At 32.0% G+C, this 71,811-nt stretch overlaps 7 protein-coding genes across 11 annotated transcripts; all 7 read left to right on the top strand.

Annotated features, from left to right (window-relative positions):
• Positions 1–11,411: 11,411 nt before the first annotated feature.
• On the top strand, positions 11,412–22,611 carry LOC109813931 (Guanylate-binding family protein). Its single transcript, XM_020378226.3, has 17 exons — positions 11,412–11,668; positions 12,550–12,652; positions 13,696–13,765; positions 13,870–13,908; positions 14,002–14,119; positions 14,208–14,265; positions 14,659–14,723; positions 14,848–14,854; positions 14,977–15,037; positions 18,060–18,119; positions 18,229–18,248; positions 18,342–18,407; positions 19,318–19,485; positions 20,147–20,404; positions 20,921–21,133; positions 21,503–21,774; positions 22,080–22,611. The coding sequence occupies exons 1-17, from the start codon at positions 11,577–11,579 to the stop codon at positions 22,219–22,221; spliced, it is 1,812 nt and encodes a 603-aa protein (XP_020233815.1). The 5' UTR covers positions 11,412–11,576; the 3' UTR covers positions 22,222–22,611.
• A 2,993-nt stretch (positions 22,612–25,604) lies between these two features.
• Positions 25,605–33,231, top strand: LOC109813927 (uncharacterized). 2 transcript variants are annotated; one of them, XM_083061195.1, is made up of 8 exons: positions 25,605–25,675; positions 25,829–25,889; positions 27,762–27,817; positions 29,046–29,113; positions 29,290–29,390; positions 31,663–31,739; positions 31,885–32,046; positions 32,322–33,231. In XM_083061195.1, exons 2-8 carry the CDS (start codon positions 25,850–25,852, stop codon positions 32,442–32,444), a joined length of 627 nt encoding a protein of 208 aa, XP_082917321.1. In that variant the 5' UTR covers positions 25,605–25,675; positions 25,829–25,849; the 3' UTR covers positions 32,445–33,231. The 2 variants fall into 2 exon arrangements, with proteins under 2 accessions (XP_082917321.1, XP_082917323.1); XM_083061197.1 differs by lacking the exon at positions 25,605–25,675 and having other exon boundaries at positions 25,699–25,889.
• A 2,117-nt stretch (positions 33,232–35,348) lies between these two features.
• Positions 35,349–42,707, top strand: LOC109813946 (uncharacterized). Its single transcript, XM_020378247.3, has 6 exons — positions 35,349–35,625; positions 35,706–35,827; positions 41,387–41,522; positions 41,626–41,681; positions 41,766–41,961; positions 42,497–42,707. Exons 1-6 carry the CDS (start codon positions 35,565–35,567, stop codon positions 42,595–42,597), a joined length of 672 nt encoding a protein of 223 aa, XP_020233836.1. The 5' UTR covers positions 35,349–35,564; the 3' UTR covers positions 42,598–42,707.
• Positions 42,708–47,688: 4,981 nt separating this feature from the next.
• Positions 47,689–52,431, top strand: LOC109813948 (transcription factor UNE12). Its single transcript, XM_020378249.3, has 6 exons — positions 47,689–48,157; positions 49,365–49,484; positions 49,630–49,695; positions 50,967–51,032; positions 51,585–51,662; positions 51,731–52,431. Exons 1-6 carry the CDS (start codon positions 47,870–47,872, stop codon positions 51,953–51,955), a joined length of 843 nt encoding a protein of 280 aa, XP_020233838.1. The 5' UTR covers positions 47,689–47,869; the 3' UTR covers positions 51,956–52,431.
• Positions 52,432–54,789: 2,358 nt separating this feature from the next.
• LOC109813945 (protein OSB1, mitochondrial) lies at positions 54,790–56,728 on the top strand. Its single transcript, XM_020378246.3, has 4 exons — positions 54,790–55,341; positions 55,425–55,509; positions 55,606–55,700; positions 56,427–56,728. Exons 1-4 carry the CDS (start codon positions 54,874–54,876, stop codon positions 56,613–56,615), a joined length of 837 nt encoding a protein of 278 aa, XP_020233835.1. The 5' UTR covers positions 54,790–54,873; the 3' UTR covers positions 56,616–56,728.
• A 7,402-nt stretch (positions 56,729–64,130) lies between these two features.
• On the top strand, positions 64,131–67,066 carry LOC109813537 (inorganic phosphate transporter 1-4). Of its 4 annotated transcripts, none has more exons than XR_014427823.1 (2): positions 64,131–64,273; positions 66,951–67,066. XR_014427823.1 is itself a non-coding variant. In XM_083059642.1 (2 exons), the coding sequence occupies exons 1-2, from the start codon at positions 64,169–64,171 to the stop codon at positions 66,013–66,015; spliced, it is 606 nt and encodes a 201-aa protein (XP_082915768.1). In that variant the 5' UTR covers positions 64,140–64,168; the 3' UTR covers positions 66,016–66,237. The 4 variants fall into 4 exon arrangements, 1 of the variants encoding a protein (XP_082915768.1); XR_014427824.1 differs by having other exon boundaries at positions 66,948–67,061; XM_083059642.1 differs by lacking the exon at positions 66,951–67,066 and adding an exon at positions 65,515–66,237 and having other exon boundaries at positions 64,140–64,273.
• Positions 67,067–67,813: 747 nt separating this feature from the next.
• Positions 67,814–68,690, top strand: LOC109813545 (protein OSB2, chloroplastic). Its single transcript, XM_020377744.3, has one exon. It carries the CDS (start codon positions 67,937–67,939, stop codon positions 68,498–68,500), a length of 564 nt encoding a protein of 187 aa, XP_020233333.1. The 5' UTR covers positions 67,814–67,936; the 3' UTR covers positions 68,501–68,690.
• Positions 68,691–71,811: the final 3,121 nt, after the last annotated feature.

Below are 71,811 nucleotides of genomic sequence, written 5' to 3'. Positions count from 1 at the left end.
GCAAAACACCCACTTATGAACTCACTTAAGCATGAATAATTGATGCTTAATCAATGCTTAACAATTAAATCTCTCTTCTCTTATTTCACTTAATTGTGAAAGCTTATTATTTAAGTATGATTGTTTCTTTAAAAATATCCTCTTTAGTCTCACTTTACCGATCCAAAATAATTCGTTTAAGTATGAGCCATTCTTTGAACATTACTTTTTCTAAGAACTCCTTGTCTTGTGAATCGAAATTAACTAAACAAAAATTAAATAAAACCAATTAACAAAAGTATGAAAGGACATAAAAATCCCTTTGAGGTAATTTTTTATGAAATTTTATTTTAAACCAGGTTCAAAAGGACAAGAAATTAATAAAAATTGCTTAATATATTAGAAAAATCAATCTTATATACAACAATTATTACCAAGTATGGTGTTTCTTCAAATATTTATTCCATGATGATACGTAATATCGTTTAGATCTTAGCTTATCTGTTTTGTCTAATGGTGAGGTGTTTTTCATGTTAGACAATATATAGTGTTTTGTTATGTTATGTGTTAATTTTCCTTTTGAAAAAAAAAACTAACATAATTTTAAATAGCTTTATCTTTTATGTATGATTATTATATGACTTAAATATAATATTCTTTTATTTTTATATAAAAATATTTTCTATATCTATAACTATTAATAAAATAAATATTTCTTTTAATAATCATTTTTGTCTATATTTTTCTTCAACTTTTTTCTCCACACAATTATACAATAATTTTTTTCTAACAATATTTCCATAAATAATAAAATAATATGCATAATACTAATAATAAAAAAATAATGTAATTTTTTGTGTATCTATTATGTAAAGATATGAAGTTTTTTAATTCCACTAATATATAATAATTAAAAAGTAATATGATAATTTTTTAATATGTTATATACATATGTATACACATGAAATATCTATTAATATTATTGATAATCAATTTTTTATTAAATAACTTGACTATTCACTTTTAATGAGTCATTTTTGATTGATCAATTTTTTATTTTATTTACACAAGTCAAATATGATTTTTTTAAAGAAACTTTTATTCAATTTTATGTTAGAAATTTTATTTCTAATAAATATTGTGGGCTACATATATTATTTGTAGTATTTATATTAGTTATTTACATTTAGTTGGGCTCAATATAAGTGATCTAATTTTAGTGAGCCTTTAGACTACCAACAGGAAAAACTGATATGGGCCCATATAAGTGGAAACCAGATTTGGCCCGTTAGGGGTTAATGGGAACCCTAATAGGTTTAAAATCATAAAGATGGTCATGGTCCCCAATATGTCAAATCAGAAACACACGTCTCTCTGTCTCCCCATCAGAAGAGAAACATCAAGTCCCATCAAGGAATCCAGTGATTTGGCTGAGGAAGATCATTGTACCAAAAGACTATTCTGCTGCAACCTTTTTTTTTATCAACGTCAATGGATACAGGTATGTATTATTAACATTAACTCTGTAATCTGAGACAACGGTTCTTAATATAAATTAATGGATAATTTCTATTTGGCTTAAGAAATTTATCCCAACAAGTGGTATCAGAGCCGCCGTTGTTATTAGGTTATGGGGTTCTAAAGTGTATTGTTACAATTTTTTTTCTCTCTTCATTGATAATACGTGTATTTGAATGCGTTGGTCATTTTTTTTCTTCAATTTGGTTTAATTGATTATACGGATAAAGATATCGATTAAAAATTGAATTTTTATTAAAGAGAATTTTGTAAAATTGTATAATTTTTCTGTGAATGTTATGTATTTGTATATGTAACAATTTTGCAATGCAATAAAGAATTATTTTCTCACCAGAAGTGAGTTAATTGTGGAATAATGCAATAAAGAAATATTTTCTCACTAGAAGTGAGTTAATTGTGCAACAATGCTATAAAAATATTTTCTCACCAGAAGTGAGTTAATTGTGCAACAATGCTATAAAGAAATATTTTCTCACCAGAAGTGAGTTAATTGTGTAACAATGAAATAAAAGAATATTTTCTCACCTGAAGTGGGAAAATAATATTATGTTTGATCTTTTGAGTACCACCAGAAGTGGGATTTTTTTTTTTATTTTTGTCAAAATATTGTTGTTATATTAGATGATATTTGGGAAATTATATGATTAATATATTGAATTCCACATTATCGTTTTTTTTGGCATTCGCGTAAGAATTATTTTCTTGAAATTTAAATTGATATTTTTTTTATATATCATATTTGAGTGCGAATGTTGGCAGATTATAGACCCTCCTTATTAATTAATTTGTCTGGTAATTTTTAATTAAATAAATTGATGTAATATATTGCCAAAGCAATCCCTATTATAGAAATTAATTTGATTAAAAAAATTACAATAGATGTTAGTATGAGATTATTTATGCGATTTGTGCTCATCCCAAAGGAAGACACAATTAATTTGGCCAAATAATAACATGCCTGTGATGATAAATATGTGACAATTATAAAGTTACAATCATGTGAATAATAGTCGGTCCAAAGAAAGGCTATTATTTGACAGAATTAATTGTCAATATTTGATCGTTGCATTGAGAGTACCACTAACAAGTTAATTTGTATGTCCAAAGACAAAGAATTAATGTTGTGCTCGGTATCTTGTAATGGGTCTATTATGTAAATAATCTGCATGTTTTGTTTATTTTATTTTACTGTGAGCATGTAATTAAATTAAAAAAATTTATGTTCTATTAAAGTTGCTGTTGCTAGTGCTGTTAACTTATCTGCTCAAATTAATTGTATACCTATGCTTAATGGGACAAACTTTAAGGCCTAGAAGGAAGCAGTTGAGATAATTCTTGGCTGCATGGATCTTGATCTTGCACTTCGGGCTGAGAAACCCACTCCAAATCCGGAAAACCCGGATGAGGATAAGGTTGAAAAGTGGGAACGCTCAAACCGAATGTGTTTGATGATCATGAAGCGATCTGTTCCAAAAGTTTTTCGGGGCTCTATTTCTGAAAACCAAAATGCTAAAGGTTTCCTTGATGCTGTTGAGCAGTATTTCACCAGTAATGAGAAAGCTGATGCAAGCAGTTTGCTTGCTAAACTTATCTCTATGAGATACAAAGGTAAAGGAAACATAAGGGAGTACATTATGGAAATGTCTAATCTCGCGTCAAAACTAAAAGCACTAAAGTTAGAGCTGTCTGATGACTTGTTCGTGCATCTAGTTTTGATTTCCCTTCTTACACACTTTGGACAATTCAAGGTGAGTTATAATACTCAGAAAGATAAATGGACCTTGAATGAATTGATTTCTCATTGTGTGCAAGAGGAGGAAAGGCAGCAAAGAGAAAAGACTGAAAGTGCTCATTTAGCGTCAAGCTCTCAGAGTAGGAAGAGAAAGAATAATAAGGATGTTGTAGAAAGGACTTCTCAGCAAAAGAAAGTAAAAAAGGATGAGAACACACCTACTTGCTTCTTCTGCAAGAAGCCTGAGCACATGAAGAAAGAGTGTCCCAAGTACGCCTCTTGGCGTGTAAAGAAAGGTAATTTTCTCTCTTTTGTTTGTTCTGAAGTTAATTTAGCTTTTGTACCACGTGATACTTGGTGGGTAGATTCCGGTGCTACTACTCACATTAGTGTATCCATGCAGGGTTGCCTTTGGAGCCGACCACCAAGTGATAATGAAAGATTTATATATGTGGGTGATGGCAACAAGGTCACAGTGGAGGTTATTGGAACATTTAGATTACAGTTAAAAACTGGATTTCATTTGGATTTATTTGAGACTTTTGTTGTACAGTCGTTTAGGCGGAATTTAATTTTTATTTCTAGTTTGGACAAATTTGGTTTTTTGTTGTTCATTTGAAAATAACAAATTTAGCCTCTATCAAAATTCAAATGTTGTTGGTTCTGGTTCTTTAATTGATAATTTATACTTACTAGATGTTGTTAGTTCCAATAAAGAAAATTTTCACATTGATTCTCGTGGTACGAAACGTAAAATAAATGAGAACTCAGCCACTTTATGGCATAAGCGTTTAGGCCATATCTCTAAACAGAGAATTCAGAGGCTTGTGTCGGATGAAACTCTTGAACCCTTTTACTTGTCAAACTTTGAGGTTTGTGTTGAATGTATTAAGGGTAAACAAACAAATTCTAGAAAATTAGGTGCCGAAAGGACTAAGGACGTTTTGGAATTAATTCACACAGATATTTGTGGACCATTCCCTACGGCATCTTGGAATGGGCAACAATATTTCATTACGTTCATAGATGATTATTCAAGGTATGACTACCTATTTTTAATTCATGAGAAGTCTCAATCCCTAGATGTTTTCAAATCTTTTAAAGCTGAAGTTGAGCTTCAACTTGGAAAGAAAATTAAGGCCGTCAAATCTGATCGTGGTGGTGAATATTACGGTAGATATGACGGATCAGGTGAACAACGTCCAGGGCCTTTTGCGCTTTTCTTAAGGGAATGTGGCATCGTTCCTCAGTATACTATGCCTGGGAAACCAAGCATGAACGGTGTTGCAGAACGTAGAAACAAGACTCTTAAGGATATGGTGAGAAGTATGATTAGTCATTCTTCCTTACCAGAGTCATTGTGGGGAGAAGCGCTTAAGACTGCAGTCTACATCCTAAATAGGGTACCAAGTAAAGCAGTTAACAAAACTCCTTATGAGCTATGGACGGGTAAAAGGCCAAGTCTAAAACATTTACACATTTGGGGTTGTCCGGCTGAAGCGCGTCCTTATAGGCCGCATGAAAGTAAGCTGGAGTCAAGGACTGTTAGCTGTTATTTTGTTGGTTATCCTGAACGCTCTCGGGGCTATAAATTTTACAATCCCACTACTAGATCATTCTTTGAGACGGGGAATGCGAGATTCCTTGAGGATGTTGAGTTTGGGAAGGAAGAGAACATAAGAAATGTTGTCTTTGAGGAAGAACCTGTCATTGACAGTGATCAAGTCCTCGTGCCTATTACTATTCCAGTACCTACCCCAGTAATAGGTGACAATCATGGAGTTATTCCTGACATTGTCCCTACACAAGACAATATTGAGGTTCTCCCTCAAATACCTATAGAGCAAGCTCAACAATCTCAAGAAGTGCCATTAAGGAGATCCACTAGAGAAAGGAAAAGTGCAATTCCAGATGATTACATTGTATTTCTTCAAGAACATGAGGATGGCATTGGTTTAACAGAGGATGATCCAATCAACTTCTGTCAAGCTATGCAAAGTTCTAGCTCTCAAAAGTGGATTGATGCCATGAAGGATGAGATGAGATCTATGCAAGACAATGATGTTTGGGATCTCGTTGAATTACCTGAAGGTGTGAAACCTATTTGTTGTAAATGGATATTTAAAACCAAGAGGGATTCAAAAGGTAATATCGAGAGATATAAGGCTCATTTAGTTGCTAAAGGTTTTACTTAAAAGGAAGGCATTGATTACAAAGAAACCTTTTCTCTGGTTTCTTCAAAGGATTCTTTTAGAATAATAATGGCACTCGTAGCTCATTATGATTTAGAGCTCCATCAGATGGATGTTAAAATTGCGTTTCTAAATGGTGACATTGAAGAAACGATTTATATGATGCAACAAGAAAATTTTGTGTCTGGTGACTCAAAGTCCATGGTATGCAAACTAAAAAAATCCATCTATGGTCTCAAACAAGCTTCCCGTCAATGGTATCACAAGTTTCATCAAGTTATTACCTCATATGGTTTTGAGGCAAATATAGTTGATGATGTGTTTATCACAAGTTTAGTGGGAGTAAATATATATTCTTGGTGTTATATGTCGATGATATACTGCTTGCCAGCAACGATATAGGCTTATTGCACGAAACCAAGAGATTTTTAACAAAGAATTTTGAAATGAAAGATCTTGGTGAAGCCTCTTTTGTATTAGGTATTAAGATACTAAGAGATCGTTCTCATGGTATCATAAGGTTATCACAAGAGAACTATATCGATAAAGTTTTAGATAGATTCAGCATGAAAGATAGTAAACCAGGAGATACCCCTATAGCCAAGAGAGACAAATTTAGCCTCAAACAATGCTCTAATAATGACCTTGAAAGAAATGAGATGCAAAAGATTCCCTATGCTTCAGCTGTGGGAAGTCTAATGTATGCTCAAGTTTGTACTCGTCCCGATATTGCATTTATAGTGGGAGTTTTGGGCAGATACTTAAGTAATCCTGGGATGCAACATTGGAAAGCAGTAAAGCGTGTAATGCGCTATTTGAAGAGAACAAAAGGATATATGCTCACTTATCAGAAGTCTGACAGTTTAGAGATCATTGGATACTCAGACTCTGATTTTGCCGGATGTCAAGACAGTAAACGCTCCACATCTGGATACATCTTTATGTTGGCTAGAGGAGCTATCTCTTGGAAGTCTGTTAAACAGACTATTATAGCTTCATCAACCATGGCTGCGGAGTTCATTGCTTGTTTTGAGGCATCCAACCATGGGATATGGCTGCGAAATTTTATCACTAATTTACGTGTGGTTAATGGCATTGAAAGGCCATTGAAAATCTATTGTGATAATAACTCTGCAGTTCTTTATTCCAATAACAATAGGAGTACAACCAAGTCAAAATTCATTGATATAAAGTTTCTGGTTGTTAAGGAAAGAGTTCAGAATAAGCAAATTTCTATAGAACATATAGGGACTAATTTTATGCTAGCTGATCCACTTACTAAGGGTTTGGTGCCTAAAGTCTTTCATGAGCACACTGCTCATATGGGTGTAATTCCTTATAGTACCTTAGTTTAGTGGGAGTCTCATTTATGTTTTGTGTCTTCTTTATTTTTAATTTTTCCAAATGTTTGTATTATTTGGATTTTCTACATAAATAAAGTTGTTCATAATTCTATTCTGAGCTTATTTTGTGCAATATATATATGTTGCGTTTTGAATGGATCTCTATAAAGAATAAAGTTTGGACCAGTTGGAAATAGACATGATTAAGATCACGTTGCATGTAATTTCCATGCCACTTATCCATATTTGATCTATGTCATTGAGTGCATACAATTGTGGTGATCATTGTGGTTTAGTCACATTAGATAATGATGAAAGCTGCAGTGGTTCCCTGTTGTTGTATGAGATGAACCAAATTGTTTAAGGGGAGTCTAAAAGTAAATAGCATACGGTTGCGCGCCTAAAGAATTTTGTGATATAAATACTTAAATGAATATGAAGTCCAAGTGGGAGATTGTTAGAAATTTTATTTCTAATAAATATTGTGGGCTACATATATTATTTGTAGTATTTATATTAGTTATTTACATTTAGTTGGACTCAATATAAGTGATCTAATTTTAGTGAGCCTTTAGACTGCCAACAGGAAAAACTGATATGGGCCCATATAAGTGAAAACCAGATTTGGCCCGTTAGGGGTTAATGGGAACCCTAATAGGTTTAAAATCATAAAGATGGTCATGGTCCCCAATATGCCAAATCAGAAACACACGTCTCTCTGTCTCCCCATCAGAAGAGAAACATCAAGTCCCATCAAGGAATCCAGTGATTTGGCTGAGGAAGATCATTGCACCAAAAGATTATTCCGCTGCAACCCTTTTTTTTTATCAACGTCAATGGATACAGGTATGTATTATTAACATTAACTCTATAATCTGAGACAACGGTTCTTAATATAAATTAATGGATAATTTCTATTTGGCTTAAGAAATTTATCCCAACATTTAATTCATACCAATGCAATGTTGATAATTTACTTTAATAACATTACATGTTTCACGATCCGAGTAGAGATCGAAGTATTCAATACAAGATATAAACGTGATTCAATTAAATAAAGCTAGATATATAGTGTGTTACAATGCAAGATGCTGTCACCTTCGTTCTCTTTATTTGAGGTTGCCCCCGTCTGAGGCCTTGAGAGTCGTTGTTCGTTCACCTTTTCTAAAGGCGTAAATAAATAATAAGGTGCTTGCTGCACAAGTCAATCGTTTTTTCAAACTTCTAACTTTAATGTGATTATTATCCTTTTCACTTTAGCTACACTACAATGTGAAAATGCGTTCGTCCCCACTCCACAAATACTATAAAGTACAAAATGTGTAGACCATCGAGTATCCACATTCTAAACATATGTCTAAACTCGAATTATTTTTTAACAGAGTTAACAAGCAAAGAATCAATTCCTTTTGTTATTATAAATAGTGAGATTTTTGAAGTATGTGGGTAGTATTTATTTTATTTAGGAGAACAAATAGTTATATCTTATTCGTGTGTTAATTAATTTCTTGTCATTGATTATATCTGAAGCTGTGCATGCAGCATGCATAATGGGGACCAGTGGACCACAGTAGAGAAGCAGTGACCTAACCTAATCCAAAGCAGGATGAGATCAGTACTTGAGCAGTTCATGTTTCAATGCGCAAGTTAATTTGGAAGGAAAAAAGAAAAAGCAGAAAATGTAAGAAAAACATAAAAGAGGAAAGGAAAAAGGGTAAGGATTCTTTCCCGTGAGTTGAGAGTTTCAAAGCTATTGATGAGTATGTGTAAGCAAGATATTGCAATTATAGGTCTGTGTCGGTGGAAAAGACACACGAGAGTAGCGTTTCATGCTTCATCATGATCATCATTCATCAACACCTGCACACCACGTAGCTCCTACATCTTCCTCACCTTTCATTTTTCTCCTTTAACTAATGTGACAAAAAATATTAATATGTGAATAAATATCGTTATTGATTAACACAGATACTATTGTTTGTTCCTGTTTTCACTATTGGATCATATGGTCAGAAGTACCATGCAAAATTGGAAGGTGGAATACGAATTTTAATGGGACTGTAGTACCGATATTTTCAAAAAACTTAATTTTAACGGCTACTTTTAAATTTTCAACGAGTTTCGAGGACCACCATCTCCTTCAATGTCATTATGGCGAGGTGGTTCTGCCCTAAATTTGCATTTAAACGTGACAGATGAAAATTGCATGTAGCTTTCATTTTTAATACATTTGAAAAAACTATTTTGTTTCAACTGTTAATGATTAATTTCTTAAAATAAACAAAAATAATAATAATAACACAAAATTTTACCATTTCATTTGTTAATGTTAATGTCCTTGTAATTTAGATGTATTAAAAAAATATATAGTAAAAATAAATGGACTCCGCAGCCTAGTTTGATGCACTTATGCATGGATGATGGATGGGCTAATTTTTCATGCATGTTCAAATTGTGGACTCCTGGGACAAGTATTGACCCAAAAATAAGGGATGGTATGTTTCTTTAGAGCCCATGAAAAGACGGAGCTATTAAACGGAGTTGCTATTCACACCCATTATTTTTTTTATCCACTCCTATTTTACTCTTTAAGTCACTTTCCCTCTCTGTTTGTTCTTTCTTGCTTTTACGACTGTCACACACATTACCTCCTTAGGTTCACAGTTCTCACTTGAAATTTTTCTTCTGGTTTCATGATTTAACATAAGTATGTTTCTATTATGGATCAGAACTAAATATCAATATAGTTTTTTTTTCTGAAAAATAAATATTAATATCAGTTGACACCTTTTGTTACGCAATGAAATTCAAAAGTATATTGAAATTTTGTTTTAGTTGTATAACATGGGGTTGTCTACCGATAATACTTGATATGGAGTGTGTTTGTATTCACATCCCAAACGTGAAAAATCATGTTTAATGTGAAAGTTATAAATAATAGCTTCAATAGCTTCCACGTTAAACATGATTTTTCACGTTTCGGATGTGAATACACGCTAATGAGGTTATACACAAAATAAAAAAACAAAACTTGTTTTTGTTAAATAAAATTTTAAGTGAATTTAATTAAGACGAATCGTATAAATAAATTGACGCAAAGTTTTGTTTAAATTTAAATAGATATAATAATCTTAAATTTGAGTTTTTAGTTTTCAGTTGCGTTAAGTTTTCAAGTAACACATTTAATACACATTGAGGCACTATACATGAATAATAGTACAAAACAATAACTTAAATTACATGACAATTTTTTAGCTTGTACAAGATTTGATGGACAATGAACAACATAATTAAAATAATATTAATTTTATTGTAATATCCTTTCTAAAATATATAATTACTATTTTTAGTTTTTGTTAATATGTTTTTATTTTTTGTATATATCACTGATTAAGGTATTTCTTTAAGTATTTAATATAATTATATTTTATGGCTTAAATTTGAACAACCTCTTACTAGTTGGTTCATGTGTTTACCGATCATCTTTACTAATTTATAATCTTGTTAATTATTTATATATTTATTAGAAGGTTAAATGATTATTTTAGGAGAATTTATAACTACATGTAATACCACGTCATTATGTGTTATTCCTATTTCTTTTTATAGATTATTATAATAAATATTATTTATCCACCTTAAAATGAATGTCAAGACAAAAATATTGAATTTAAATAAAAATAAAAGAATTTTTTTTATAAAAATCAAAATAAAAATTGGCCTATTTTACAAATAATAGTGATTATAAAATTTAAAAAATTTAAAAACAACATTTAAAAAAAAACAAAAATCAAATTTCACTCCTTTTTTTAGTTCATCCCGATGACTAATTTTTCATTCCTTTTAAATAAACTAAACATATTTAAAACCCTTAAAAATATATACTCAACAAAAAAAAAAACCCTAATGAAAATGTCGTGCGTTGTATTTCTAAATTTCTTAGAAAGATGAACAACATAGGAGGTCTTAGATTTAAATAATATATCTTATCAGTTGATATTTATACATTTTCTTCCTATAGAAATGTTGGTTGTCTTTTTATCTAGTGTCAATTACACCTATTTTTTTTTTATAGGTTTCGTTAAATTATATACAATTTCTTGATTTTTTAAATATTTTTTTATATCAATCTTCCATATTATAGGGTATACGTAATAAACTGATTTTTTTTTATCTCTTATATGGTTAAAAAATCTCCTCATAATAATTATTTTTAATTTCACATAGCTGAGAGAATTTTGTAGCTCTTACCCTTAAAATTCACCTTACGTTTTATCTAAGCGTATGTAAGAAAATGTTTTTATCTAAATAAAAAAAATAACCTCAGATTAGGTCCAGCTGGCCAAATCAGATTTAAACCCTATAATAAAAGAGTAGTAAACACAAAATTTAATGTTGAAATTTGATTACTTAATTGTTACCGAAAATAAAAAAACAACAACCTAGCAATGTTTTATCTAAATTCTAAACTAGTACTATATTAAATAAAGTCCGACAGAGCTAATGACCCCTACACAGGCTACACTACGGTGTTGGATCTTGGGTTAATTTTTGGGCCCATCGTTCTGGTTAGTCTGATGGTGTTGGGCCTTCCCTTTTCACGGTCTTCGTTTTACCGCTGACAAAGAAAACGTATCCCAATCTCGAGGACTTTCTTCAGATCCCAATTTTCCAACACTTTCTTCCTTCGTCATGAGTTATACCAAAACCATTGCTTCTTCCACCCTGCAACTCCAACTTCAATCACCTTCCTTTCGTTTCCGCAGATAGGAACAATTCTCTCTCTGCATTATGGACTCTCCGCTTCTCCTCTTCCTCTTCCTCTTCCTCTTCCTCTTCCTCTCTCCCACTCCCTCCTTCTCCATTGACAATTTACACCAAGCGTGAGTAATCATTGCTAATTATTTCATTTCCTTTTCCTTTTCCTCGTTTCTTCAACTTGCATTCAACTTTATCTCCTATTTCGAGATCTCGTTACTGCTAACCGTTAGAGCCTCGCTTTTGTTAGCATTTACATTTTAGATCCTCCCTGTACTTTCATTGTTTTTCCTCGTTCACTCGGTGTATCAATGGTAACACGGTTTCGATGGATTTTTCTCAGTGACGTGGGAGATATGTTGATTGTGCTTTGACTTGTAGGATTATTGAATAATTCAAAATATGAATAGAGGAGAAAGAGACACACTAGACTTATGGCCACTGCGAGACAGCATTTCCTAATGAAATGAGTACTTTACTTCGGATGTTGTGTTGATATGTGAAAATTTAGTGCCAACGTTATTATTGTATTGTGTATATATTTCTATTTGTTTGAAGGTGGCACCCGTTATTTTTGGACTGGGACTTGTATGTTGTTATTTTAGTGATTTTGGGAATAGTGAGCAACTTTTCTGTGTTGCTTTTATTATACTCCTTATTTGGTTATCAGCAATTCAACACAGTTGATAGATGATTGAGTTCCTTAAAATATGGTGACAGGGATTCGATTTCCTAGGTGTGCGTATAGAGAAGACTTTGTCGGGAGAAACAATATCCACTTTAGTAATCTCTACGTTTCAAAACGAATTAGTATCTAATTGTCGGTTGTAGGATATCATTGGTTTGCAAAAAAAATTACTTCTAATTATGTTTCTACATGGTTTTAGTGACCTCCTCTAGGGTGTTGTATTGCTGAGTTTCTTGGTTTTCTGTAAAGTGTTTCCTACCTTTTGTTTTTAAGTCAGGGTAACCTTTCCTTATTCTTGCCCTATTTCTGTATGTACAGCTTTCCCATTGTGGAACCTGATCCCGGTCACACAAAACTTCGTCTTTCAAGAGAAGGTTTGGAGGCTATCAAGAGAATAACCAACCCCATTGCGGCAGTGGCAGTATGTTGAACTGAAACTTTATAGCAGGCTTTAGTTGTAATTTTGAATTCTGCCTGATGTTTTCAATAGGATTTTTCATGAACTATGGGATGGTCTGTTTGATTCATGATGAAGGGATCGGCTAATTTTATGTTGATTAATGTCATCCTTGTTGAAAATTCCTCTTTTCCTGTGACTGTTGCTGAATGCTGATTGCTATGTGAATACTTTCTCTCATTTGTTTGCTCTAACACTTGATAGGCAGCAGTAGGCCAGCAGTTGATTCAACTTGAAACATGAATGTAAAGTTAAAGGCATTTGACCTCTTGCACTTGATACTAAGTGTGGCCATATAAACATATTTGAATGAATTGGTCTTTTATGAATTATTACAATGCGATTGTTGTTCAATATGTGAAACTTACAGTATTTCATAAATTAAGAGGATCATTTTCTTCCCCAGAAGATGAGACCAAAAACTTCATAAGAGGGACTAAAATTTATGGAAACTTCAAAAACTCACAAGTTGATTATCCAATCTCTCCCCACCTCCAAATCAGGATCATTAGGTGATGTTATGGGGGAAAAGGACACAAAAACAATTATATTAAGACTTGCAGTCATTTACGTTGGAATTCATTAATTTTACTTTTGTGTTTTTCTCTCTTATAACATGACCTTCCCATCTTAGTAAGCAATATGAGAGACTCCTGATCATTTCTCTTTTCAAGAGTGTCTAAATAGTTTACATGTTATATAGGTGCGAATCTATTAGTTCAGAACTGAAACCTTATTTTGTGAAGATAAGTTTGTCTTCTTTTCTTTCATTTCCCTCCTGCGTATTCTCTTCTTTTGTCCTTTCTTGAATTGTTTCTTTGTGCTGTGATTTTACTATAACAACCTATGTGAGTGCTTTTGTAATTGATGATTTTTATTTTAATTTTATTGGTAACCCCTGTAATATTCATTGAAGTAAACTTGTGCAGTATTGAAGAAATGTTGTTAGTACACTGATTAACTGTTTATGGGCTCAGCTTTTATCATTTTATGGTTGTTTTTATCAGGTGATTGGGCCGTATCGTTCTGGAAAATCTTTTTTGCTTAATCAACTTCTCTCTCTTTCTTGTTACGAAGGTGTATCTTTTATAGCTACTAGATTTTACCCTTATTACCTAAATTTAAGGGTTTTTTGGTGTAAATGTTTGGTTGAAAGGTTTAACATGATGTTTTTTTGTTAGGGTTTGGTGTTGGGCACATGCGTGACACCAAGACAAAAGGTAGATAGAGATTGCAATTTTTCTCATGGATATGCCTGATTGGATTTGGATATAATATTTCACAATCCATTTTTTAATCTTTTGGTTTTTCAGGAATATGGGTTTGGGGAACACCTATAGATTTGGATATTAATGGAGTAAGAACTTCTGTCTTTTACCTTGATACAGAAGGATTTGAAAGTGTTGGGAAGTCCAATGTATATGATGATCGGTAATTGCTTTCTGATCATGCATTCTGTGTTCTATGTTGAATCATATATGATTTTTTAGTTGGCTTTTTCATGTATTTTCTTTTGCAGGATATTTGCTCTGGCAACTGTCATGAGTTCTGTGCTTATATATAATTTGCCTGAGACGGTTAGTTATTGTAGTCTCTGAATTTCTTGTACATTATTGTTGCTTATCTTGTTGTTAGGTTAAATGGAGAAAAAAATTAGTATTAGGAATGGTTTTAAAGCAAGGATACTGAGTATAGATTGGAGAAGGATTTGGGAATCGATGAAAATAAAACATGCTCTGTCATTAAATAATTTGTGAAAAAATAGAATAGTGGACAAAAATCACCTCACTACTATCTTTTGGCTTTGAACCATTGAGGACAGATAAGTTTTCTTATCATGAAACTTTTCTATATCAAGTTTCAATTTACTTGGTAGAGACTGAATAATCTTGAACTCTTCAACTGGCATATTTCTTTTAAATTGTTTTTGTTTAGGTCAGACTGAAATGTTGTTATCTTTGTGTATTCAGATACGTGAAGCTGATATCTCTCGACTCTCTTTTGCGGTTGAGCTTGCTGAAGAATTCTATGGGAGGTTTGCATCTTGATGAACTTTATATTTGTTAATAAATCCTCGTCTTTTCAGGAATAACATATAGTTACTAACTTGTTTGTTTGATTTGCAAATCCTAAATTTGCAACTATGGCGTGTTGAACAGAGTGAAGGTAATGGCCTTAGTGTTGTTACATTGATCTAATCTTTCATTCTTTCTATTTATTTTTATTTATTTATGTAAAATTTTTCATTGATAATTTTAATTTTGTTTGAATGTTCGGATATTTTATAGGGTCAAGATGTTGCATTTGAACCTGCTAAGCTCTTATGGCTCATCCAACGTGATTTTTTGCGTAAGTTAACTTGAGACAGAAATTGGAGACTTGGAGTTGAGGGAAAACTTGCTTGAGTGTCAGCCCTTCAGCCTTTCAGTTATATAGATTCACTGCACAAGAGAGATCCCCCAAAATATGGAAAGAATCAGGAAAATATTCTCACCTAATTACCTATATTATGTACAGATAATAGAAGGAAATATTTACAGCAATCAACAAATATTCTTACATTATATCAGTTTATATCAATCAAATCCACAATGAAATCGAAGCCCCAATCACAATCTAGATAGAATCTCAACACGCCCTTTAAGTTGGTGTGAGTATAAATCGTTTACATCTAGCTTGCTAAATATGTACAATATTCTTGGCCTGTGAAAAATTTTGGTGAAGATTTCAGCAAGTTGATCATTGGAACCAAATAAAAATGTAGTGATCTGGTAGGGAATTGGGTTTTATGGGATGCTTAAGTCTCACATTGAGTAGTATGGGATACTCAGTGGAGTACTTAAGTGCTTGGTTCTCCCCCCTTAACATACTTTTAAGTGAGGGCTTCCCAAGTGCTTGGATGATTGAAGTGTCATTGAGTGTAAGCTGCCAAGACTTATTCTCTCCAGGGCAGTGCTATGATTAGGACCTGAGTGTTATGTGGGGCCTAAGTTCTACATTGAGTAGTATGGGATGTTAAAGTATGTAAGTGCTAGTTCCACATTGAGTAGTATGGAATGCTAGAGTATTAGTCTCCAGGGTAGTGCTATGATAAGGACTTGGGTGTAGTATGGGATGTTAGAGTATTTAAGTGCTAGTTCCACATTGAGTAGTATGGAATGTTAGTATTAGTCTCCAGGGTAGTGCTATGATAAGGACTTGGGTATTATGCGGGCCTAAGTTCCAAATTGGGTAGTATGGGATGTTAGAGTATGTAAGTGCTAGTTCCACATTGAGTAGTATGGGATGTTAGAGTATTTAAGTGCTTCGTTCTCCTCCCTTAAAATGCAAATGGAACAGCAAAATTGTGTCCTGATTTCTTTATAAATGTTTTGAAACACATTAAAATTTGTTGGTCTTTCCTTTATTATGAAAAAATCCAAGTTCATCCAGAAAACTCATCATTGAAAGTAACAAAGTACCTATGCCCTAAGATAGAAGTAACATGACTAGGACTCTAAATATTAGAATGGATATCAAAAAAAGACGTCTTAGAAAGGTCACTGCTTCCAAAGGAGGTATAAACATGTTTTCCTAATTGACACAACTTACATTCTAATGATTGCAAAAAAGACGTAGGAATCTTTTCTTCAACATTTTGAGACTTAGATACCTAAACAATGAGAATTTGTATGCCACATGTAACTAAGATGGGAACTAAAGGTATGTGACTCATTCTGAACTAATTGTCTGCCCCATACTCTGGTCTGCTATAGGCAAAGAGTCAGAAGTGAAGATTATGGAACAGTTAATAGTATGAGTAAGATGATAAACACAGATTAGATTGAAAGGACATTTAGGTATAATAAGAACATAGTCTATGGGACAAAGATGGAAGGGGAATGACATGACCAATACCACTGACTTTTACTTTAGAACCATCTGCAAGTGTAATGTGATGGAGATTTAGGTTGAGATAATTTTGAGAAAAGAAGGGGATGACCAACTGCATGATAAGAAGCATCAGAGTCCAAAATCCAATAGAAATTTAGAAAGACAAACTGTAGAACTATTGGTGTGAGTAACAATCGCTAAAGATGATGCTTGTGATGCATTATTTACAGAAACTTCTTATATCCATCAACAGAAAACATGATATTGTTCTTGGGTCCAGGTTGATTTTCAGTCTCAGTGGACTGAGTGACATTTACTGACTTCTCTGGAAAACCAATTAGAGAATAACACTGATTTTAGGTATGTTCAAAACGATTTTAAGTATGTGCATTAAGGATGTCGATGATCACCACCTCCTCTACTACACTATGGCTCGTCCTCCACGACAACCACTACCTAAGCTAGAAGTTGAGGAGTCTGCTCTTGCTTGTGAACCTGCTACTGGGGTCCCCTATGAAATAGGAGCTCGAATCAAACAATCAATTAGGTTCTTTGCCCAAGGAAAACTAGTTGTTAGGATTTGGTTTTGGATGAATTTATAATTCCTATTAAGGCTATGGAAAATGTAGGTCATGCAAACATTGTCAAGTGAGTTTGGCGGTGTCATAGGGAGAGGGCTGATATTGGGCTTCTAAACCTTGTGCCAATGTCTAGGCCGAATGAAGGGACAATTAGGTGATGATGGGTTCTCTTTGGCGAACAAAGATTTTATCTGGCCCACTGAACATTGCTTTGATACCAACTTGAGACAAAATAGAGACTTGGGATTGAGGGAACAACTTGCTTATGAGTCAACCCTCAACCTTTAAATTTTATAGATACATCAGGCAAGAAAGATTCAAAAAATATAGAAGGAATCATGCATAATCATGGAATCGTTCTAGCCTTATTACCAATATTCTATACAGATAAGAAAAGGGAGTATTAACAGCAATCACTAATAATCTAACTTAATCTCAGCCTATATCAATTGTATCCACAACAAAATCTTAGCTCCAATCTCACATAAGTTAGATAGAATCTAAGCAAGTTAATTAATAATGCTATGTCTTCTACCCCGTTTTTCCCATCCCCCCACCTACTATACCATTAAATGTTTGGGTTGGTTATAAATTCTAAGCATCGCAACTCTTGTTGATGCACTTGTCCATTATTAGAGATATAATAAAACCATTCATGAGTCTTCACCTAACATATTATGTTTTAGGAAGGTTGGCCCTTGACATGATATTAGAACCTCTGATTAAGTGGTCAAAAGTTTGATCTTTGCAGTTCATTATTCTAAATAAAAGTTCAATTTCTACATATGGTAAAATAGGCTTGTGCATTGACTTCACTTGAAGATCAAAGTGCTCTTGCATGAGCAGGCCAGTTAGTTGACCTTGACATTATCATGTGCACTTTATTGGATGCTGATATTCTCCTTAATTGCCTACAGAAGGGAAAACGGTGCAAGAAATGGTGGATGAAGCTCTTAGACGAGTCCCCAATATTGATGGTTTGTACCATATTTTGCAGCCTTGCATAAAACTTACCTTTTTCACATGGTTCAGTTTGTTTTAAACCAAATGATCTGATGGAAGGCTTTGTTTACTATTTAATTGCAGGGAACAAAAATATTGACGTGGTATTTCATCCTAAATTCAATTTCCAATTATTAGTAAAATAATACTAGTCTGGAACTGAATGTTTATATAATACTAAAAGTCAACTTCATCAGGTCAATCAAATCCGGGATTCATTGGCTGTTATGGGTGACAACAGCACTGCCTTCAGCTTACCGCAAGTATGTCCCTTAGTGAAATTTTCTTTAATTTGTTATTCTTTTAAACCTAATTTGAGTTTCTTTATCTGGATTTCTGATATATGGAGCTTTGAGTGTAAATAAAATGATGAGGTTGGAACTTGTCTTAGTTATCTATTGATTTCAACAGAAGAGGGTGGATGATTTTTAACTGTCATTGTAGAAAATCCTATTGTTAGTCATATATGTGGCAAATAAAAAATAAAATAACAGTTTCGAAGTTATCTCACATTCCCACATTAACATGTTGCCTGGGTGGTTTTCTTCATGCTGTCACAACAAAATTCTCGTGTTTTCTGCTGGAGGACACACTATTGACTTCTCATTTCACTGTCAAAATTTGGGATGATAAACTTATAAATGTTATTAGTGCTCAAACTCGGCTTGCATTGAATTCTACATCCAGCACAATTATAATTAACCAGTCTTCATATTTGTAGACATGCTAGTATTAGGTACAGAACCATTTTTCTTCCCCATTGTGTTGCTTCTTGTTACTGCCTTGCTTCTCAAATGTATTTGAGAAACTCCAATGGCAGGTTCGAGCTGATAAGGCATATATGACTATTGAGTTATTTATTTGTATGGTTATTTAACTACTCTCTTTATTAAGGTTATATGTGTCATTGGGAAAGACCTTTGACTTTTTTTGGTCATGAAGAATGAAATTGTAGTATTGGGAGTAATTTATTTCTGACTGATGATTTTCAGGTGTTATTTCAATTAATAATTATCTATAGTTTTCTTTGCATCTTTAATCCACCTTCGTAGGCCATGAATGTTTTCATATTTCTTGATGGAAAGTTTTGCAATATTAAATGCAGTCTTTTAATTTTTGTTAAAACCATTGTGTTAGTTGATCTAACTGATTGTTAAAATTTGACCTTAACAGCCACATCTCCAGCGGACAAAGCTTTGTGATATGAAGGATGGGGAGCTTGATCAATTATATATCAAGAGAAGGGATCAATTGAAAGAGCTTGTTGCTAGCATAATCTCTCCAAAGATTGTACAGGGCAAGACTCTAAATGGGAAGGAGTTTGTCTCCTTCCTGGAGCAGGTACTTAATTTTGGATGTTCCTATAAGAGGAGAAAATAATAAAATTAATCATAGTTGGATATGGAGTAAAGTATTAAAAAAGTTTTCCATAGAGTGATATACGTTTCTTTAAATAATAATCTATGGAAAACTTTTACAGAAGACTGCATATTCTCCGATTTCATAATTATTGTACTATAGGACCAGCAGAGTAATTATGTAGGACAAAACATGGCTAAATATCATACAGTGCTTTACTTCTCTTCATGTCATTTATCTAATTGGTTTTCTTTGAAAAAAAAGTTAGAATGCTTGAGAAGCAGTTTCTACTATTAAATATAAGTTTTTTTTTGGGGGGAGAATGTAAAGATGAATAATTTATAGTTAAACAAATGGAAACCAAATTTTGGAATCTGTCTTCTGGAATTGTTTTCGTGGTGAGAGTAGAATATATTTCTTCCTAGTTATACTATTAACCTTGAGTTGACACTTTACAAGGTGCTCATGATTTTACCTTTTTCACTCTCTTGTAAGTGTAAGAGTTTTCTTTTGTGAATATTTCACTGGTCAGTTTTAGTATGGTCAGATTTAGATTAATGATTAAAATAAAATAATGCTTTTGATGTGACTTCATTGTGTGCATATCCCTTACACCATTTTGATTTTGACATTTCAAATTTAGATACTTGAAGCCTTGAACAAGGGAGAGATTCCATCAACAGGCTCTCTTGTGGAGGTTTTCAACAAGAATATTCTTGAAAAGTGTCTGAAGTTGTACAATGAAAAGATGGCAAAACTAGTTCTACCTCTTCCTGAGGAATCTCTGCAAGGGGCCCATGATAAGTCTAGAGATGAAGTCATGCAAGTCTTTGATCAGCAGCATTTTGGTCGTCACCATGCTAAGAAATCAGTTATGCAGCTGGATGAAGAAATACAACAGGTTTTGTTTGAATTACTATAGTAGACTGAAAGCCCAATATATCATTGGTTTATAGTGAATTCAGTTAGCAAAAGCTAGTTCGTGATTTTCTCTATCAAATATATTTTATTTTCTAGTTTTAAACTCTAAAGGTTCTTTGCAAAATTAAATGAATTAAGTTAATAAATAAATTCTCTTTTCTGGTATTTGATATGTTTGGAAGATCCTGTATATGATTTTTCATGTTGTTAATGGTGTTTCCAACCAATTATATAGAGCAGCATGTTTGTCTAGAAAATAACAAAGACTTTGCTAATCGAATCTTATCATGGGGTGCACAGTGGGAGAGTCAGAACAGTGAGATTGTGAGAAATTTTGAAGAATCATGTACCTCTTAAGCTTCTTAATATCAATGTTTGATGTTATCGTATCAGGATTATATTTGTTGATTTGGTTATTTTTTGACCTTTGCTCTGCTTCGGTCCTGGAATTTGACTGATGATTTAAACTTAAAATTTACTGGGGAAAATTATGCAGGTGTATAAGCATGTTGTTTTGAAAAATGAGTATCAATCTTCAAAGCTCTGTGAGGGACTGTACACCAGATGTGAGGACATAATGGATCAGCTTCAAGTTCTCAAACTTCCTTCCTTGGCAAAATTTAATGCAGGTTTCTTGCAATGCAATCGAAGTTTTGAGCGTGAATGTGTTGGACCTTCAAAAACAAATTATGAGCAACGCATGATGAAGGTCTGATACAATTAACAGTGTTTTTGACTTTTTGTAATCTATTATTTGGGGGGCTTATTCTGTTTTTATTACCTTTTGTATTTACTTGAACATTGGAGTTCACGGGGCCTCGTCTCAGTACGTAGAAATAATTGATTTCATATTTCATGTGTCTGTCTGTACCTCTATTCTTAGTGGAGGTGTGACAGTTTTCCTTACATATCCCAAGTTGCCTTTTTTTTTTTTGCCATATAGTAGGCTTATTTAACTTTAAAAGTATAATTGTTTCAATTCTCCATGAAGTAGATAAATTAAGCTTATTCATAATTTTCCGGAATTGAAACTGGTTCAAATTCTTAATTTGCCTTGGTGTAACTAATGGATATGCAGATGTTGGGGAAGTCTCGGTCTCTGTTTATAAAGGAGTACAACCACAGGCTCTTCAATTGGTTGGTGGCCTTCTCACTGGTTATGGTAGTGATTGGCCGCTTTTTTATAAAATTCATTTTGATTGAAATTGGAGCATGGGCACTCTTTATATTTCTGGAGACATACACAAGAATGTTTTGGTCGGCAGAGGCACTTTACTATAACCCAGTTTGGCATTTTATAGTTGCAACTTGGGAAACTGTTGTTTACAGTCCAGTCCTGGATCTTGACAGGTAATTTGAACTTTTTCCTTTGGCACTTCGAGTTGAATTTATGTTAAAACCTTTGCATCAGTTGCTTTTAAAATCCATTTTCAACGGCTGATAAAAAAACATGTGAATGCATTGGTTTTCCCTTTTTCTTGTCTAAATTCCACCTTGGTTCCGTTTTTGTATTCGTGCTTATTCTTATTAACATTCCGATTATAATCTGTTCCATGTTTATTTTTAACCATGCTCACTTGTCACTTTCATTTAGTCACGAATAATTATAAGATTTCATGGAATACTTTTTATAATACTTTTGGTGATAAAAACAGATGGGCTATTCCCCTCGGTGTAATTCTGTCATTGTTTGTTCTATATTGGCGGTGTTATGGGAGAAAGAAATATGGATCGCAGTGGCTATTACCTTTATACAGAAGCAATAAAAATGGTCCTAATCGTCCACGATCAGACTAAATCTATGATGATGATTGCAGTTGCCGGCATGTTTCAAGAGTTTGGCATGCAATTCGTCCTATATTGCGAGCTTTATATTTTATTTTTTTACAGAGCTCGCCGGCCCCTTCATCTTCAAAAAAGGCTCTTCTTCTTCTTCAGAGTGTAAAAAGGTGGTGAACAGAGGGTGATTGACCTCTTCTGTAGCTTCTACGACTTTAGCGCCTCAAAAATGTTGTTCTTTGTTGCCACAATGGCACTATATTTGATTACTTTGTGTATTATTTCACAATTACTTCCATAGGATTGTAGAGTAAATTAAATATTATATACTATGTTGTGCCCCAATCATGTATGAACGTGTAAACTGGTAAATTTAAAGAAAGGAAAAAGATGCTGATTCTTTGTTCTCGTTTCCAGTTACTAAGTTAGGTTTACAACTACAAGGGGAAATAGAATGGATGACTTATGTGTTATCCCTCATTTCGCAACTTATTTTGGGGGATGTTTGCGTGATGGATGGGGATAATTTGCAAACTTCTTTTAATATTTCTAGGCCTGTTTTATTATTTTATTATTTTATTATTTTATTATTTTATTATTTTATTATTTTATTATATTTTCTGGTCTTGGTAAAGTAATATTGTAATTTTTGTAAAACTGGCATCAATTCGACTACTAACACTATGTTTACGAATGGGAAAATTGATTAGAAGGGAATGGATGAGTGAAGAAGTAAGGGAAAATTAAAATATTTAGTATGTTTAAGAAGAGGAAAGGGTAGAAAATTGCATTCAAATGAGTGTGGATATAATGTGAGAAAACTTTTCTTCTAAAATGAGGAAAAGTGTGGAAAATTTATATTTTATAAAAACAAAAAAGGGGGAGGGATTGTATAATATATATATGAGGAGAGGTCAAACGACACCGGTGTAACTTTTACTAAGTGTTACACCGCTCAATAACTTTATATTAAATGTGAATTTTGAAAATCCAACTGTTAGATTAAAAGTTCATATCTCTTAGATCATATATATCAAATTTTATATTAATCTAAGGTGATCTGATACTTCATTCTCATAAAAGAAAATTGACGTAATATATACATTTCAAAATATACTAAAATATGAACACTTTGATTACCTTTAAGTTGTTGTTCAATTTTAACAAAATTTGACATATATGATCTATGAGATATGAACTTTCAATCTAACGGTTGAATTTTCAAAATTCACATTTAATATAAAGTTATTGAGCGGTGTAACACTTAGTAAAAGTTACACCGGTGTCGTTTGAACCCTCCTCTATATATATATATATATATATATATATATATATAATGAAAATAATTTATAAAAAAATTAAACTCTTAATAACAAATAATAGTAACAAAATAATTTGTATTTATTAATTTTGAATAAAATTATTTATAAAAATTTAAACTTTTAATAAAAATAATAAAATAATTTTATTTATTATTTAAAAATAAATTTATTAATAAAAAATAAACTTTTACCTTATTTTTTTATCGAATAATTTTAATTTTTACTTTATTTCTTATTTAATTTTCTATACATCTTGTCTCTTCTCTTTGCTTCATTTCTTTCTACTTTATCAAACAAAAGCTTCAAGAAACACTATGATTAGTCACATTGGACATCCACGATTAAGTCAACTAATAGCATTCACTTATCTCTATATTTGAAGAAGAAAGGAAAATACGAGTCAAAATGAAAAAGAGAAGAGAAGAAATGTGAAAAAGTGTGGGAAAATAGGTAAAAATAGGATAAAAAAATTAAAATAAATATTTGATAAACGAGAAATAAAAGAAAAATAGGATGGAAGTCAATTTTTAAATAATACTTTATCTAAAAATTATAAATAAGAATATTAAATGGATTGGATGAATTGAATGTTATAAAACTTATTCAATTTTATAACATTATTGTTATGGTTAGATTAGATATATATCCACAAAAATAAAATCATTAATGGATGAATTGAATTTTTTTAAATGAATTAGATGAATTAAAATTTTAAGTAAATTTTTAATAAATTTTAATAAATTAATAATATTTTTATTTTATTTATTATCATTCGTCTAAGAAATTTTTAATTCATTTGTATCCTTATATAAAATTAGAGTTAATCACCTATACACTGCTGGTGTAAAGTTATTTTACACCGACAACCAATCAGATCTTTTAATAGTATTATGTCATTTGCTTATTTAATCAAATTAAAATAAAAAAGGCACTATTAAAAGATCTGATTGGTTGTCAGTGTAAAAAAACTTTACACTAGCAATGTATAGGTGATTAACTCATAAAATTAACACAACAATTTTAACGTCAGCTCATCAATTACATATGTCCAACACTATATTTAATATAGAGTTGACTTTTGACCACTCTAAAACTATATTTTCTTATAGTGATTTGTGAAAAAAAAAATTCAATTCAAGGTAGAATTTAATTTGCACATAGATACATTGCATCCTCATTAAAATTTTCAGCTAATGAGTTTCTATAAGGTCAAATTAAAATTTATTAAAATAAAAATAAATTTCATATGAAGTTATAATTCAAGCAATCATGAATCACGATTACATGATTATCGATAGTTATGTAAATTAATTAGCTATGTATTATTTTAGATTAATTAATAGTCATGAATTAAATAAATATTTTGAAGAATTTTTTTGAGACTCATAATAGTCTTATTCACTCTCATATAATATACTTGTGTCTCTATAAACAAAATTAAATTCACATCGTTAAATATATGAAACAATTTAAGTCTCATATGGTGCCTGAAGTTAATTATCATCATACAATTTTCAAATTTTCATTTAATAAATAATTTAATTTTTTCCTAAAGAGTATTTAAGTGAATTTGAATATCAAAAACAAAAAAGTCACAATTTTTTTAACTAAATAAAAAGTATTTTAGAGATAATTTCATTAAATAGAAAAAAATTATTTAAAATTTCTTTATATTTTAAACAAATACACATGATATATGATTTCTTTTTCTTATATTAAGTTCGAAACAACATATTTTAAATTTAATTCATCAAAATAAAATATAAATAATGTAATGATCATTCAAAACTCCCAATTGACTAATTAATTACATGAATTCTTTAAATTCACAACTATAGGTGAATGGGGGACTTTTATGTAATTGTCATTTGGTTTCCTCAAATAAAATATTTGGTGTTGTGATGGCAAGGAGTAAAAGTACTGGTAATCGCAAAATTTAAATTATAAATGAAATGTATCAATTATACACGTGGCAGTCAATCATTGGGCTTAGTGTGTATGGCATGAATTAAAGGTGACTTCAGGAAAGAATGAAACGTATTTGATTGAAATCAACCACTCCTCTCTGATATATATATACACACACTCATTAGATCTATAGAGAGTCACTTTTGTCACTTTGAAATTTGCTTTCTCAACACTTAGACAAGGTAGGTCTCGAAAGGTGCTTCTAGATAGAATTTTGAAGCACGTTTTCTCTTTGATTTCATATGCTTAGATTTTCTCTTCTTGTTCACCATATCTTTATTAGTTAGATTCATCTATATTGTTTTGTAATTCTTAATTTGATGGATTTGATTTAGGATTTTGAAGGAAACCTAAAAATGAGCGACAACGACAATACTCAATATTTGCATAATGAACGTGAGTTTTTCTTTACTCCTTAATATTTGCTGTTCACTTTATATATATTTTAAATCTGGTGCTCGGATATAATTTGTGGATGTACTCAAAATTTTAATAATATTTTTTCTCTACTGATGTGATTCTTATGTTTTTTTTTTGGTACAAGTGTGATTCTTATGTTTAATGATAATAATGAATATATAGACGCGAAATAAAAGAAAATTAAAAATTAAAATTAATATGAAAAAAATAAAATCTCTTATACCAGATCACACAATTAATAAAGATGTTGGGAGAAAATCATCAGGGTTGGCTTAATAGTTAGGGTGGATGTATATAGATTTTGGTTTGATAATCATTGTCTTCATTACAATCTTTCCTGATGATTAAAAATAATGTTGAGGTAGTTCAAACTTCAAAGTGCAAAAAAAAAAAAAAATTTTAATAGCAACAAGGACATTGTCAATAGAATCACGCACTACTACTCAATTTCTTTAAAGTATTAGATATATCAATCATCACTTATATATCATTCATTGAGTCATTTCCTAACCGATTTGAAACTTATTTTGAGCCAAATCTCGTGTTCATTAATGGATGTCACAAATGATAAGAAAGACTACAATATCATACATGCTCGTAGGACCATGGAGCAAATGGCTAATTGTTTGGTTTGGACAAAAAAGTCAATTCTAATAACTCTACAAAAAGGCAAAACGAGAAAAGAACATTTAGGAGATGAAAATTCAAAAACCTCTATTACAACATGCTTGTACTTGGCTTGCCAAGAAGATAGTTTCCCAAGGATTCTAAATGAGTTTCACATTGAAGTTTATGTAGTTAAAATGAAGGACATTCACAAGACCGTGAAGGTGTTTTAAAAGCAACTTGAGGTTGATAACAATTATGATGAGTCCACACATGTTATGAATGTAACTTAACACTTTTGCTTAAATATTGGCCTTAACAACCCTGTCATCAACATTGTGAAAGAAGTGGTACAAAAGTCACAAGTAGGATATAAGGTGGAACCCTACATAAATAATTCTTACTAAAATGAAAGTAGAGTTCTATCTTATTTATATCTCTTATGACTTCTTGACAACTTCTTTCATGACATTGTGACATAATTATTAAGGTGAAGATTGGAACCCAAGCATCAAGTTATATCTATAACATGTGTGGTCGTATCATAATTTCTAGCAACCTTAAGTTGCTTCTTAAACATCTTCATAGCCTTACAATTATCCTTTATTTTCACTCTATTAACAACGTTGTGATTCTTCTTAAGTGTCCTTGGAAAATCATCTTCTTAATAAGTTAAGTACAAGAATGACCCAATAGAGGTCTTTGAGATTCTTTATCTCTTAAATACCTTTCCCTTATTTGTTTTTATTGTCATGGATTTTTTATTATTATCCAAACCAAGTTTAAGTGATTAGTTATATATTCCACCATCTTAAGAGCATGCACGTGATTTTAGTCTCTTACTAAAATAAAAATAAATAAATAAATAGATCATAAGCTATACTAGGACCAAAAAGTTAGAAGAAATTGGAAATAAATATTTAATATTCTCTTATATTATAAATTTCAACAATCACACTTCAATTGAAACATTTTTAAGAGATATTTTTTTCTTATCAAATTATATGGTTTATTTTGTATTGTGCAATTACTTTTATTTATTTGTTTTAATATAATTTTATAATTCCTTTTGAATCCTATAACATAAAATTAATTTAACTTAAGACTTGATATATGATATTGATATAATGATATTTTAATTGGTATTTGTATTGACCAACACATGATTCACATTTACTTTTTTATTTATTTATAAAAATAGTCATTTGACATTATGGATTCGATTTGTCTTATTGTTTGAAGTTGGTTCTCCATCAACTTGTGCTACCAATGAAAAGCTTAAAACTAGAAGTAGATCGGTAAGTGCTTACATGTTTTTGGTGAAATCTGATTAGTTACATACAAGTTCATTTAATAAATGGATGTTGCATTTTTTTATTGTCAATTTTGGTTTAATATATCAAAATTATGTTAAAAGAATATTATATTTTGGATGACAATTTTTCATAATACAGAGGAACCACACAAATATCAAATCTAAATAAGATAAAATATTTTGATTTTCAAGACTCGATAATTCATAGTTTACAACAATTTCTAGACTATAATATACGGGGACTTGCCCCATATTTATCTATAAATGATATAATAAAGCTAAAATTCTACAAATTGTTATTTTAAAGAATCTAAAAATGAAATTGTTCAAAAGTAATTTTTTAATTTACGTATCTAATCAACATGTACTGATTAATTATATTAAATTAAATATATGTTAAAGGAATGATTTTTTTATATTATAAATATAGTGTTTTTATTTTATTTTATATTTGTTTATTTTTATCCCAACATTATTTTTTTTTGTAATTTGTTGTAAATTACTGTTAATTAATTGCAATATGTTTTATATTATGTAAATATAATAGTTTTATTATCGACGAGCATGTGGATCTACCGATACATGGTTGTTTAATCTTAATCGACAATCTGAAGTTCAAGTTACAAGTATGCAATTGTGTAAAATACTGATCATAAGGGGATTTTGTTGTCTATAGTGCTCCCACCCAACTCAAATAGGATCACTTTAAGTGAAAAATGCTTGTGATATATTGCAAAAAGTATAATAGTTTTGATTTTATATCTCAATAAAAATAGAAACTTAGTTTTTATTTAATTTTTTATAAATATGATAGTTTTTATTTTTAGTCTTTACTATCAAGACAAATATCTGAAAAAGTGATAACAAATTACATGAACTAAATAAAAAATTATAAGACAAACACAAACTAATATATTTTTGCAGACTTATAATATATTTAAATCATGTATATATTTCTTTGCATCTGCTTTATTGTCCGCATATAAGTTAAGACCACTTTCAACATTTTTATTATATTTTTCTATCTTGAATATTGATTCATATAATGGATAAATAGTTTTCTTTGTCAACTTCAACTTAATAAAATCATGGCTAATAATTGTCTTATAATTTTTTTTATAACATGTTAACATTACTGCATTGTTAAAATTATAATTACTTAAATTGTTCATTGTTAATTGTTATTGAGATATATAAACTATTTGAAGCAGAAAGAAATTTTGAAGATTATGGAAGAAAATGAAGATGTTAACAAAGCTCAACAGACACTACCACCAAGGTAAAATAAAAGAAATTTACCTCAATATTTTTAGATAAATAGACAAAGTTAAATTTTAATGAAATTAGATATTTTCTAACATATTAAATTATACATAAATAATAGTTTAACCTTTTTTCTCTCTCTCTCTCTTTTATGGGTGTGTATATTAATTTGTTAAAACTATTTATTTGTAGCAATAGCTCTAAGAAGATTGCAGAAAGGAAAAGGAAAAAAGACCCATCAAAAAAGGTGTCAACTTCAACAAGGAAGAAAAGAAAAACTTCTAATGAGAAGAGTAATTTCTTATGCGTCTAATTTAGCATTTATAATTAATATTAGTTTTAAAAAAATCATCTTTAATATTTATAAATAAAATCTTGTACATATGTGACAATAAATAGATAAAATGAACATAGTAGGCACTTGTTTTAACAAAGCCATTTTCTTCTCTTAGTTTCCCTCATACATAGTTTTACATTCTATCAACTTGTTTCTAAGAATTACACCAACTCTATTATCTAATTATGTTTACATATGCATGTCTACACACACTATGTTCAAAAACCTTTGACATTTCTTGTATAGCTAGGACTAAATCTTATGCAATTAAAACTAACTAGTTAAAGGTCAATAATTAAAATATCAACATAAAAATTCACAACACCTAGAATAACATACCTTTTGTTGATATAAAATGAAAACCTACTTTTAATAACAACCAACATCATCTAACAAATGTTATAGAAACAACTTCAACAAGTATTTGCTGCAAAGACCAATGCACCAATTGCGGTACAATAGAGTTGTAATTCATTAGTTATTTCAAATGCTTTATGTTTTTACTTTCAACAATAGTGATCACAAAAGAATAGTACTAATTGTTGGAATCTCTACCAACTATCATATGTAATACACCTCCAATGGGTGTCTTCAAAAAACACATATCAAGATCTATAAAAGGCCTAAACACATGTAGAAATCCTCACTTTACATCTTTGATACACATATAAAATCTCATAAACATCTTTACATTACCATATGTAGTTGGCTCAGTCAACAACATCGTAGTAGACCTTAGATTAAACCTTTTAACTTCATTAGCATAGTCTTTTAACTTGTTATGTTACTCATTATAATTTTTTTGCACCCTTTCTTTTGTTTAACTTTTTTTTTCTCAATATATCTTTCTTCTAGATATATTCTTGCAATAGTCTTGACTAACTTTTTGAATCACTACATTAATGGATATCTTATACTTCAATGAATAGACAAATTTTCATATATCTACCTTTTTGTGAGATTATTTTTCCTATGTCAATCCTAACACGTGCTAATCTATCAAGGTCTTCATCTTGCTAACAACCTACCTTACTTTTAACAAAATCAGTCTTGTTGAATTTTAACCATTAACCATTCATGCATATTCACTAATAACACCTTTAAATTGTTCAATTGAACCATTTTTGTCCCAAACTCAAATATGAAGTCTATTCCCATTTGTGAAGGACAAAATCTTTTATAAATATCTTTGCTTGACATCTCACAATCATCTTGCAAATCACTTTCCACCTCAAACTCTAATTTATCATTATCTTAATCAGTTGACATCTCACCATGTTTTCAAGTGTACAATTCAAGTCTCCCCCTTTGCCCCTTAGTCACCTTATCAAATCTAATATGCAGTTTCTACTATAATAAAATTTGCGTACAATATCCTTGCCAATTGTCAACTTGTTATCTCATAGGTTATTTCTTACCTTTTGAACTATTTTCTATGACAATACCATCATCCAAAACATTCACCCGTACTTTCAATTATCAATAAAACTCCCTTTGTCTCATGTGAAAAATACATAATAATATACTTCAACCTCTTTCATGTAAATGTTCTTTGTCTCAACGGGTCCCAAAACTAAATCTCATTTTCCTATTATACACAAAAAAGGTTTATATATATATATATATATATATATATATATATATTAATGCATAATAATTACATCATATTGTTGATATATTAATGTACTAATATACTTTTAGTCGTACAAATAATATAGAAACAAAATAATTATAATGCCTAACATTATTTTTTGTTATTAAGTGACAATTCTTTATTCTTTCTATAGGAAAATAAGTTTATTAATCAATTAATTTTTTATCTTGTCTCTTTCAATTTTCTTTTATTTTTTCCTATTTTTTTTTCTTTTCAACACTCAAATTTCCCTTATCTTTGAAAAATTTCTACAATAAAATAATTAATGAGTTATCTTATGAAAATTAAGTAGGTAATTATTACACCATTCTTGAATTATTTTGTAGATTTTTATGTATGTGTATATATACATATAATGCTTATGGGTTATTAAGATATTAGGAGATTTTATCACTTTGAAATCACATCAAGTTACTTTGATATGATCATCAAAAGTCATGATTGTTGTGTATTTTTTTTATTTATCTTTATTTTATTGTATTATTATTTGTATGTGTAATTTAAGTATTATTATATTTTTTTTACTAATATATGAAATTAGTTTGGTTTATTGTTGAAGTTTGTGCTTTTTCAGGTAAAGTTGGACAAAATGAAGTTTCCACACTACATGTGAACAAAACTAAAGGAAAATCGAAATTGGAATGCAAATACGTACGTGGTTAAATGCTTTTAATGAAAATTGTGCATTGAATATAATTTTCTAACTTTAATGTTATACATTTTCATTTTACATTTCATTTCCTCAATTATAATCATGTACAAGAAATGTTATATTTGATGTGCTTTATTTTTTCAGAATAAAAAGAAAATCAATAAAAATAGCAAACATGGACAAGGAGAAGCCCCTCCAACTTACCCGCCTCAACAATTCATAGGTCTTTATATTTGCAAGGAATATAATGGAGTTAGAAATTTGGGAACTGTTCTTTCCTATGATCCTAAAACAAAGTTATTCCAAGTATGTGTTTTTCAGTTCATGTCATTGATCATTTGTATTCCTAATATATGCATTGGTTAATGTGTAAATTTCTTTATATCTTTTTATTATTCGTATGTCAATATACTTAAAATTCATTTACAACATTCTTAATTTACAATTTAGCTAAATATTATTCTTTAGTAAGATAAATAGAGTTCATTTACGACTTTAGCTAGTTAATTATAAAACTTTTGAAATATAATTACTACATCATTATAATTAAATGAATTGCCCATTGAACTATTTGGTTGTAGATTTTGTATGATAATGACAAGACAAATGATATGGAGCTAGCTGAAATTTTGAAAAGTAAGGCAACTGCGAAAGATATATTTGAGGCTCGACAAACATTACAATTAAGGTACAACAATCGATAATTTACTTCAACATTTTCTAGCAAACAAATGAAAGTTTTCAGTTGAAATTTGATATCTTCTAATCAATCTATTATAGCACTGCAAATAATTTTGATATATTATTTATTCATTATTGAGTGTGCATTTTAATCTATGAACTACAATTACAGCAATAGTTCTGAGAAGAACACTAATGAAGAAATGGAAAAAGCTACAATAAGTGAAGAGGAATAAACTCCAATAAGGAAGATAAAAAGTGCATCAAATTAAAAAGGAAGGTCCATGGGTTGCTTCCAAGGTTTCGAACAACTAGCAACAATTATATTATAGATGACTCTAGATAAATAATCTTATGTGTTTTTTTGGGTTAGTGTAAGTGCACTTATATTTTTTATGGTAACTATATTTGGACACCTATATAATACAAACACTCTATCGACATTTATTATTTCTCTTTATCTTTTTCTGCTTATCATATCACATCACTTATTATTATATTTATATATTTTTAAATCTCTTTTCTTCCCCCCCCCCCCCCCCTTTAGTGTTCATTAGTATGTGGGTGTCCATGCATCATTTTCTCAACTTCTGAGCTCTTAAAATTTACTAATGTGACAAAATAGTAGGTTGTAGTAAAAATATTTTATTTAATAATTTTTTTTCACATGTATGTGAGTTTGAACAATTAGAGTCGATGCATATAGAAGTAGAAAGTAGTTAAATTAGTGAAAACTTTAAGTTACATATGATGATGGACTTATAAACTATATAACATATCATCATTAACAATATATCATTTATATTATTTTGTTATTTTTCTTTAATAGCTGTCTTTAATGATGAATTATGTTTGTTAATGATCATACCTTTTATATTTGTTAATAATTAAAATATAAAACTTACAATTTAAACTTTTTGAGAGAAACTAAAATGATTTTTTCTCTATTATTTTTAAAAAATACAACATAGTCTTTTTAAGAGATTAATATAGATTATTTTTTAATTTATTTTATCACAAATGTTTTTTTTAAAGGTAAATGAACAATACTTACATGAAATATCTAAAAATATTTTTCTTCATTATATAAATCATAAGTTTATTAATAATCCACGGAAAGCATTGTATTATAATATTTATGACTTTAGAAGATGTAAGGTGTTATCAAAACTTTTCAAATAACAAAGGATCTATTAAGTCTTCAAATTTAAAATACTGACATAAATTTTATTGTTGAAAGCTTTAATAAGTATTAAAATGTGTTTCTAAAACACGCTCCTAATTTTAATTAATAATGTGATATTTTCATATTTATTTACAAAGAAAGTTGTTCTTTAAACGATATAGTATAATCCTGCGTGCACAATTTTAATTTTAAAAGTTATGAACATAACTTATTATTTAAAAATATAAACAATTTGATGTGTGTAAAACTTGTGGTATAACATTCTATATTTATAAACAATTATAATATAAAATATTTATTTAATGTATGTGTAGATCAGATAAATTTATATTTTATAAAAAGTTATTGAATCTATCATTTCACTAATGTATGTGTATTAGACTAGACAAATTTGTATTCTATAAAAAAGTTATTAAATATGTCATTTCACTAATGTGTGTATGTTAGATTAGATAAATTTGTAGTTTATAAAAAAATTATTGAATGCATCATTTCACCGATTTAACACAATGATTGTATGAGAAATAAAAGAAGAAAATCATAATCTTTAAATTATATATAAAAATAATTAATAATCAAGATTAAAACACAAAAATAGATATTATTTTATATGATTATTACTACTATTTTTTTTCACAATTATCAATATCATTATTATCTACCATCGCAATTATTAGTATCATTATCATCACTCTTATTATTGTTATTATCACTACCGTTATTGTATTTGACAACAACACTAATAACTATAACGACAACATGACATAATGATAATAGTGACAATACTGTCATTATTATTTCTATTAGTGTTATCATCATGTGATGGTGGTTTCATTATTGTTGTTATTATCATTATTGAAAATGTGATCATGACAACAATAATACTACAATAATGATAATTAAGATGACAAATGACAATGATGATAATTGTTGAATGTATAATAGTAAAAATAATCACACATGTATGTGTTTTTGTCTCATTTAAATTTCTGTCTTAAGCATTTGTTTATCCTGTTTATCACTATTCACCATGTCTTTAATTTTCATGGAATAAACTAAAAGAAAATACTTAAAATTATCAAATATTCACATCAGTACTGTTGCAATGCTCAACCTTCCTTGGTGATGGTTGTAAGAAATAAAAAAAATGAAGTTAAAAAAATACTTCAGCCTTAATGGTTCAAATTAGTGTCATCTCTCTTATTTTCCCCCCTTCATTAAACCATTATTTCACCTTCCTTTTCAGTAATTTGGCTCATTCTACAAGATTATATCATGTTCTTTGATTGTAATTATTATTTTTGGATAAACATTCAATATTTGGGTTGTCTCAAATTTCTTTTAACAAATTTATTTTGAAAAGATGAAGAATGACAAAAGTGCAGTAATTGTAGAGAAACCATGGTTTTGGTTTTGAGAAGACGAAGTTGGGATTAGAACATACATTTTGAAAGAAGAGAAAAATAAGTGGTGAAAGAGAGAGAAATGAATGAGAAATGAGTTTTTGTTTTTTTAAAATTAAATATAAAATTACTAAAAAAAATTATTACATTCATGTTTTAAAATTTTAATTAATTTTTAATAATTTTTGTAGTTAAATTATTGAAATTAATAAAACCGTCATAAATAACTATTCATATTACGATTTCAAGGCACCATAAATTAATTTGAAGACTTTATTATAAAAAAATTTTAAAATTAAGAATGTAATTGTAGTTTTTAAGTTTAGAAACTTGGAAAAATATTCCGAGGCACTGAGATTATAGTATTCTTTGAAATTTGAACGAAACCGGTGAGGCCCATTTCCACGTACCCGACCCGCACAGCCCCTGATTCTCGACGCAGAACCCTAATTGCCGCATCCTCTTCCACCGACCCACGAGATCCAACCGCCGCAGCACGACGGCGTCGCTTCTGAGTCCTCCGGCACACATCTCTCTCAACAAGTCGGTGAGCAATGCTGGGGTTTTCATATGGAGAAATATTTCTGTTGCTTGGAGCCACTGCTGCTTTGATAGGTTGGGTTACGCTATTCTTAAATCTGTTTATCACATGGAAAATTCATATATAGTACAATTGGAAAATTGATGTGTAATAGGTCCAAAGGATTTACCAATCATAGCCAGAACAGCTGGAAGGCTCGCCGGTAGAGCTATTGGATACGTTCAATTGGCTCGTGGTCAGCTTGACACTGTTATGCAGCAATCCCAAGCTCGCCAGGTATTCCCTTTCTCATATTCAAATGTCTTATGGATAATTGGAAAAAAAAATGTTGGAGATGTCACATATTCCAAGTAATGTATATAGTTTTTGCTTGAATTCGACCAAAACCCAGATTTTAACATGGCATCAAAGTCTATATTGATGAGTGTTGTTAGACTTATGAGATCACTTGTTATTCGATTACTCATAGATGTCTAGTTCCATAAACTTTATACTTTAGATGTTCAGTACTCAATGTAATGAAGAGTGTATTAGAGATATCACATAATGTATATAAATGGGATAATGTATATAAATGGGGGGGCAATTCTCAACTTACAATTTTGCATTCTAGATTCTTAACAAAATGTGATTCACTGTGATTTTCTTAGAAAGTAATGTCAAATAAGAATGCTTGTCCATGCTAGAACTTGTTAATTAATGACATTCCATTATCAAAAACTGCATTTTATTGTATTGACCTGTGATAGCAACCCAATCATTAGTGCCACTCCAGCCCATGATGCTCGGCCCAAGAGACACACTAGAAGGCCTAATTACCTGAAGGACTTTGAATAGATACTGGGAATCACCTTTAGAGAAATTGGCAGCCCTCTTAGGTGTCATTGACAGTTGTTATTGCAGCAGGAGTTTGTTAGAATTGTTGTCACCCATCCTTGTTTTTACATTTTGGCTAGTAGATTCCTTTTTTCGGTTGCCGTCATTTGCGGAGAGCCAATGATTGGCAATTGTAATCCTTATAAATACCACTTCAAATAAAATGAAAGGGATATTCAGACCATAATTCTCTTCTTAGTAGTAAAATAGGTTCGCATATCATTCTGGCTCTATCAATTGGTCTGACCTGCCATGGCTGACCATAATACTCGCAAATCAGCCATCGAACGCTTAGATGAAGCCATCCTTCACCTTACCCAGGGACAAACCGCCCTCACCAACAATCACCTCGAACTCTCGCGTAAGGTGGATACTATCCTGGACCGCCTGGCTCACCTCCAAAACAGCCCTCCCTCCCCACCCAAAACACCTTTCCACTTCCGCCCTCCCATCAAACTCGAAGTCCCACGTTTCGATGGTCATGATCCTATGGGATGGATCTTTAAGATCTCTCAATTCTTTGATTATCAGGGCACTCCTGAGGATGAACGTATCACCGTTGCTTCTTTTTATATGGACGGCCCAGCTCTTAGCTGGTTTCAATGGATGTTTCGTAATGGCTTTATCACGTCGTGGCCAGCCTTACTTCAGGCTCTTGAGACGCGCTTCGCTCCTTCATTTTACGATGACCCTAAGGGTATGTTGTTCAAACTTTTTCAATGTGGTTCTGTCAATGAGTACCACACCGAGTTCGAAAGACTCGCCAACCGCATCGTCGGACTTCCTCCGGCATTCTTGTTGAGCTGCTTCGTTTCTGGGCTTGCACCAGAATTGCGACGTGAAGTTCAAGCCCTCCAACCCATTTCGCTTCCTCAGGCGGCTGCCTTGGCCAAGTTGCAGGAAGATAAACTCAACGACCGCAAACGACCGTTTCGCAATACTACGCAGTCTTCGTCATCCACTACTTTGGCCTCTTCCGCCTCCAAACTTCCTTTCAAGCATTTGACACCAGAAGAATTAGCGTCTCGACGCGAGAACGGTCTCTGTTATAACTGCGACGAAAAGTTTAGTGCTGGCCACCGTTGTAAGGCTCGCGCTCTATTACTCATTGCTGACGACGACACGTCTCACACCACTTCCGACCTTGACCCCCCTCCTCATGACCCCACAGAACCACTGCCACCTGAACCCTCTCTTCCCCACATTAGCCTGAACGCCCTTTCTGGCCTTTCCGCCCCGGAAACTTTTCGCGTTTTCGGCCTCCTCAACCAGCACCGTGTCACTATCTTGGTTGATGGCGGCAGCACCCACAATTTTGTGCAACCTCGAGTCGCCAAGTTCTTTGACCTCCCCACCATTTCAACTGACCCATTACGTGTCATGGTCGCCAATGGTTCTGTACTTGACTGTACCGAACTTTGCCCCCAAACAACCCTCCAGATTCAGGACTACACATTTTCCACCGACCTACATGTGCTTTCCATTAGCGGTGCTGACATTGTGTTAGGCGTTCAATGGCTCAAGAGCTTGGGACCTGTTACAACCGACTACACTTCCCTCACCATGCGATTCCATTGTTTGGGCCAACCCGTGGATCTCCGTGCTGATGTGCCTCTTAAACCTACCGATGTTTCTGCCCAACAACTAAGGCGCCTAATGCAAACTCATGCCACGTCCGCACTATTCCACCTCACCATAACACCTAATCCGCAACCTATTGCCGAATTTCCTAACACTGCTGTCTCTGCGTTAATCACCAAATATGTCACCTTGTTCGAAACACCCAACCAAATACCACCACCCCGTCTCATCAACCATCACATACACCTCCTACCTAACTCCAACCCCATTAATGTGCGCCCTTACCGCTATCCCCACATCCAAAAAGCAGAGATAGAAAAACAGGTTGCAACCATGTTATCTTCGGGCATGATTCAATTAAGTCGTAGTCCTTTTTCTTCTCCCGTCCTTCTTGTCAAAAAAAAAAGATGGGAGTTGGCGATTTTGTGTCGACTACCGGGCCCTGAATGCCATCACAGTGCATGACAGGTTTCCGATGCCCACCATTGATGAATTACTTGATGAGTTAGGCCATGCTTCGTGGTTCTCTAAACTTGATTTGTGTCAAGGGTTCCATCAGATTCGCATGGCTGAGGATGATATTGCCAAAACAGCTTTTCGCACTCATCACGGCCACTACGAGTATCGTGTCATGCCGTTTGGCCTTTGCAATGCCCCGTCCACCTTCCAGGCCACCATGAACGAGCTTTTTAAGCCTTTCCTTCGTAAATTTGTTACAGTTTTCTTTGACGACATTTTAGTTTTTAGTGACTCATTTGATGCTCATCTTCAACATTTGGATTGTGTTTTTCTAACTTTGCTACAGGGCCAGTTCTTCCTCAAACACTCTAAATGTGTGTTTGCCCAACGCCAATTGGAGTACTTGGGTCATATCGTGTCCCAACGCGGCGTTGAACCTGATTCATCCAAAATCCAAGCTATGGTAGAGTGGCCTGTTCCTACGTCCATCAAGGCATTGCGTGGCTTCCTGGGTTTGACCGGATTTTATCGAAAATTCATCAGGGTTTACGCCACTATTGCTTCTCCGTTAAGGGCTCTGTTGCGCAAGGATTGTTTCCAATGGAATCCGGAAGCTCAATCTGCATTTGAAACACTCAAACAGGCGATGATAGACGCTCCTGTTCTTACTTTACCAGACTTTAGCATTCCCTTCACCCTTGAAACAGATGCTTCTGGTCTCGCCATGGGTGCTGTTCTTATGCAGCAAGGTCATCCAGTAGCATTTTTCAGTAAACCGTTTTGTCCAAAGTTACAACGTGCTTCCACGTATGTTCGCGAACTCCATGCTATCACCACTGCTGTTCGCAAATGGCGCCAATATTTATTAGGCCATTCCTTTGTCATCTTGACGGATCATAAGAGCCTTAAAGACTTAATGTCTCAGGTGATTCAAACACCTGAACAACAAGCCTACCTCGCCAAACTGTTGGGGTATGATTATACTACAGTACAAGGCTGGCTCCTCCAATGTTGTCGCTGACGCCCTCTCTCGCATTCCAGATCAACCCATGGCTCCTTGTTTTGTGCTTTCCATGCCTCAATTCACATTTTTAGATCAGTTACGTCAATCCTTGCATACGGACTCCGAATTTTGTTCCCTACGTCAAGCTATACTTGAGCACCCTGATTCTCATGCAAAATATAGGATACATAATGGCCTCATTTTATTTCAAGGAAAAATCTGGATTAGTCCTACCAACTCATTCAAGCAACTGTTGCTCGAAGAGTTCCACACTACCCCTCTCGGAGGCCACATGGGTGTAACCAAGACTTTCAAACGTCTCAACACCAATTTTTTTTGGTCTCACATGCGTGCGGATGTTCAACATTTTGTTGCTCAATGCCACACTTGCCAACAATTGAAATATGAAACCAAGAAACCTGCTGGCTTACTTCAACCACTTCCCATTCCTTCTGCCATATGGGAAGATTTGTCTCTTGATTTCATCACTTGCCTGCCTCCTTCTCGCGGATACACAGCTGTGCTCGTGGTAGTTGATCGCTTTTCAAAAGGAGTTCACTTCGGTCCACTTCCCACTCACTTTTCAGCTTTCAAAGTGGCTCAACTCTTCCTTGACATGGTGTGCAAATTGCATGGTTTTCCGCGCAGTCTTGTTTCAGATCGAGACCCGATTTTCATTAGCCACTTTTGGCGCGACTTATTCAAGTTAAGCGGCACCAAGCTTCGCATGAGTACTTCCTATCACCCAGAGACGGATGGCCAGACCGAAGTGATCAATCGTGTGTTGGAGCAATATCTTCGTTCATTTGTGCACGACCATCCCTCACAATGGTCCAACTTCCTTGCACTTGCTGAACGGTCATATAACACCTCAGTGCATTCGGGCACTGGCCTCACTCCCTTTGAAATTACCTATGGAAAGCCACCACCAACTATTTCCCATTACCTTTTGGGCTCATCATCCGTGGAAGCAGTGGATAATCTCCTTGCGACACAAGAAGCAATCCACTCTTCGTTGCTGCATCGTCTTACTAAGGCTCAATCTGCCATGAAGCTCATTGCTGACGCCAAGCGGCGTGATGTATCCTACTCGGTGGGTGATTGGGTCTATGTCAAACTTAGACCCTATCGCCAACAATCTATTACGGGTTCTCAGTTTCACAAATTATCCAAGCGTTTTTATGGTCCATTTCAAATTCTCGAGCGCATTGGAGCAGTTGCTTATCGTCTTCAATTACCCGCGTCTTCCAAAATTCACCCAGTGTTCCATTGCTCATTACTCAAACCTCACAAAGGTCCTTTAACAACCCAACCTGCTCCTCTCCCTCCTTATGCTACCGACAATCATCCTTTGGTGGAGCCCCTCTCCATACTGGCCAGCAAAGTGGATACCTCCACATTTCCTCCGACCAAATTGGTGTTGGTTCAATGGTCTGGTTTAGCACCTGAGGATACAAGCTGGGAGAAATGGGATGACATACAATCAACTTTTCAACTTGGGACAAGTTGCTTCTTCCAGCAGAGGGTAATGATAGCAACCCAATCATTAGTGCCACTCCAGCCCATGATGCTCGGCCCAAGAGACACACTAGAAGGCCTAATTACCTGAAGGACTTTGAATAGATACAGGGAATCACCTTTAGAGAAATTGGCAGCCCTCTTAGGTGTCATTGACAGTTGTTATTGCAGCAGGAGTTTGTTAGAATTGTTGTCACCCATCCTTGTTTTTACATTTTGGCTAGTAGATTCCTTTTTTCGGTTGCTGTCATTTGCGGAGAGCCAATGATTGGCAATTGTAATCCTTATAAATACCACCTCAAATAAAATGAAAGGGATATTCAGACCATAATTCTCTTCTTAATAGTAAAATAGGTTCGCATATCATTCTGGCTCTATCAACCTGTTTTTTCTTTTAGGTTCATAAGGAACTGCAAGACACTATGGCTCAGCTAGATGCTATTCGTCATGAAATTCGAAGTATATCAATCATAAATCCTGGCCCTTTGACTCGGAGGCTTGTGGATAATCCTGACCAGACATCTGTCTCAAATGGTATTGTTTACATGATTTTTGGATTTTGTTTAGCATTCTAAAATTTTTACGGATACTGTTGATAAGATTTTGTTTAATCCTGTTATTTCTGCTGATAATGTAGACAACAGGAAACCAGAAGATTCTGTGGAGAGTAACTCAATGCCCAATGTTATCAAGGTTTATGGACCAAAACCACAACTTGATACAATTATCTATTGCTATAGGAACTGAGTGTGCTTACATGTCTATAAATATTTCCAGGATTCAACTTCAGTGTCATCCAATTCTTGCAATGTGCAAAGTCAAGCTACTATTTATGCCAGATTGGCAGAGTCCCCTGTCATAAAGAATGAGTTGTCAGGAAGTAGTACTGAAGTTGAGAAGATAGAAGACAAACTACAGCTTAATGTATTACCAATTTCTGCTGAAAATGCTGGACTATTACCAAATCGTGGGGGTATGATATTTTTTGTTTTTTTAGCTTTCCTTACGTTGATTGTTTAAACTGTGTAGGATAATTATAGAACTTTTTACTTGGTATTTTTATGTTTACAGTTTGTGCACTACATGTTGTGGTCATTTGATGTTTTTGGTTTCCTATCTATGTATGTCACATACATGCATATGTACAGGCAAAATATGTAGCTTCTTGTTACTTCCATTACACACACACACAGATGTTTTAGATGTGATATTGTTATTAAGTGTAACTTTTCATTTGGACTGTATTCGGTTAGCCAGAAGAGCTGGAAGTAAAGATTGTTGGCTGAGCTTCATTCATTGTTAATACTGTGGCCCATTTGGTATGGACTAGGATATCATAAAAATCGTTGTTTATTTCGTTGTGTAAACCGTAATTCCTTCTTTTCCTTTTCTTCTTTGTGAGTGTATGGTAGCTTTTTGTCTTGTCTGTCCATGACTGAATGATTGATGGGATTCTGTTTGTTTTACCACGATATCTGATATAAAGCAAGCTTTGATTTTATTAACAGCTGATGTGAAAGGATCTGACATAGTTCTAGAAGCAATTTTGGAGGCAGAGGTAGCTCATAATGCAAAGGAATTCTTTTCACATCCCCAAAATCAAATATGACTGATGATAATCCTACATAGTACATTAGTACCTTAATTTGTAGACCTTAAAGTTTTTCGCATTTGTAAATACAAAATAATACGTTGAATGTATTGATTCTTGATTTTTTATTTCTAGTTGTTCAGCCTAGAAAATATGCCTTTGGGTTTAAGAGATTATTCATTTTTCTGATTTGAACTGTTCCCCCTCCCCCCCCCCCCCCCCACGGTTACCCTACGAAAATAAAATAAACCCCTCAAGCTATCTCCTTAAAGAATAACGAATTTACGAAACTACTTACTTGTATAAAGATTTCTGTTATCTTTTATTTGCTGTACTGTATGGTTGATGGCTTGATATAAAAGAAGTGTTCAGAGGACCTATATTCTGGCTTTAAACAAATCTTTAATTTTCTTTTAGAATTTAAAAGCCAAGTTAATGTTAAAAAAATAAGAATTTTAAATTTGAATTCAGGTTTAAAAGTATTATTCAAAATTTTTAAAAATTTTCAAAAGAAAATTTCTATATGACAAGCTGACACTTATAAAGAAGATTTAATATATAAAATCTGAAATCTTTATGTTGTAAATTAGATCTGTGCGTGTTGTAAATTAGATTTGTGTGTGTACAAAGCATCAGTGCTCTACGGAAAGTGTACGAAGCATTAGTGCATTACGGAAAGAACGGAACAGGCACACAACATTCTTTTGACTTTTCAGATATGCTTCTAGCCGCTCACGAGTCACGACAATGATTCAAGGCATAGTATTAAGAATCATATCGTTCATCGAACTGGTTAAGGTACTGGGTCAATAGATTAAAAATTAAATTGGTAGGTCACTAGTTAAACTGTATAACTCAATTTTTATTTATTTTTATCAAAATATATTCATATTAAATATATTTTATACTTATAAATTTTAATAAATTCATATCTTATTTTAAATTTTAATTTTTCTATCTTATTTAAAATTATTTTTATTTTTATTTTGTAAAAAAATACATAAAAAGTTACATGTTAAACGGTATATTAATACAAATTAAAAATATAAATATTATGCACATATATAATATGCTTGTAATTAATATCACAAAATAATATATGTAATATTTACATAGATATTATATTATTAAATATATAATTTAAAATTAATAATATATTATAAAAGTTATTTAAGTTGTATATATTACAAACAAATATAACAAGTAGTCATTGTTATATTTAATAAGACTCCTTGCTTTTCTATTAAGAGATTCAATTTTCATTATTATTTTTGTGATTTATGGTCCCTTAAAAAATTTTAAAAAAAATTAAAAAAAGTGGTTGAACTGGTTTGACCCACCGATTCACCGGTTGAACCGGAAAATTGACCGGTTCTATCCGGTTTAAAACGGGTTGATTGCATAATCGATCTAACTTAAAATTCGGACCGACTGGACCACCGATTCCAGATCCAACCGATCCAACCGGCCGGTTCGGTCCGGGTTTTAAATCACGGATTCAAGGTGTTGAACACCCAAATTGATATTAACGAAATAATAAATATCGAAAAACTATTGATATTAGTGAAATAATAATAATTAAATAATAAATATTGAAAACTGAAGTGTTCGATGGTCGGTTATATATGGTTGTTTATTTTATTTTTTTTAGAATTAATGTGGTACTTATCATTTTAAAATTTCAATTTAACGCTTAATATTTTTAAAGTGGACCAAAATGATCATATTTTTTTGTCATAGTTACCGCGGTTAAGTGTTGAAACAAAAAAAATGTTGATATGGTAAAAAAAATCATTAGTGACATATTGATAAGGAAGGGGGGGGGGTCCTCTAGTTAAAAATTATAATTTATAAGTTGAGAAAAATGGTCCAATAATATCATTTTACATGTAGAGAGTGAGATCAACAAATTGAGAGATAGGTTTACATGATAAAAATAGTATCAATGATAATGATAGTGAAATTGTTAGCATAAATTATATAAAATTTAGTGATCATGAAGAAGAAACAAATGATGTTAAATATTTTGATGGTGGTGTTTCAATAATTACAAAAGATACAAATGTGAATTCTTTGTAGGAAGTGAGGACATACTTTGGAAATAAAAATAAAAAAGACTTTATAGATGTTGTGATTATATATTTTGTATACTATAGTAGAAACTTAAAGATATCGATAAAAATAAGGTTTAGGGTTAGATGAAAAGAAGGTCCTTGGTTAACATGTTATGCAAAACTACCAAATAGGAAAATGTGGTAGTTAAGGATCATGATGGATGACCAACTGTGTAGTAGAGAATATAAAGTGAGAATTTTGAAAGCGAAATGACTAATTAAGTTGTTCTTTGTGTTAGGGAGAATCCTAATATTAAAATTGTTGATATAAGAGATAAGAGATAGGGTTCACGAGGAGTAGAACTATGGTATTACAAAGTCACCACATTAAGGATAAGGATTTTTGCTAAAGCTTTGGTTTATGGTTGCTTCATAGAAATATCGGTGCTTATATGACTATTGTCATGAGTTGTTGATATCTAATCAAGGTTAATTTATTATTAGACAATTATCAAGGTGATGAGGAAGATTTATAGTGACTTGAGAGGTGTTTGAGTTCTACTTTTTGAAGACTTTATGTTTGTTTTAATGCATGTAAAAAGAGTTTTCTTAAATGCAACATTATTATTAGTTTGGATGATTGTTACCTAAAGAGATATATGGGTAGGGATGGCAATGGAGCCCCATGGGGGCAGGTAATGGTAAATCCATCCTCGCCCCATTAAATGAAATTTGGCCCCATACTCACCCCATATCCGTGCGGGTATCCATTAAGCGGGTATCCATGAATTTTTTTGAATACCCACGGATATCCATAGATATCCATGGATATTTATAATTTTTTTAAGAAATTAAAAATATTATATTACAAATAATTTTATATTTAATATCATTGAAATATTAAAATAAAAATTTAATGTTAATTTTGAACTTGTATTTAACGTTATTTTTGTTGAGATAATAATAAAAATACAAGATAATCATTAACTTAAAATACATCAATCTCACAAGTAAGTGAAAGTCTCATATCACAAAGATGAGAGAGTGTAGTTTTAGGGTTATGCAGTACAAAGATAATTAGGATATTTAAGAAATATTATTAAACGGGTACTCGCGGGTATAAATATCATCATACCCGCCCCCGCCTTGTTTATAAACTGGTAAAAAATTATCCGTCTCCACTATCAGCGGATACTCAATTAGCCTATCCATTTATTATCCGTAACGGATTTTACTCGCAGATACTTGCGGGTGCGGATATTTTTGCCATCCTTATATATGAGAGACAAATCTTAGTGGCTATTGGAAGAGACCCAAATAACTAGATGTTACCTATAGCTTTTGTTGTGGTTCAAGGAGAAATCAAGGATTCATGATTCTTAAAGTTTTTTAATCGATGACTTATGTGATATTACATAATGTTAGACCTACACCATAACACTATACCAACAACAAGTAAGCTTATGTTCAAAGTTATTTCATTTTGGTCCTTTATGTTTTTAAATAGATTGAATTGGACCTTTATTTTTTTAATTAGGTTCAATTTGATGTTTATATTTTTAATTAGGTTTAGTTTGGTTTTTTTAAATCACATTCTAATTTTCCTGTTAGGATTTACGACCAACAAGTAATGAATTGATTACATGTATTTTACAAATATTTTGTGAGAGACATTTACAATAACTTTAGGAAAAAACAGTCTAGGTTAAATCTAAAATCAATGATATGAAAAGTTACAAAAACAACACACTCTCAAGTTTGAGAGAGAAACGAGGGAGACGAAAAAAGAAAATGAAGAGACAACAAAGTACTTAATGAAAATTCTTTCGAGATATTAGTTAAGTTTAAGTCTACAACACACTTAAAATGTGATATATTATTAAATGAAATGTCTAAAACATTTAATAGTGTTGCAGTTAGAGCTATAGAAAACGTATAGTCATAATGTTGGAGAAAATATACACATATTTGATGAACTATAAATATAAAAGAAAAAACATAAATATTTTTCTTACTTATTTTACGGAATATTTTGACCTTTATTTATTTTTTATTATTTCAAAATTATTAGTATTAAAATAAAAGCCAAACATATTTAAAATATCTTAAAAAAATAGTTACCGATTATGTAGTTCACTAAAACCTAAAAACACAGTATGATGAGGTAAAACAAATGTGTCGTGTTGCAAGGTGTAGCAAAAAGCAATGTTTAAAAAACCGGCTCGAACTGGCCGTCGGACCGGTTGGACCGGGAATCGGTGATCCAGCCGGTCCGAATCTTAAGTTAAATCGGTTATGCAGCCGATTCGTTTTAAACAGGATTGAACTGGTCAATTTTTCGGTTCAACCGGTGAACCGGTGGGTCAAACCGGTTCAACCACTTTTTTTTTTTTTTTTTTAAATTTTTTTTAAGGGACCATAAACCACAAAAATAATAATGAAAAATGAATCTTTTAATGAAAGAATAAAGATTCTTATTAAATATAACATTGACTACTTGTTCTAATATATTTGTTTATAATATATACAACTTAAATAACTTTTATAGTATATTATATTAATTTTAAATTATATATTTAATAATATAATATCTATGTAGATATTACATATATTATTTTGTGATATCAATTACAAGCATATTATATATGTACATATTATTTATATTTTTAATTTATATTAATATACAGTTTAACATGTAATTTTTTATATATTTTTTTACAAAATAAAAATAAAAATAATTTTAAATAAGAAAAATTGAAATTTAAAATAAGAGATGAATTTATTAAAATTTATAAGTATAAAATATATTTAATATGAATATTTTTAATAAAAATAAATAAAAATTGAGTCATGCGATTTAACTAATGACCCACCGATTCAACTTTTAACTCGCTGACCCAATACCTTAACTAGTTCGATGACCAGTCCGGTTTTTAAAATTATGAGAAAAAGTTAACAAGGTTTGGGAGAAAAGACAAGAGGATGGTGGGAGCGGTAAATTATGAAAAACACAGTCCCTTTTATGAAAAAAGGCGAAACCCCAAACAAAGTCCGTATTGGCAGTGGCATGCCATCGTCTCTCAACTTAACTGCCAAGTGAGGAGTGAGTGAGTAGAAAAAAAGCAGAGGCAAACCCCAAAGTCGCAAAATTCCTATTCTCATTCTCATTCTCATTCTCATGTAAATATCATTCCTCTCTTCTATTTCTCAACTCGCTTCCCAAACTCCCCCGACTCATGGCCAATCACCCTTCCGACCCTCCCACCGACGACTTCCTCGAGCAAATCCTCGGCCTCCCCACCTTCGCTCCCGCCGACCCCGCCGATGCCTCTCCGATGATGCTTCAGCTCAACTCCGCCGACGCCGCCACCCACCTCCCCGCCGGACCCCCCTTCCACGCGCCGCCCTACCACTTGGGCCTCAGCTTGGACCAAGGTAAGGGACCCTTCCTTAAGCCCGAGGATGCTTCTGGAAGCGGCAAGCGCTTCCGCGACGATCTCCTTGATACCAGGCCCAAGAATAATGTAATCATATTTTCTTTTCTTCGTTTATTTACGTTTCCTTTCTCGCTCTCTTAGTCTTAGGATGTCATCATCTGTTGAAACTAATTCAGCTGCTTTTAGTGAAGAAAAACACTAGTGGGTTGGTTTATGGCGGGTTCTTTTCTTTGATTCACAAGATTGACCGTTTTGGTGTTTTGAGCTTATGTGAGGGATGATTTGATCGTGAGTGTTGTTTGAAGTAAGGTGATGATGCTATTTGCTGAATTCGATTTTCATGGTGAAGAGTAATCGATTGTTTTATCAAATGAGAAATTGTTGACCAACGAGTGTTCCAGTAGTACAAGACTTGATTTCCTTGAGCAAGGTCTCCTTTCGACTTTTGTGGATGAAAAAAGGTGGTTCACAGGAGACACTTCACTAAAGGTGACAGTTAGTCAGGTTTCGTTTCCTATGGAGATTAATCATTTTATTAGAAAAAATATGAGAATTTGTTGGTGGGATGAGAGAAGATGAAGGGAGATTCTTGGTCAAGGGCCAAGGTTGGATTCTTAGCCTTGGCCACTGTAACACAAATAAGCGAAGTGCTAGTGACACACTTCATAGTACACTTCTCTTGACACACTCATTCCTAGAAAAAAATAGAATTTAACGGAAATGACACTCGAGCAGTGGAATGGTAGTCTCTTTGCTTAGAATTAAATCTCGGAAGTGACATTCTTCAACTCATGACGAATTAAATTTTTTTTTTGTCTTTTTGTTGATGTTGACTATATCATCAAAGAGTGCTCTTGTTGAAATTCTGTACCTCGTGAGTGGATAATCCTGGCAGTACTTGACTTGGAGTATAACTTGTAGATAAGAATTCAAGTTTAAGATGAATGGATTATGACTAGATATTATGGACTGTATGATAGGGCCTCAATCTTAGGTCATATCTGTGCAAACCCGTTGAAAGTCATTCCATGATTTTTTTGGACATTCCAGATTATGATACAGCGGAAACTAGGCTACTAAGGCTTTGATTTTGATACTTAGGGTCATGGTTATGACTTATGAGTTCTTTTTACCTCTTAAACCACATAGGTTATGCTATACTTGGTTTCAACTAATCTATTAATAAAGGCTAATTTTTTATGAGATTTTTATTACTTTATTCTGCTTTCGGGAGTGCTTGGGGGGGGGGGGGGGGGGGGTTCTTTTCTATAGCTGATACATAACGTTTTTGCAGGTTTTTCATGGGCAACCCATGCCCACTACTGTTCCTAATGCTCCACATCCACCTGCAGTGCGACCTAGAGTACGGGCTAGAAGAGGACAGGCTACAGATCCACACAGTATAGCTGAAAGGGTGGGCACTCAATATTTTCAAGAATAAAGACTTTCTTCTTCTTATTGTGATGCTTAATATGTAAATGATTACAATAACAATATCACATTGTTATTTCCTCGATTAGCTAACTTTATTTATTCTTCATGTTGTCATTCAATGGCAGTTGCGCAGAGAGAGAATAGCAGAAAGAATCAGGGCTTTGCAGGAACTCGTTCCAAGTGTCAACAAGGTATTTGACTTCTTGGACATGCCATTTTATTAATATATGTAGTTTGAGACTTATCTGTAGAGCTTGTGAAATTTTGTCTATGAATAAGTAAGGGATTTTGTTTCATGTTTAACCTGACTCTATAAATGATTAAATATGCACTTCATTAATTTGTTATTGGGTTTTGAACAAAATTTGATACTTATTGTCAATTACTACCAGAAGCGAAGTGCTGAAAATGGATATTTTCAAGGTGTGTTTCATTGATTCAATGATTTGTCTTGATAGATTTCGGTAATTTTATGGAATCTTATAGATATTTTCATTACAAACTTGGTACGTAACCATCTACAGTTCTAAACTCTTACAAAATACTGTTGTTGCATGTAAAAATTTCTTAAAATATAATGCTTAAATTTGTTAATGTGAATATTTTACTTTTGGTTTATCTAGGAACCTTGTTTCCCCCACATCAAATGAGATTCCAAATGAATTAATGAATTACATTGAATGTTTGAATATGAAGTGATCACTGGGCACTGCATTATTCATTGGTTTATTAATGCAATGACCGGAATGAAGTGTTAATTTTTGGGCTCCTCTAATTTGCCTTGTGTTTTTTGTTCTTCCTTCTTTTTGGAAGAATAGCTAGAATATAGATCAAAAGATGGTTGATTTTTAATTAATGCTCAAGGTTTTTGTTTTTGCTTGTTTTTACCTGTCAATGTATGCTTAGTTAGTCAAAGATACGAAACATAGACCTCTATATGAAAGGTCATCCAGTTCTTGAGGCTTCTGCATTGCCACCATTGTGGAGTCTGTGGAAGGTCAGATGTCTGGTACTATAGTGATGCGAGTTTGTGCCTCTCTATTTTATTTAATATTTATATTAAAGAATGATTGAATACTGACTTATTGTGTTTGAGTTTATAAAGTGGCATCTACCATGGCCTATATAATTCTCAAATCACTTTTACATCAAGTTTGTGCTCTTAAAAAAACCTCCTGATAGCCATGTCTGACATGATTTCTGTATAATAGTTCATATTTGTTTGTTTATTACAATATGATTAATCAAGGAGAAGTCCTCTACCAAAGGGGTTGGAAAAGAGAAAACATTTGCATATGTTCTGATTTGGTGTGCTTCAAATTTAGTGAGTTCTTGAAGTATTCAACAGGTCTACTGTATTTCATGATGTAGAGATTTCATTACTGTCTTGTGCTGTATTTTTCTTGACCCTCTGCGGTATCACTTTCACCATTGTTTCTGATATTATTGTGTATTTGTTCAGACAGATAGAGCTACCATGCTGGACGAAATTGTGGATTATGTCAAGTTCTTAAGGCTTCAAGTGAAGGTTACTGCTTTTGTGATCTGCATGGACTTCACATTTTATTTCATTTGATATTTATCCTTATTAGGTCTCAATTTATAATTAATGAAAACTTTTAGTTTGATTTGTGGATTATTTTGTTAAACCTGTTAAGCTTTGCCTTTTGACCACTCACCCCTTCGCCCCAGCCTTGTGAACCCGAAGTGCCACTTTTGATGAGTACCCATTAGCCCCTGGGTTTTATTCCTGAAGACTAGTGAATATCTAAATACAATCAAATGATGGAATTTTCACACTATTTTGTGCTATAGCTACTTTAACTATCCAATAGCATCTAAGGGTTCTCAGCTGTGGACTGATTTTTTCCCACCCATGGATTTTCAGTACTTGTGAATAATAAAATCAATTTCTTCACAGTAACCAGTTTCATTGATTTCCATTGACATATGTGGGAGCACTCATTGGTGTTTGAATATGAAAGTGACAGCAAGCCACTTAATAGGATACAAACTTGTCAACAATATGAAACTAGATTGCAAAAGACGTCCAATGACTGCTGATTCATTTGTCTTTCAGGTTTTGAGCATGAGTAGATTGGGTGGAGCCGGTGCTGTGGCACCACTTGTAACTGACATCCCATTATCATCAGTCGAGGTAATATTAACTAATGCGTAGTTAGCACAAATTTGTTTCTCCAATTTATCAAATTTAGTATCTATCAGGAAGAAGGCAATGAGGGAAGAAACCAGCCAGCTTGGGAGAAGTGGTCAAATGATGGAACAGAAAAACAAGTAGCTAAGCTTATGGAAGAAAATGTTGGGGCTGCCATGCAGTTTCTTCAATCAAAAGCACTCTGCATCATGCCCATCTCACTGGCATCAGCAATATACCAGTCTCAACCATCAGACACCTCTAGTATAGTTAAGCCTGAAACTAATCCCCCTTAATAGGAAGACCTATGGCGCGGATGCACCATCCAGTGGTCCCATCAAGGGCTCACCTAACACTGCTAGGACCCACGTGGCCATGCGTTATTTGTCTGTTTCAAACCCCCTTATTGGTTCGTGTCTAGTTGCATTCAAAGTAGGATGCCATAGTCTTTTTCCTTTTTGCCGTTCTTTCAACTTTTGTCTAGACAGGGTTTGATGTCAAAGCCCTTCAAAATACAAGTAAACCCCATCTTGATAAATTTCATGTAAAGGGAAAGAAATTGTCGAAGTTCACTTGATATGCTCTTCCTTTTTGTATCAATTGGTGGGGGTTAGTGGAACGTGATGGAAGCGCTTTTATAGTGGGGTTTAGTTTTTGTAGTGGGCAGTGGGACCTTCTAAAAGGTTAGGGTGGTGTGTATATTTTTATTAGTGATGTAACACTTAGAGAATTTGAAATGCAGAGTTGAAATGGATAATGGTTGCTTTAAGAATGCTGAGTGTTGCAAGTCCAGCAGAAAATGATGGTGCTTTTGTTTCATTGGGGTGCACCGAAATTATTTATTTAAAAGTTAAAGGACTTCTTTTTTCTAATGGAGGGAGTGATGGAATGAAAAGTATGGTGCTATCTTAATCCAATTCGTATCAATCAATTGGCTACCTCGTTCAAATCCTAAGTGACGGAAACTGTTGCTCTCAACTCCGGCTCGTGAATATGAATTGAAAAATACTAGACTAAGGTTTTCTTGTGCGAGTGTTAAATTTTTTCAATGAATTTATGACTATTGGGTGTGAACTGTGAAGTGATTCTAACCAATTTTTTTCCGTCCAAGAACCAATCTTGAATTTTTTTGAAAACTGATCTTTTGCATGTGTAGCTTTGCTTACTTTTTGGTACAGTATAAATGATGCCATTGAAATTATGAAAATCATTTTTTGTACGCTTTATTTCTGGATATAAATGAGAGATAGAAAAAAAAGTATGGATTAGTTTGACTTTTAGCCCCTTCATGCATCATAATGTAACATTGCATATATAAATCACGATTCTTGCAAACTAGGGCTATTTAGAAAGACGAAAGAAGTGTTAAGTTAATAAAAAAAAATTAAATTTTAGTTTCACGTTATTAAAATTATTCTTATAAAATATTATTTCTTTACGTCTTTATTCAATATTTGTATATCATTTCCTTGCTTTCCTAAACAATACCTGCGCTGATGGCAGTTGCCTAACCAAACAATAAGTTATGTTATTTGTATAATATTTTTATTTCTTTTCATTTTATCTCTTTTGATATTTTTTTCGTCTCTATCGTTTTTGTACAAAATATTATACTACTAGCATTTTTCTACCTAGATTATTTACTGGACTAGGTGTCTTCACCAACACTATTTAGTGTATTATATAGATATTTTTTCTTTTCATTATGTGATGATAAAAATAAAGTCTTTTTCTTCTTTTTATCCTTTGATTTCAACTATACGGAATGTTTTACTTTATTGAGTAGTTGATGCATACCATGATAGATACTCAATGATTAGTGTTATCCACCCCAAGATGCACGATTATTATTTATGTGATAATTACTTAGATCCATTTGGAAGAGTTTATTTAACTTTATTTAGACGTATGTCATGGTGTAAACACTTTTGTAAAGTATTTACCGTAATTAAAGTTTTTGACTCTCTAACGGGGGACTTGGGACATCTTTTGAAGTTTTGATTCTTTCTTTCCTACTATAAGCTTGATTTAGAGTTTAGTAACACTTAAAATTCATTCTTCGCCAGTTTTTAAATGTGTTATGCAAAAATTAAATTGGTTTAATTGCACTTTTAATTTCTTTAATATTATAATTGTGTGATTTTGGTTTTTAAGATTATAATTGAATAATTTTAGTTTCTCAAGTATCATAATTATGTAATTTTGTTTTTCAAATTTTTATTAAAAAAATTTAGTATTTCAAGTATCATAGTTGGATGATTTTAGTCCCCTTAAATATTGTAATTATACAAATTTTTGACCTATTTAAGTTACATAAATTATAATATTCATTCATATATTCGATGATATATATTTATTATTATTAAAATTACTTATATATGTAACTTAAATAGGTAAAAGTTTGTATAATTGTAATACTTAAGTGATTAAAATCACATAATTTTTGTAGTTTAGAGACTAAAATTATTTAATTAAAAATTAAAAAAATAAAATTACACAAAATTATAATATTTGAGAGATTAAAATTATCTAATTATAACTTTAAATACTGAAATAACAAAATTATAATATTAAAGAGACAAAATGTATTTTAGCCAACTAAATTTAAATTCTCACCTTTACGGGTGTTTGAGAAAGTTTATAAAAATAACTTAGTGTTAGAAAGAGTTTATAAAAATAACTTATGATATGACTATAACTTATTATAATAAGTTCACCAAAATAACTTGAGGAAACAATTTACAGTTTATAAGAAATAATTTTCTCTAAATATCGGAGTTTTGCAGTATTGTATGAAATTCTAATTTTAGATTTGAGTCAATTTAACTTTAAATAATGTATAGGATTACTTTAATTTTTTTTCTTCAAATTAATCCATTTTTTAAACGACCATAAAATAAAAAAAATTTATAAAGAGGTAATATTGTAAAATTTCAAATAAATATATTAAACATAGAATGAAGTGTAACTAGCCAGTTTCCTAAACATTTTATTATTTTTAATTTAAGTAAATTTAAAAATAATATATATAAAATAAATTATTTGAATGAATAAACATCATGTTTAACCCACTATAGTTGGTACAAAACTGGGCACCTGGGCTGGGAGAGAGGTTCTAATGAAATGGGCCGAAGCCGAAGCCCTTTTGTATGAAACCGATTAGAAATTTAGATTTCCCTTATCTTGAGGAAAGAAAGCAGAGTGAGAGTGAGACATGGCGTTGGAGCAGGCAGTGGCAGTGTCATCCTCAAGCACCTTCAGGAACCTCCCCACCTTCCGCAAAACCCCAATTACAAAACCCCAATTCCAAATCCCTTCCCTCTTCTGCAAAACGCAGCGCTTTAAAGGGAACGTCAAATTGAAGTGCTCGATGACAACGGCATACCCCAAACCCTCGGAGATTCCGTGGAAGAAGGAGCTCTGCAACTCCGTCAGCCTCATCGGCGTGGTGGCCGCGCCCCTCGAACTCAAACACCTCCCCTCCGGCAAGGTGGTGGCGTGGACCCGCCTCTCCGTCAAGAAGAACGCCACGCAAGCGTCCTCCATAAGCCTCACTTTCTGGGACGACCTCGCGCACGTTGCTTCCCACCATCTCCACAAGGGCCACCAAATCCACGTCTCCGGCCGCCTCGTCACCGACGCCGTCGAAACCGACGACGGCAAGACCCAAATTTACTACAAGGTCTTTTTAACATCTGAATGCATGTCTTGGGAATCGCATATTGACTAGTGTGGTGATTTTATTTTGTTGTTGTTTGTGGTTAGGTGTTTGTTCAAGAGCTGAATTTCATCGAGAGGAGTTTCTCTACGACGTCGTCGCGGGAGCAAGAGTCTGATTTCGCCGCTGCTGGTTAGTGTGGCAAGTGATGTGTTGTGTGGAACTGTGTGTTGACTTGGCAGTGTGGCAAGTGATTTTGCTTTATTTTTTGTTGTTAATTTGTTTCAGGTAAGAAAGTGAGCAATGGGACTGGTTCTGTCGTGGAATTGTGGCAAGCGTTCTTTGCTAACCCGGGGGAGTGGTGGGACAATAGGAACACAAAGGTGGTTAATTTTCTGAATTTATTAAAGCTGCATATTTGATACTTTTTTGTTTCCTATGTGTTTATCAAGTAAATTTATGCACTAAAGTTTAGGATAGTGTATGCTGCTTCATTTCAAGGTTAGGGCATGTCATATGCATTGGTATGGTCTCATATGGTACTTACTAAATGACTCATCATTGAAGAATAATTGACCCTTCACTTTAGGGGGCGCTGTTCAATCATCTACCAGTTGAATCCACATTATTAGCGTCCCCATTACACTTTAGTAAGAACCACGAAAAGCCTTTTATTCTAATTAACAATAACAAATCTCACTGATGTTTTTATGCATTCCGTGTTAGCATGATGACTATGTGATTAAACTGTAGTACCCATTGGTTTGCTTGCCATGAGCAGTAGTTGTCTGCTCCCGCAAGAAACATATACCCAACACTGAAGGGAACAATCCCAAGACTAATGCAGCTTACCTTATATTCACAAAACGATTTATTTTTATGGTTCTTGATCAATATCTAAGTAATAATTCAATGATTCAAATAGAGTAACGTGATGATTACTTCATAGTCATTCAATGTTATTGCACCATATCCTCTGCCATTTTGTATAGTTACGTCTTAGTTCATGATCATTGTGAACGACGTTATTTCCTCAATTGCATCCTCCATTTTCTTTTAAAGTCACTTTGAACTTCTCATTCCTTATATCTTCAAATATTTTTTTGCAGAGGAACCCAAAAGCTCCTGATTTCAAACACAAAGACACAGGGGAAGCTCTGTGGATTGAGAGCAGATACAATCCACCATGGGTAAAGTCCCAATTGGAAATAATGGACTCGAGAATGGGGTCTATTGCTGGTCAAAACGCTAGGATGCCTGTAGATATGATGACTGCAGATGAAGTCTTTTCTTTCTAAATGTTTGTGCCAAATCTTGCCGACGTAATTTCAATTTCAACTTGTGAATCTTCTTTGTACAGTTTGCATTTTGCTACGAATTTAAATTATGGTTTGTTTGCCCTTGAGCTCTATATCATATTATCAATTGATTATGTTTGTAGCAAAAAAAAAATTGATGGTGCCGCATTCAGCATTCTCTTCTCCTGCTGGGCACTTATAATTTCTATGCTGGAATTGACAAGACACTAAAAATTGGACGGATGCTAGGGTGGGATAGTAGAAGATATCTCCCATTGTGAGAGGCCATTTTTTAATTAACCATTAGATATATTAGTTTTTAATTAGATGGCTAGGATTTTTGTTTTTTCTTATTTTTTCTCCGTTGTTATTCTTTTTTCCTAAATATGCATTTGAAATTTCCCCTTCAACTCTCAAGGCCACCGTCTTCCTTTCCAACTCCAACACAAGACGGTGATGGTGCCTCTTCCTGCAAATCCCCATCAAGATCAACTACATGTTGTCTTCATTGTCGTTGTTGTCGAGGTGCAGTGCTGAGAAGGTTAAGAAAGCAAAGAGGGAAGAAGTGAAGAGAAGGAATCGAAGAAAGAGTAATACTGTGTTTGGATTAGGAATTTAAATAGAATAATTTATTTATTTGAAAAATTTTAAATTTTTTGAGGTGAAATATCTTGTTTGGATAAAAAATTTATAAAGAATTTAAAATTTAAGTATTTGTAAAATTTCTTGAAATGGTACAATTTCAAATTTTTTCAAAAAAGTTAGAATTTGAAATTTTTTATATTTTTTTCTCTCTTATTTTATTTATATATTTTATCATATCTTTTATTTCTTCATACTTTTTAATTATTAAATATTTAATTTTTTTAAAATTATTAAATATTATATAATATTAATTTTTAAAATTATTAAATATTTAAAAATTAGTTAATATTTATTTTTATAAAATTTAGTTTAAAAATTTTAACATATAAATATATTTTTAAAATTAATTTTATCATGGTAAAATTAAATTATTATATCTAACCTGATAATTTAAAATTTAAAAAAATTGAATTGACTTATTCAAACAAAATATTTTAAGAATAATAGAAATTAAAATCAAAATAATTCAAATACCAAGAATTTAAAATTTCTTAAATTTATAAAATTTATCGAATCTGTAAAATTCTTTATCCAAATACATCGTAAAGGAAGCGGTGTTGCGGGAAATCGCTGTAGTGCACAAAGATTTAAAAAATTAAAATTAGTCATTTCTCTCTCATGGCTCTTTGCTTTTTATTGCAAGTTGTGGCTATTGTTCTATATTTTAATATTTTTAAACCTCACCTGTCTAGACATTAATTTAATACTTGAATTGTGTTTGAATTATGATTAAATTAGTATTCACGAAATAATAATAATAGTTATTATAAATATAAATAATATTAAATAAATATAATATTATAATTCTAAAATTCTAAAATTTAAAATAAAATGTTATTTATAAATTCTTCATATTTAATGTGTAAAATTTTAAACTATATATAATATAATATTCAAGTTTAAGTTTTAATTAAATATAACAATATTTATTAATAATAATAAATTTATATTTAGAATAAAAAGTATCAAATTAATATAATATAAAATATAAAAATAAATTTATTAAATATTGGTAAAAACCCAAGTCCCACATTGACTAGAGATTAGACAATTAAATAGTATATAAGTGGAGAACAACTCTCACCTTACAAGCCGGTTTTGTAAGGTTGAGTTAGGCTTTAATCCATTATTCTAAGATGGTATCAGAGCTATCCTAGATTCTTAAAAATGGGTCACCCACCATTCATTAATACATGCACCATGGGCATGAGGGGGTGTATTTCAAGTCCCGTCAATTAGAAAAGGACCACCTACCATTCATTGATACATGCACCATGGACATGAGGGGGTGTATTCAAGTCTCGCCAATCCTAGATCATTAAAAAGGGTCACCTACCATTTATCCACGTACCAAGCCTAATAGTGCTGGACGTGAGGGGGTGTATTGGCAGAAACCAAGTCCCACATCGACTAGAGATTAGGCAATTAAATAGTATATAAGTGGAGAACAACCCTCACCTTATAAGCCGGTTTTGTAGGGTTGAGTTAGGCTTAGGGTTTTTCCCAATACTATAGTTACAATATATGTAGGTATATGTCTATTTGACATATAGTTATACACAATTTTAGTGTTGATTTTGAATGAGATTTAACAATATATTTTATGTGTCACTATAGTCTATATCTACACTTTTTAATAATATACCAACATATATTATAGTTATTGTGTGGGTAAAAATAATTTTTAGTGACATGTGTAGTGTCACTATATAAGAGTGTGTGTCACTATATGACAATTTTATTATAGTGTAAATTTGTAAAATATGGTTCAGTCTCATTCACACTAAAAATTGGTTCATCTTGAAAATTAAATTGAGTTTGATAGAAACCCATTTTTTAAGCTCAAATTTGATTTGATTCAAGTTTCTATATCTACACTTTTTAATAATATACCAACATATATTATAGTTATTGTGTGGGTAAAAATAATTTTTAGTGACATGTATAGTGTCACTATATAAGAGTGTGTGTCACTATATGACAATTTTATTATAGTGTAAATTTGTAAAATATGGTTCAGTCTCATTCACACTAAAAATTGGTTCATCTTGAAAATTAAATTGAGTTTGATAGAAACCCATTTTTTAAGCTCAAATTTGATTTGATTCAAGTTTCTAAACCAATTCAATTTATTAACTAGGATTGCACGAATTAAAAAAATATTTGGATTTATATTTTTTTTATCTCTAATAATAATAATAATAATAATAATAATAATAAATAGAATATCTTTATTTAATTTATATTTTTTTTAATCGTTCAACTTATATCGCAAATTACATTATTGTATTTTAATCTCACGTCATTATTATTAGAGACATTTCTATTCAAATTGAATATGATTAATATAAGTGACAACTTTTTTTTTTTCAAGGTATTTAACACAATAATTATATAACCAAGACTCAAATTCGATATTATTGGTTAAATTGAAACAAACTCTTACCGGTTGATGTATGTGTCCATACGTCTCATTATTATACTTTAATCTCATGTAAATTATATTGATTAAAAAAATTATATCTATAATAAAATAATATTTTTTTTTAAAAAATAAACTATAAACAAAAAAACTAATAATTGTCACGCACTACACCAAAATTAGTTTTTTTGTGGCAATTAATTTATTATTTAGCGGTCATATAAATGATAATTATTTTTTTTACCAGCATTTAAATAATGGCTGGTGTATCTAGTGTCGCTAATACTATTACCGACATTTATATAAAATGCCCTACTAAATTGTCAGAAAAACTTATTTTTTTTTAGTGACAATTCTAGTAGCCATTTTAAAGACTATTAAAAGTTATTTTTTTCTTTGTCTCCTTTACTTTAACTAATTTATTCCTATAATTTTATTTTCTAAATTCATAACTTATATATTTTTTTATCTCTACTCGATGTGAGATTTGTAAGATGAGATTTGTCTTTTATTTATATATTTTTTAATTTATTTTTTTAATTATTTTGTCTCTTAAGAGATGTGAGATTTATAAGATGAAAGTTGCTCTCTAATTATTTTATAGCACTATTGAACTTGGTAACAATGGGTGATTTGATATCAATTTAGAATAGTGAATTAGGAGTCAACCCTATAAAATGAACCTGTAAGGTAATAGTTATTACTCACTTATATACTGTTTAATTATCTAATCGATGTGGGACTTAAGTTTTTTCTAATAAATAATTGTCGCTAATAATAATTTAGTATAATATAAATACATTTTTAGTGGCTATTATATATTAGCCATTAATATTTTTATATATGACGGTAATTAAATTATTTCCATTAAATAATTGTCACTAATAATAAATTTTGTTGTAGTGACGGTTCTTTCCTCATTTATTTTTTCATTGTGATTTATTATCAATGATTTTTTTTTAAACTTATGAAAGAAATTCATAGTGATAACTCAAATAATGAACAATATAAGATACAATATTATAGTATGTTTGAGTAAGGTTTAGAAATAATTGCGTACCCGAAATCAATAAAAGATTCATTCTTGTCGGTCTTGAACAACGTGAGAGAAGACTGCTCTCTTCCAGGTAGGAGATGAAAAGGTAAAAGACAAAATGTATTTCATCATATAAACTGACTAATGGGGTATCAGTTTTATATCCTTACCAGTAGAGACCAGGGACCTCTCAACGGGCTACTAAATAGTCCAACCCATCATGAACCATTCATCAGAAGCCCAATATGCATTACCCATAAATTAATAATAATGTGCAATATAATTGATATTAACATATAAATATAATTTATTAATTAATGTTAATTCATAATAATGATAATAAAATAGAGAATAATTATATAAATAAATATATAAATATAACAACTTAATCCTAAATCTTACAAAAATCAACTTTTCCTTTACTTATATATATATATATATATATATATATATATATATAAGGAGAGTTCAAATGACACCGGTGTAACTTTTACTAAGTATATTACACCGCTTAATAACTTTATATTAAATGTGAATTTTGAAAATCTATTAGATTGAAAGTTCATATCTCTTAGATCATATATATCAAATTTTATATTAATATAAGATGATTTGATACTTCATTCTCATAAAATAAAATTGACGTAATATATATATTTTAAAATATACTAAAATATGAATACTTTGATTACCTTGAAATTGTTGTTCAATTTTAACAAAATTTGACGTATATAATCTAAGAGATATGAATTTTTTTAATCTAACGATTGAATTTTCAAAATTTACATTTAATATAAAGTTATTAAGCGGTGTAACACTTAGTAAAAATTACACCGATATCGTTTGAACCCTCCTTTTATATATATATATATATATATATATATATATATATATATATATATATATATATATATATATATATATATATATATATATATATATATATATATATATATATATATATATATATATATATATATATATATATATACTATTTTAGCAATATAACTAGTGGATTTAGAATCTTTAATAAATATGTGTTAACATATTGTAATTTTTATTGGTCATCCGTTGTATTTGATGTTCTTACTACTATACAAAATTTAATACAATTTTTACTAAATTATATATCATGTAAATACAATAATAATGCGAGTTTTAAACTTAATTCAATATTACAAAATTGACCTGTAAAATTTAATCTTAACTCATCTATATGAGGTCAAATTAGTTTAAAGGATAGCTTAAGATAGGAAAAGTCCCACTTATAGAGTGAAATTAAGAATACCATGAAAAACAAAATAAAACAAAAATATATGAGGGAAATAACATCATTACGTTTGCTATCATATTATTTCAAGTGTTATTTAGCACTCAAATGAATGAATCTATCTTCTCTTTTTTTTTTTAAAAAAAAAATTGAAAATATATAAAAATGCGTTTTTACCGAATACGCATAGTTATTAGTTAGTGTGAACGTGAGGAAAATGGTTTCGTCCAGATGAGTATCTGTTGAGAGCCCTTTCAACTAATGATAAAGCAAAAGAAATTCAGACGTGTATGTATGTGAAGAGAAGATTTGACTAATTGCTACTTCATTAATTTGTTGGCTAATGGAGCTGATATATATATAATAACATAACAGTTAGGCATGCATGCCAAACTCTCAATTTGTGTTCAGTGCACTGCACAAATAAGATTCTTGGAGAGGAAGATGCTAATCGATCAAATTAAATCAAGCGTCTACGTCATGGAACTGGCGAAAATGGCAGAATCCTATGGAACCACACAAGCAATTAAAGCAAGTTTATCGGATAAGGGTTCCTGTTTTGTATCTTCTTTACTTTTTAGATTGATGAGTTTATGACGTAACCATGTTTGCCAACTCCCTAAAATCCTATGCTCCTGTTAATATTGCATTGCAACTGTCCCACCACAATTCATGACTGAGTTTTGAAATCCATCATTCTTCAGCAATAATTTCATGTCTCACTTCATATATATATATGATGTCTATAAAGAAAACCATGCTTCCTTTGTTGCCCTAACTTTTTAATTTACCATTTCATCACGTGAACTTACAACACGTATTGTAAATTCAAACGTTCTCGAATAAAATCTTCAACAATTTACTGAGTTTTTAAGTTGTCATTAAAAATTCTAAATGATAGTTGCTAAACACAATTATCACTGTGATATATAGTAACAAAGATGAATTACACTTTACGATCTCATACTTTCATTTTTCTTTTTCTTTCAATTTGATCCCTTATTTTATAACTATATGTATAGCTATATCCTAAAGTTCGAGTTAAAGTTATTAAAAAATGCTAAATCTTGTTAACTTAATTTAGCTATAATTTTAAATGTAATAATCATCGCAAGTTTAACTGTAATTATAATATTTTCCATTTTAGCTCAAACTTCAGAATATTTAGACATATAGGAATAAAGAATATTTATCCAAAAATATATCATATGTAAAATACGTACTATATATAGTTATCATTATACCACATTGATTTTTTTCGATAGGTACCTATTATACCACATTATTTATTCTTAAAATTTAGGGCAATGGATTGATTGAGTTTCAGTTAGGCAATAAACAAGATTGATACGTAAATATTAGTTAATTTAGGTAGTTTTCCCATCAATTGATCGTTTTTTTTAATCTTAATTAGGTTGAAATTATAAAGACTAGTGCAAAAAATGACGTTTTACCAGGACATCATCATCAGATGAATTATTGTTACAAACCACAGTCAGAACCCAGCGCGGAGGGATCGTAAGACCTTGCGTATCTTCCAGGGAAGATCAAAAAGAAAGAAAAAAAATTGTCACCATCTACTTATATAGAACTAACTAGCTTTTCCAAGGTTAAAAAGTTTGGTTCCTTTACTTATTCTGAATGATATCTGATATTGCGCTTTCGTTGAGCTCCATGACAAAGTTCAAATTCGGTTCCATCGTTACCAAAAGTGTAGACACAGCGATAAAGTTTCCCCTCTATTCATTATACCATCAACCAAATCTAAACAGATATAACCATGTTCCTTAGAATTCCATGGTGTGGTTTTTGTGAATGTTTTAGATACTATTTGTGTCAGCACTGCACATGCGACTGGTTTGGTACTAGCTAGCCATCCAGGGTCGACTTTAATTTGCAAAAACACAACACAGAATATAGGCACTGCTACGAGAAATTAATGGAGTTCTGTTGTATACCAGCTAGCTAGGCTCATTATTTCACATGCATAACTCACATATTTGGCTATGCAGACTATAGTTCTAGCATGTTACATATTCTCTTTCATGAACAAAGCCTTAGTCCTTACTTAACCTTACCATTGTCTCTTTGCTGACTTGTGCGACACGCATGTTTCTTTTTATAAATTAAGGGTAACAAAACAACTTTTTCATTTTCGTATATGAGGAGCTTTGTTCCACATGTTTTGTCTCTGCACGACTAGGTGCATGTTTATGAGATTGTTTGCTCAACTATTCTATGAGAGCATTTTCTACATTATCCAACATTTGTGGCCACTTTGTAAGGTTGATATATTCTGTTGTGTTGCCTATAAATCATTTGTGACTCCATTCACCTTTTTTTGTGTGTAGCTAATTCTTTTCTTTTGTTTTCTCTATCCAAATTCATCCCAACTTCTCTCTTATTTTCAAGTGAACATTCATAATAATCTACCTTTGTTATGCACTCAATCATTCTTATCCCATGCATGCATTGTGTCACTATATATAACTTTATTATCTACATCTACTAATAATGTTATTTTTTTTGGATCCTAATCTAATATTTGTGCCATTGTTTAGTTACACCATACATGACTCAGCTTGATGAAATCTGAATTGATATGCACATATTAGCATGAATTGTGCATGATAAGTTGAAAATCCAAAGTATAAATATTTATATAATCAGTAAATTTGTGTGCATTTATGTGTGTCTTCATCTTTTGGGGATCAGGTCGTGTTATCATTACTATTTGTATTTTCTCGTCATGTGATTATCATTTTTCTTCTGGAACCTCGATCTGAAGCACAACAGATATCCTATTAGATTCAACCTTCATTTAGTATAATATTTTATTTTGTTAAACATATAGAATACATATTAAAATAATTTCTCTTAGAAACATTTGGGATATAGTTAGGTATATCTTAAATACCGGTTCAATTTTTTCCCCAAAATAATTATTGTTTTTCAAGTAAGTTTAGATTTTCTTTTCAAGTTAATTCTGTACAGATTTTTCTAAAAACAATTTCTATATTTTTTACTTATTCAATTTCGTTCATCCTTTACAGTGAAATGTGAACTGTGAATTTGCTAATTCCTTTTATTATAGATTCTCACAACAATTTAGAAATATCTTAGATTTTTCTGTTATATCATTAGCATGGCTTCATATTTATATAACTACCATATTCTGTACCTGTAGTCACTCAAAGTTGGAAGGGTCTTCCAGTTTTCCAATATAGGGTAATACAAGTGTTGTTCTTATGTTTGCAACTTGTGCGTGTGTTATTCAACATGCTTACCCTTTTTAATTAATGTTGTGCTTGTGCAACTATAATTGTAATTCTATCTGTACATAATTGATTATATGACTGCTTGATTGAGTTAGTTTTAATGGTGACATGAGTATATTCATTATTGATTGGTTCATAGTGATCATACGGTGATCACTAAATAATAATTACCCTGCAAGTTCATAGTCATCGAGCAAGGCGTGCTTAACATGATAGTATGTTGTACTCAGTTGCATCTACTTTTGCAGAGTACTAAACAATTGGGATTGATAGAGAGAGAGTCAGAAAAGGAAAGTTTGGTAGTAATGGGGAAGGAGCAAGTTCAGGTGCTAAATGCACTCGACGTGGCAAAAACACAATGGTATCATTTCACTGCAATCATCGTTGCTGGAATGGGCTTCTTCACTGATGCCTATGACCTGTTCTGCATATCACTCGTGTCAAAGCTTCTAGGGCGCATATACTACCACGTTGATGGGGCAGAAAAGCCTGGTTCATTGCCTCCCAATGTGTCAGCTGCTGTTAACGGTGTAGCTTTTGTTGGAACATTTTCTGGCCAACTCTTCTTTGGTTGGCTCGGTGACAAAATGGGACAAAAAAAGGTCTATGGCATGACACTCATGCTCATGGTGTTAGCTTCCATTTCTTCAGGTCTTTCATTCGGTCATGATCCAAAGACTGTGATGACAACTCTTTGCTTCTGCCATCAGAATTATCCTCCAAACATAGTCTACTTGTGGAACAGTTGACCCCAATGGATCAACTTCATAGGGTGGAGCACTAAACTTGGTCTTGAACACAAATGCTATTACAATTGCAAACACACCTCCAAAAAGGTCTATTGCATGACACTCATGCTCATGGTGTTAGCTTCCATTGCTTCAGGTCTTTCACTGTGACATGATCCAAAGGCTGTGATGACAACTCTTTGCTTCTTTCGCTTCTGGCTTGGCTTTGGTATTGGTGGAGACTATCCACTTTCAGCAACCATAATGTCTAAGTATGCTAATAAGAAGACACGTGGTGCCTTTATAGCAGCAGTGTTTGCCATGCAAGGGTTTGGAATTTTGGCAGGAGGTGTGTTTGCAATTGTAATAGCATTTGTGTTCAAGACCAAGTTTAGTGCTCCACCCTATGAGGTTGATCCATTGGGGTCAACTGTTCCACAAGCAGACTATGTTTGGAGGATAATTCTGATGGCAGAAGCTAACACCATGAGCATGAGTGTCATGCCATAGACCTTTTTTCGTCCCATTTTGTCACCGAGCCAACCAAAGAAGAGTTGGCCAGAAAATGTTCCAACAAAAGCTACACCGTTAACAGCAGCTGACACATTGGGAGGCAATGAACCAGGCTTTTCTGCCCCATCAACGTGGTAGTATATGCGCCCTAGAAGCTTTGTCACAAGTGATATGCAGAACAGGTCATAGGCATCAGTGAAGAAGCCCATTCCAGCAACGATGATTGCAGTGAAATGATACCATTGTGTTTTTGCCACGTTTACCATTCAATTGATGGGGTTCTTCTTTATGACTGTCTTTATGTTTGCTCTTGCCATCCCCTATGATTATTGGACTCTTAAGGAGAACCGAATAGGTTTTGTGGTTTTGTACTCTCTCTGAGTCTCTCACCTTCTTCTTTGCAAACTTTGGGCCTAATGCTACCACATTTGTTGTGCCAGCAGAGATTTTCCCAGCTAGATTTAGATCTACTTGCCATGGAATATCTTCAGCATCCGGGAAGCTTGGTGCTATGGTTGGGGCATTTGGATTTTTGTATTTGGCACAGAACCAGGACAAGAGCAAAACAGATGCAGGGTACCCTGCAGGTATCGGTGTGAAGAATTCACTGATTGTGTTAGGTGTTGTCAACATTTTAGGCTTCCTCTTTACTTTCTTGGTGCCTGAGGGGAAGGGTAGATCTTTGGAGGATATTTCTGGTGAGAATGAAGAAGTTCAAACCAATAAGGGTTAAAATAGTGCCACAACAGTCACATGGTGGCAGCCAGAAATATAATAATTCAATGTCTTCTTTGTTTAACTTATCAGTGTTGTGTTACTAAAATAAAGTCGAGTCTTAATTAAAATCATGAATTTCATTAAATATACATTTCTTATTTAAAATATAATATTAAATTATTGTAAAAAATTAAAAATTATTATAATAAGTTCACCAAAACAACTTGAGGAAACAATTTACAGTTTATAAGAAATAATTTTCTCTAAATATCGGAGTTTTGCAGTATTGTATGAAATTCTAATTTTAGATTTGAGTCAATTTAACTTTAAATAATGTATAGGATTACTTTAATTTTTTTTCTTCAAATTAATCCATTTTTTAAACGACCATAAAATAAAAAAAATTTATAAAGAGGTAATATTGTAAAATTTCAAATAAATATATTAAACATAGAATGAAGTGTAACTAGCCAGTTTCCTAAACATTTTATTATTTTTAATTTAAGTAAATTTAAAAATAATATATATAAAATAAATTATTTGAATGAATAAACATCATGTTTAACCCACTATAGTTGGTACAAAACTGGGCACCTGGGCTGGGAGAGAGGTTCTAATGAAATGGGCCGAAGCCGAAGCCCTTTTGTATGAAACCGATTAGAAATTTAGATTTCCCTTATCTTGAGGAAAGAAAGCAGAGTGAGAGTGAGACATGGCGTTGGAGCAGGCAGTGGCAGTGTCATCCTCAAGCACCTTCAGGAACCTCCCCACCTTCCGCAAAACCCCAATTACAAAACCCCAATTCCAAATCCCTTCCCTCTTCTGCAAAACGCAGCGCTTTAAAGGGAACGTCAAATTGAAGTGCTCGATGACAACGGCATACCCCAAACCCTCGGAGATTCCGTGGAAGAAGGAGCTCTGCAACTCCGTCAGCCTCATCGGCGTGGTGGCCGCGCCCCTCGAACTCAAACACCTCCCCTCCGGCAAGGTGGTGGCGTGGACCCGCCTCTCCGTCAAGAAGAACGCCACGCAAGCGTCCTCCATAAGCCTCACTTTCTGGGACGACCTCGCGCACGTTGCTTCCCACCATCTCCACAAGGGCCACCAAATCCACGTCTCCGGCCGCCTCGTCACCGACGCCGTCGAAACCGACGACGGCAATGTTGAGAAATTATATTATAATTTAAAATTTAAATTAATTACGTTTTTGATCAATGTTGGTTTTCGTAATTTTTTAACATTCAACTTGCAAAACCGTTTTGGATTTCCTGGATGAGAACATATCTTGCCTTTTACAAAAGTGATTAATACCCACGATACATTTATCTTATCCGTTGGTTCTTGTTACAAAAAATTAAGAATCACGCTGCACGTGATTTGACATGCTTATAACTGTCTAATATGGTGCCTGTACATGAGAAAAACACATTTATATATACAGAAAGTTTATTTTACCTTTCTCTCGATATTATTTCTACTACAAAATTATAACTTTGGAGTGGTGTTTTTTGGTTTGGAGATCTTTCGTTGCACTTGATCGGTCTAATGAGTTGACGTATCTTAGGAGAGGAACGCACTATAAGACTCAAAGTTATCAGTGCAGTGGGGACGTTTTCTTTCTAAGGATAACGCTCTGCGTGCTTCAACCATGGCTACTCTAAACTTCTTATCTAATAATTTTATTTACTCTTTGTGTTTAACTAGTTGTTACTGATTGCTCTGTTTTAATTTTATAATATTTATTTTGTTGTTGATATTTATTTTATTGATAAATCTAAATATTTATTTTTCTTGTGTTCTATTAAAATTATTTTTCCAACAATCTTAGAGAGAAAAATCCTTTTCTTGTTCAATATCAACATGTATGCAATGGACATTTTAAATTCTTTGAGTAGTAATCCAGAAAAATTTAACGGTGAAAATTTTTTATGTTGGCAACAACAAATGTAATTTTGGCTTACAGAGTTGAGTTTATTTTCTTTTATTTTAAATAGAAAATCTAAAAATTGTACTGATTGTGCCTTGGTTGAAGTTGATTCTTCTAGTAAATATTTTGTCATACAAAAACTGCTTTAGAGATATGGGAAACTCTTAAACTAAAGTATGGTTCTGCTGAAAAGTATTTAAGAAAATACTCTTGTGAAAGAATGATTTATTTATAAATGGAAGATGTAAAACCTTTCTCTGACCAAGTTCATGAGTTTGAAAATATTATTTATGATATGAAAATGAAAGAAATTACTTTGCCTGACATAATGCTTGTTAGTTTGTTAATTTCTAAATTGCCTCCTTCTTGGTCTGAATTTGTAAGAAGCCTTAAACATAAACCCGATCGTTTTACTTTATCTTATTTATTGGTTACCTTGCGAATTGAAGATAAACATCGTATTTCACAAAAAAGATTCTAATAAAACCCCTTTTCAGGCTAAGGCTCACTTAGTGGAAAACGCTAATAAGCCTTAACAAAAATTTTTCAAAAAATATGGTTTTTCCAATAATAATAAATTTGGTTAAAGCTCTCATTTCTCTAAAAATAAAAACAAAGCTTTTAATAACAACTACAACCCAAAGAGTAAAATTTAAGGAAATGAGTCCTTCTGCTTTGTTTGTGGAAGAAACAATCATTTTGCTAAAGATTGTTTTCATCGTCGCCGTCAACCAAAAGACATTACATCTGATCCCAAATCTTCGTCTCAGCCTCAAGCTAATGTTATTACCGCTAATGCTAGCTCAGATTTCCCATCTAACAGGTATCATGTCACTAGCCTAGAGTTAAATTTTATTTATAACTCAAATGATTGGTGGATTGACTCTGGAGCTAATGTTCATGTGTGTGCTGATAAAAAATTATTTTCTTCATATCAAGAATGTGGCACACGTACTGTAAGCATGGGGAATGAGAGCCTAGCACGCGTCATTGGTCTAGGTCGAGTAGAATTAGAATTATCTTCAGGAAATTGTCTTGTTTTAGATGAAGTTTTTTATGTTTTTGAAATTAGAAAAAATTTGATTAGTGTTGCTTTGTTAGTCCAACAAGGTTTTAAAGTTGTTTTTGAATCCAATAGAGTTGTAATTTCTCAACATGGTTCTTTTGTTGGGAAAGGATATATTTGTGATGGTTTATTTAAACTTAGTATCATGTCTTCCTTTATTAATAAAAATTCTAGCATTTCTTCATCTTCTATTTCAAATGTTGAATGTTGTGATATTTGGCATGATAGACTTGGACATGTTAACTTGAATTCTATTAAAAGAATGATGACACTTGATCTTATTCCTAAATCATTTAATGAATTGAAACAAAAATGTGAAGTTTGTGTTCAAGCCAAACAACCTAGAAAATCTTTTCAAAATTCTGTCCAAAAGGAAACTTGTGTGCTTGAACTCATTCATAATGATATATGTGATAGTAATGGTGTTATTACTCGTGGTGGAAAAAAATACTTTATTACCTTCGTTGATGACTTCTTTAAATATTGCTATGTATACTTGATTATTCATAAAAGTGAGTTATTTGAAAAATTCAAGGTTTATAAAGCAGAAGTTGAAAATCAATTAGAAAGGAGTATTAAAATTCTTCGTTCTGATAGAGGAGGGGAATATTTTTCTAATAAAATGGGTGAATTTTTGAAATACATGGCATAATTCATGAAGTCACTCCTCCCTATGCTCCTCAATCTAAGGGAATTGTTGAAAGAAAAAATCGTACTTTATTAGACATGATTAACACTATGCTTATAAGTTCTGGTTTGCCTGATAATTTGTGGGGGGAAGCTTTGTTTACTGCATGTCACATTTTGAATAGAATTCCTTATAAAAATTTATATAAAACCCCTTATGAACTTTGGAAAAATAGAAAACCAAATTTGAAATATCTCAAAGTGTGGAGGTGTCTTGCAAAGGTGAATATTCCTATTAATAAGAAAAGAAAAATTGGTCTCAAGACGATTGATTGTGTTTTTCTAGGATACTCTTTACATAGTACTACTTATAGGTTTTTAGTTATTAATTCTGAAGTTTTTGAAATTTCTAATAATATAATTATGGAATCTAGAGATGCTATCTTCTTTGAAAATATTTTTCCTTTGAAGAATAAATTGTCTAAACCTATTTAGGATACTTCTAGCTCTGTTTTACCTTCTAGTAGTACTATTAACAAGGATTTTGAACCTAGAATTAGTAAAAGAATTAGAAAAGCTAAAGATTTTGGTCCTGAATTTTATTCCTTTTTACTTGAAAATGATCCTAAAACTTATAGTGAAGCTATGAGATCTGTTGATGCACCGTTTTGGAAAGTAGCTATTAATGATGAAATAGATTCTCTTAAAATCAATAAAACTTGGTTTTTGACTGACCTTCCTCCTGGTTGCAAGAGTATAGATTGTAAATGGGTTTTTTGGAAAAAATTAAGAACAGATGCCTCCATAGATAAGTTTAAGGCAAGACTTGTTGTTATTGGTTATAAATAAGTAGAAGGTGTAGATTTCTTTGATACATACTCTCCTGTTTCTAAAGTTACTACTACTAGAGTTTTAATTGCACTTACATGTGTTTTTAATTTGGAAATTCATCAAATGGATGTAAAAA

The sequence above is a fragment of the Cajanus cajan genome, chromosome 7, assembly GCF_000230855.2.
Source record: "Cajanus cajan strain Asha chromosome 7, NIPB_CcT2T_4, whole genome shotgun sequence".
NCBI lineage: Eukaryota > Viridiplantae > Streptophyta > Magnoliopsida > Fabales > Fabaceae > Cajanus > Cajanus cajan.
This window is presented reverse-complemented; position numbering and strand designations above follow the sequence as displayed.

Bases quoted from the DNA above. Each gene is read 5' to 3' on its own strand.
- LOC109813537 (XM_083059642.1), top strand. From the start codon at position 64,169: ATGTTTTGTCTCTGCACGACTAGGTGCATGTTTATGAGATTGTTTGCT. The intron at 64,274-65,514 runs GTTGATATATTC...CTACTTTTGCAG, and splicing joins ATTTGTGGCCACTTTGTAAG to AGTACTAAACAATTGGGATT.
- LOC109813545 (XM_020377744.3), top strand. From the start codon at position 67,937: ATGGCGTTGGAGCAGGCAGTGGCAGTGTCATCCTCAAGCACCTTCAGG.
- LOC109813946 (XM_020378247.3), top strand. From the start codon at position 35,565: ATGCTGGGGTTTTCATATGGAGAAATATTTCTGTTGCTTGGAGCCACT. The intron at 35,828-41,386 runs GTATTCCCTTTC...TTTTTCTTTTAG, and splicing joins AGCAATCCCAAGCTCGCCAG to GTTCATAAGGAACTGCAAGA. The intron at 41,962-42,496 runs GTATGATATTTT...TTTTATTAACAG, and splicing joins ACTATTACCAAATCGTGGGG to CTGATGTGAAAGGATCTGAC.
- LOC109813931 (XM_020378226.3), top strand. From the start codon at position 11,577: ATGGACTCTCCGCTTCTCCTCTTCCTCTTCCTCTTCCTCTTCCTCTTC. The intron at 14,266-14,658 runs GTTAGTTATTGT...TTGTGTATTCAG, and splicing joins TATATAATTTGCCTGAGACG to ATACGTGAAGCTGATATCTC. The intron at 18,408-19,317 runs GTATGTCCCTTA...TGACCTTAACAG, and splicing joins CTGCCTTCAGCTTACCGCAA to CCACATCTCCAGCGGACAAA.
- LOC109813945 (XM_020378246.3), top strand. From the start codon at position 54,874: ATGGCGTTGGAGCAGGCAGTGGCAGTGTCATCCTCAAGCACCTTCAGG. The intron at 55,342-55,424 runs GTCTTTTTAACA...GTTTGTGGTTAG, and splicing joins AGACCCAAATTTACTACAAG to GTGTTTGTTCAAGAGCTGAA. The intron at 55,701-56,426 runs GTGGTTAATTTT...ATTTTTTTGCAG, and splicing joins GGGACAATAGGAACACAAAG to AGGAACCCAAAAGCTCCTGA.
- LOC109813927 (XM_083061195.1), top strand. From the start codon at position 25,850: ATGAGCGACAACGACAATACTCAATATTTGCATAATGAAC. The intron at 25,890-27,761 runs GTGAGTTTTTCT...TATTGTTTGAAG, and splicing joins TCAATATTTGCATAATGAAC to TTGGTTCTCCATCAACTTGT. The intron at 29,114-29,289 runs GTAAAATAAAAG...ATTTATTTGTAG, and splicing joins CAACAGACACTACCACCAAG to CAATAGCTCTAAGAAGATTG.
- LOC109813948 (XM_020378249.3), top strand. From the start codon at position 47,870: ATGGCCAATCACCCTTCCGACCCTCCCACCGACGACTTCCTCGAGCAA. The intron at 49,485-49,629 runs GTGGGCACTCAA...ATTCAATGGCAG, and splicing joins CACACAGTATAGCTGAAAGG to TTGCGCAGAGAGAGAATAGC. The intron at 49,696-50,966 runs GTATTTGACTTC...GTATTTGTTCAG, and splicing joins TCGTTCCAAGTGTCAACAAG to ACAGATAGAGCTACCATGCT.